Raw genomic sequence first — 72,089 nt, 5'->3', positions numbered from 1 at the left:
ATCGACACAGGAACACCATGAAGTCTAACAATCTCTACTATGTACTCTTCGGCATACTGGTTCATAGAATACGTCGTCTTGACTGGAAAGAAAATGCGCTGACTTGGTCAACCGATCAACAATAACCCAAATAGAGTTGAAACCTTTCTGCGTTCTGGGAAGACCAGTCACGAAGTCTATCGTAATATGCTCCCATTTCCATTGAGGAATCGGCAAAGATAGCAATGTCCCAGCAGGTCTCTGGTGCTCGATCTTCACCTGCTGACAAGTTAGGCACTGAGAAATAAACATGGCAATATCTTTCTTCATACCTGGCCACCAATAGAGCCTACTAAGATCCTGATACATCTTGGTACCACCTGGATGTATCGAATATGGCGCGGTATGAGCCTCTGTCAAGACGTCTCTACGAATATCATCACCAGTAGGAACACAAATACGGCCTCTAAAAGTCACCAATCCATCTCCATTCAATCCAAACTCTGAATTACCTCTCTCCTCTGCTCTGGCTCTCAACTCTGTCAACTGTAAATCATTGACCTGCTCTCTACGGATCCTGTCCTTCAATGTAGCCCGAATAACCAACGCTGAAAAGCGAGCAATGGTTCCCGGAACCACCAAAGCTATCTCTTCTCGCTGCAAGTCCAACAACAATGGCTTCTGAATCAAAGAACTCAAAGAAGAACTCGATTTACGGCTCAATGCATCTGCTACAACATTTGCCTTTCCTGTGTGGTAACTAATCGTAACATCATAGTCTTTGACAAGCTCTAACCGCCGTCTCTGTTGCATATTGAGCTCTTTCTGAGAAAACAAATACTTCAAACTCTTGTGGTCCGTGAAAATTTCAAACTTTTCGTCATATAAATAATGTCTCCAAATCTTCAGGGCGAAAACCACAGCTGCCAGCTCCAAATCATGCGTAGGATAATTCTTCTCGTAGTCCTTCAACTGGCGAGAAGCATAGGCTATAACCTTTCCACGTTGCATCAGCACTACACCAAGACCCTTCTTCGACGCGTCAGTATAAACAACAAAGTCCTCTGAACCACTGGGCAATGCAAGTACCGGAGCTGTCGTCAATCTATCTTTCAGCTCTTGGAATCCACTCTGGCATTCATTGGACCACTCAAACTTCACAGTCTTCCTCGTCAGATTGGTTAACGGCAGGGCAATCTTGGAGAAGTCTGAAATGAAACGACGATAATAACCCGCCAAACCGAGAAAACTGCGTACCTCTGATACAGTGGTAGGAATAGGCCATTTCTGAACTGCCTCTATCTTCACTGGATCAACAGCTATACCATCCTTCGAAACAACATGGCCTAAGAAAGAAATCTGCTCCAACCAGAATTCACATTTCTTCAGCTTAGCATACAACCTCTTCTCTCTCAACAACTGAAGAACAACACTGAGGTGCTCTGCATGAAGCTCTCTGTTCTTGGAATAGATCAAAATGTCATCGATGAAAACAATGACAAAGCTATCCAAATACGGCTTGAACACCCGGTTCATCAGATCCATAAAGACTGAAGGAGCATTAGTCAGACCAAACGACATAACCAGAAATTCATAGTGACCGTACCTGGTCCGGAACGCCGTCTTAGGGATATCAGACTCCCTAACCTTCAACTGATAATAGCCAGATCGCAGATCAATCTTCGAGAACACTAGTAGCCCCTTGCAGTTGGTCAAAAAGATCATCTATCCGTGGTAACGGATATTTATTCTTGATAGTCACCTTGTTGATCTCTCTATAATCAATACACAGCCGCAAAGTCCCATCTTTCTTCTTGACAAATAGAACCGGAGCTCCCCAAGGCGAAGAACTCGGCCGAATGAAACCTTTATCCAAAAGATCCTGCAACTGCGTCTTCAACTCTTTCATCTCTGTTGGGGCCATTCTATACGGAGCCTTAGAAATAGGAACCGTACCAGGAACTAGGTCAATCACAAACTCCACATCTCTATCCGGCGGTAAACCCGGCACATCATCCTCAAAAACATCAGAGAACTCTCTCACAACATCAATATCATCAATATTCAACTTCACAATTTTATCCACATCAACAATCGAAGCCAAAAACCCATCACAACCTCTAAACAACAACTTATTAGCCTCAAGACACGAAATAAAAGGAAGGACCAGCGAAGTACCTGCACTGGCGAGCATACCTTCCTTATTGCCATCATCTGCAAATTTCACCGTCTTAGCAACGCAATCAATCACTGCACGATAGGTTGATGATAGCCAATCCATGCCAAGTATAATATCAAACGCAACCATCGGGATAACAATCAAGTCGGCATAAACCACTCGCTCATCAATTTGAACAGAGCACGCATACACAATAGATGTCGGGCACAACACATCCCCCGAAGGCAATACGATATTAAACTGAAGAGGAATAACAGAAGGAACTATATCCAAAGATCTCAAAAATAGTTCAGACGTAAAAGAATGAGTAGCACCTGTATCAATCAATGTCGTAGCTACTCTGCCTGAAATTAAAATAGTGCTAGAGATCACAGAAGAATCATGGTTTATACCTTCCTTCGTCATGGTGAAGATGCGACCCTGCACCTTCTCTTTACTCGCTCCTCTTGGACAATCCTTGGCAATGTGGCCTGCAGTGCCACATCGATAACAAGTGCGAGTACCAAATCTGCACTCTCCCCGATGATGCCTACCGCACTTGGGACACAATGGCTTCTCGGGATCAGATGGAACTGTCGGTGGTTTAGGACTCGGCTCTAACTTGCCTTTCCCCTTGAAACGATCCTTTTCTCTTTGATTCGAACCCTGGCCTCTCTGAGTAATGGCCTGCTGCCTCGCCTGTCTTTCCCTGGCAATGTCTTTCTCATCTTGTTCGGCCAACAAGGCCTTAGCCACAATCTCTTTGAATGTCACCGCCTTCGACATATTGATGTCCCTTTTGATTTCTGCTCTAAGGCCTCGAATGAAATGAGCACCTTTGTCTTTGTCGTTGGAAGCAATGTATGGGGCAAACAGACAGCCCTCCTCGAACTTCAGAATATACTCATCAACATTCATACCTTCTTGTCGAAGCTCCAAGAACTCAGTCACCTTCCGTGCTCGAAGTGCATCTGGGAAGTACTTGTCATAAAAGAGATCAGTGAACTCTGGCCACTTCAATGTCGAAACATCCACACTAACTTTGGTAGCATTCCACCAAATGCGTGCAGCCTTGACCAACATGAACACTGCACAACTAATTCTGTCTTTGTCTTCGTAGTTGAGATGATCGAAAATCGCCTCAAGTGCCTTGATCCACTCTACGGCCACTAACGGATCAGTGCTTCCTGCGAATTCAGGCGGATCCATCCTCTTGAAAGCAGTAAAGATCCCATCGGTTCCCATTGCCTGAGCCACTTGGCCTCTACCATTTCCTCTACCTTGGCCTGTACCTTGCATACGTAGCAACTGTTGGATCTGCTCACTATGGACCTTAGCTTGCTCTTTCAATAACTTGCCGAACTCATCGACAACTCTAGAGGAAGAACTATCCTCACCCTCTGCAGCCTTTCTCTTAGGAGGCATCTAATCCTACAATGTGCTCACACAATACATATCAATAGATAACAATGAATAGATGTAGAAGAAGACATACCCGGACCGTTGAAAGTAGACGAAGTCATATGCATTGGTTCGAAGAACAGTGCTCTGATACCACAAAATGTGACACATCTGACCCATTTTATAAAATAACAGCGGAATTTAAAATTTTCTTAAAAATGGAGGAAGTATTCAAAATACATTTCCAATATATATACCATCAAAAGAATATACATGATCCAAAAAGTGTTGCGTCAAAGTACAAAATATCATTTTGATCATGTATAACAAAATAATCTTCCACTTCCTTCCATCTCTATATGCATATGACCCCGGCTTCAATCAACGTCCTGGTTCGTCGCTCTTATCTGCATCACATGAATAACTGAAATGAGTGTAAAACTCAGCAAGTGGAACTCTTACATAGCAATGTACATAGCATACTCTGTAAAACATTGATTTAAAAACATTAAATACCATCAACTCTGAATCATGAATAACATAGCAATAATATAACAATAAGATGGTATTCTCTTTTCTCTGTTGGATTGATATCTATATAGTATCTCTGTCTCTGTACCTATATCCCATCGATATAAATCGATAACTCTGAGGGATATAAGCCTATGGTCGTTGATCAACTAATTGCATGCAATCCATGACTATGTATCTATCAATCCATAAATCATTTTAAACTCTCTTTGGGGCATTTAATCAAACACTTTGTAAACTCTTTTCTCTTGTATTCCGTTTTTCACAATTGAGACATTCAATTGTCTCAAATATACAACAAGGTATATCTATACATAATATGAATCAAATGGAAGGGAATAACATGTTAAAACATTGTAACACAATACATATATTATCATGTGAGCACAAGAATGAGATTCCACTTACAACCAACAAGAACACCTTCAACATAAACCCTTGGTACACAACCTACACAATAAATCATAAAATACACCATCAATAACTTAATAATCAACCAACCATACCATTAAACCCATAAAACCAACACATTCAACAAACCCAAGATTTCTCCCAACACCAAAACAAAGAATAAGCTAAACCAAAATGCTTACCTTAGCTCCTTGAACCCACAAGAACCTTAATATCACCACAAAAATCCACCAAGATGCTTGAATCAAGGGCACAAAAGTAAGAAAATGAAAACCCTAGGTCTTCCTTGAAGAGAAGAATCGAGAAGAGTGAAGAAAGAATGAGAGAAAGGAGCCAACTCTTCCATTTAAATCACTTAATCTCGAAAACACGCTTATACTGTGCTGGGCGCTCGGGCGGTCATAAATAACCGCTCGGGCGCCAACGATTCTGCCCAAAACCTAAAGTTCCAGAAGTAGTGGCGCTCGGGCGGTCATAAATTACCGCTCGGGCGCCGCTCTGCGCACTGCCACGCTAAAGATTTCTTCAGAAACGCCTCTTCCCTTCCGAATTTGAAAAAGTTGTAAACTACAAAGTTGTAGCCCTACGTCTTTCCTGAAATCTCTCCAAATTTCCGATCATTTGGAGGTCTGAGTAAAAGGTTATGATAAATCTCACAACATGTGTCACTGGAGGAACGACGAAACGCACGACACACTTCGGGGCTCTTTTGGCTTACCTTCCACAATGATTTGAACAAAACTCAAAATAAGAAAGTTACACCTCTAAGTCTTATCTAATCACTCCAATTGGCCTCCTACCAATTGGCTCAACATACGAATTATCATGAATTTAATAGTAACGCCGCTACAATAGCACTACACATCATCTATAACCAACCATACTATAAATCCTAAATCGAAACTCTGAACATCCAAACTATACTTAAACTTGACCAAGTAGTCAATAAACTTACGAAATCTTAAACCGTACCGTACACCAGGCTCGGCTATTACAGTATCCAACTGAATTCCTTGGATATCCCACAAAGACACATAAAATGGATCGACTATCCAATTTATCTCCCACTACCTGGTTCACATAAGCAAGGCACCCCCATATTGTAAGAAAAGAATATTTTGGTGGCTTACCCATCCATATCTCATATGGTGTCTACCTTTGAATGGACATTTAGTGGAATATCTTTCAATTTTAAGTTATAGAGATCGTTTTCAAGTTCACCAGTACCAATCAAACATTCATTCTTGTAAATACTGCAAACACCTTTGGTAAAGAAACAAGAATATCTATCTTTATCAACATAGAAATGGAAATAATGTTTTTCATCAAATCAGGTACAAACAAAACATCTCTTAAAAAATTAACTTAAAATTATCGTTCAACAATAAGTAAACATCTTCAACAGCCTTGGAAACAACTCTTGCTCCATCGCCCATCCTCAAGAAGGTCTCACCTCCCCTTAGTCTCCTAATTCTTCCCATCACCTGCAAATCATTACAGAGATGTGAGCCACAGCCGGTATCCAATACCCAAGAAGTAGAGTTAATTGAAATGTTTACTTCAATGTAGAACATACCATTTCCAGAACTCTTCTGGGCAAGATATTCTTTGCAATTACGCCTCCAATGTTCAGGCTTCTTGCAGTGATGATAAACATCACTAGTCTTGTCAGCCTTATTTGGTGTGGCTGCCACGACGGGATTCGGAGATTGCCTCAACAAGGGCACGTTCTTCTTGGGACGTTGGAAAGAACGCTTCTTTCCCTTCCCATGTGGATCAATCTTCGTACCAGATGAAGAACCCACATAAAGAACCAACTTCTCTTTCTTGATGGTGGATTCAAACGTAACAAGCATGTTAACCAACTCCTCAAGGGTCGGCTCAAGCTTGTTCATGTTGAAATTCACCACAAAAGGATCAAATGAGCTAGGCAGCGATAAGAGCAACACGTCGGTGGTCAACTCCGAAGGCAACATTAGATCCATGCCAATGAGCTTGTCCACGAGCCCAATCAACTTCAGGCCATGCTCATGGACCGAGGCCCCATCTCGCATGCGCAAAGTGATCAGCTCCTTGACGGTAGCATGCCTAAGAGGCCGTGTTTGCTCACCAAAGAGCTCCTTGAGATGCAAATGAATGTCAACAGCACTCTTTGCATCCTCAAAACGCCTCTGCAGCTCATCATTCATAGAAGCCTGCATATAACACCTGGCTTTCAAGTCATGGTCACACCATTCCTTGTAGGTCTATAATTCCTCAGGAGTGCAGTCAGTCGGAGCCTCAACAGGGGCGACTCAGTCAGCGTATATGCTATCCTTTCCGAATTCAAGACAATTTTTAGGTTTCTTAGCCAAGTGAGGTAATTAGGTCCAGTTAACACGTGTTTTTCGAATATTGCGGATAGCGGATTGCGAATCGAAGACATTGTCAAATTTTGTACTAAAAATTAAAACAGATAAATGTTAATGATTATTTTAAAATATTTAGTAAGATATAAAGTATGGACTTTTACTTTATAAATTTTCGCTCCCACTGTTTTGACATTTTCACTACCCTCTAGTGAAAACGGGAAACTCCTTTCCTCAGTAGGTACGCAAGGTCCAATTAGCGAATTATGATCCTGAATAATATCAGCCAATCACAATCCCTAAAAGGTAGTTTCCAATTGCATCACCATGCAACCCTTTACGTAAACTTTTGTCTCACGTTTGATTAGGACCCAATAATATGATGTCGTTCATCTTCACGTGTCAAGCCTTACCCATCGATGTTGAACCTTAATGGACGGTCGCCATGAGTTCCCCCAATAATATGAGCCGAAATCATGGGAGTTCCACGTAGTTCACATCACCATGTCAATGGATGTCACAGCATTCCGGCACCCAGGGCCCCCCCAATAATATGAGCCGAGTCCCGAGCACGGGTAGCGTTCATCATGCACTCATTGTCGATGGAAGACATGAAAATTATAAAAAAATTTATAATTCCCCTTTTCGGGCTTGATATTAATTTTGAATCTTATTCAAAATGAGGGTTTTTAATTTTGAAAGGTCTCATCATTAATTTTTATTTAAAAGCTTGCCATGTTTGATCGTATATTTGCCGGATTCATGCAACTTTGTTATTATCATAATAATAACGCACTTACTCATTATTTATAACATATCATGCACATATTATAAATAGTTAACAAAACAAGGATGGTCAATCGCCCCAAAACTAATGGCCCGTGTGAGCTAAACACGGGCCTAGGTCCAATCTTAGGGAAATGCATGGGATGCAAATGCAACTATTACATTAGCTTCCAATATTTACATGTCTTCGATCTTCATAATCATCGTTGCCACCATCTTCCAATTTTGATCATCCACTATACTAATATTTAAAAATAAATATCCATGGCAAATAGGAATGCATCTCATGGGGCTGGGAACGGGTCATAAACCAAGCCCACTTTATAAATTGATAATTATTACAATCATTCAACACAAAATATCCTAGCATACACCTAGCAAATTGGGCTTGGGCTTTTGATCATCCTTCATGCATAATATCACATATCATGCACCATCAATTAATTATCACAATAATTAATTGATCCAATATTATATATCTTGATCCAATCACTAACCGCCACGATTATAAACTAAATTAACAAAGTATACAAATACATTTGTCTACTTTCTAATTAATTTATTTATAACCGAATTTCTTGTAAATAACAATTTACTATAAATAATTAAAGCCCAACTTCAATTATTTATTTCATTAGAAAATATTTGCAACCTTTTGTAAATTTAAAATTAAGGGCCCAAAAAATCATTTTTCACCAAAAACATTTTGGCCCATTTAAATTTTACAAATATGTTAGCCATCCAATGGCTCAACAACTCAAGGCCCATGACATTTTGATATTTCAAAACACCTTTTGAAAACCCTAGTGGTCATCGCAGTCGCCAGAGCTCCGTCGCCGGATTCCGGCCAACAAAAATTTTTTTTTTATTTTGAGGGGGACTTTCTGGCAGCCCCTCGGGCTACCCTTGCTGCCCGAAATGGGAAGCCCCTCGGGCAGCCTGAGCTGCCCGAAATTTTCCCCCAAAATGCCTTGATTTTGTTGCAAAAATTTCATCTCATGCGGTTAGAAATTGACCTCAATGTAATATTATGTATATGCTACACAAACTAGTACCCTTAGCTCTGATACCACTTAAAAGAGGATCGATTTTAGGTGTTCTAAGGCGCAACGGAAGATCAAAATTTTATTTTCTAGCAAGAAAACCGAACACCTCATGTACTAGGATGTGTAGCAAATACAAAAAACAAAATATGACATTCATAGTGTGTTTAGAAATATTACCTATCAATCTCTTGAGATTGATGTTCGGCACCAACTTAGTTGTCAAGCATTTAAGCTCTTCAAAGGCAAGACAAATCTACAAGCTCTCCTTTTCCTTGAGTCCTTCCTTCAAAATCAAGCTCACCACCAAACTTAAAAGATCCACCTTTCACTTGCACTAGAAAATGTAGGTATTTTTCTTTGAGAAGATAATTGTTTCTCCAACAATTGAAGAACAAAAATTGAGAGAAAATTTGGAAAGACCACCCTCTAAATTTCGGCCATTGCATGTGTCATGAAGGGGAGGATGAGTTGTCTTGGTTGTGGAAAAAGCTAAAACCACTTTTAGCATGCCATGCAATTTTTTAATGAAAAAGTAATCCCCGACTCTTCACCTCCCTAGCATGCTTTTGACTTGGGCTTGTAACTATTAAAAGGCCCATGGACTTTTATTTAAATGTCTCAAACACATTTGAGCCCATTTAAAGTTTACTTGATTTTACCCAAGCCCACTAGTTTAATAATTATTTCTAATTGGGCTCTACAAGGCCCAATGTTATTTAATTAATTCAACACTTGAATTAATTTAATTATTTGGACTCTACTAGGCCCAATAGTGTTAAATTAATTCAACACTTGAATTAATTTAATTTAGTCCATAATAATGTTTATGAAAATCACAATTTCCAAATAAATTATTTATTTAGCCAACTTTTAATTTAGGAACACATTCATAAATTAAAATTACATTTCCCTCATAGAAGTCATACTTCTATTTTTGCTTACGCTTATAAACCCATTTATAAGCCGTTCAACACATTGAACTATTTTACTTCTCAACGGGATCTAGAAAGCTAGTACTTGTGTGGCCCTCAATGGTTCATTGATACAACTAGCCGTGGCTTCACATCTCAATGTGTTTAGGACTAAACATGTCCTTATATGAGCATACCCCAATTGCTCCATTCTTACTTATCAACTCCTTGATAACAAGAATGTCATAACTCAAGTCTGATAGTACCCAACCAATCATGTTAAACGCCTAACAGTATCACTTACATGATTCCCTAGGTATCAAATGATAGTGACTGCAAGAACCATTCAATTATGGTTAGCGTACAATACGGTCCCTTCAACTCATATATCCCGACCGATTCGACAACCATTGGTATATCGAGAGTTGTCAATGAATCGATACTATGTGTCATGTCGTAGGTTCTTTGATGGTGTAATCTATGAAACCCCTTTCATAATTACCACCATACTCTGATCAGAGATTTCATACAACACATACATGAGAACACATAGGATATCCATACCCGAAGGTAAGCGGTGAATCCTCGACTACAATGCATCGACTCCTATATGTTTCGACAGAATACCCAACCTTGCCACTTGATGACCCCATGAGAGTCAGTAAACAAGTCAAAGTGTAATTCTAGCACATAGAGTCTCAATGTTGTCCCGGGTCATAAGGACTAATGGTGTACAACCATAAACTAGGACGTTTCCACTCGATTAGTGAGAACCACTTGGAAAGTCCTTTATGGAGGGTTGTTCAGTGCACTCTACAAGGAGCACCTATCTGCATGCTCGGACATCACAATGTCCCCTACCAATGAAACATGGTACTCACATCGCAGATACTAGTCTCAAACTCGAGCGGCCTATATCCTTCTTAGCGACGGCTGAATCGACTAGAAACTGTTTAGAATATACAGTATTACAAATATGAGTTTCATGATACTCATCGTATGAGCATCTCATATTCTTTCTACTATTTGTATATTCAAGGGCTTTATCTATGCAACTAGCATAGGTATACAGATAAAGAAGTGCCTAAAAATAATTTCAAATATTATTAAAATAAAGACTGTTTATACATAGAGTTTCATTGTGAACACTCGGCCAACACTTGGCTTGACGTGCACCTACTCTAACATTTTATTGATCAAATGCTTGATAGACTTGCTAGTTATTGTCACTACTGTTTTTTAGATGGTTATTTAGGTTATAACCAGATTGCTATAGCACCAGAAGATCAAGAGAAGACAACATTCACGTGCCCCTATGAAACGTTTTCTTTTAGGAGGATGCCTTTTGAGCTATGCAATGCACCTTCTACTTTTCAGAGATGTATGATGGCCATATTTGCAGACATGGTGGAAGACATCATGGAAGTCTTCATGGATGATTTCTCGTTATTTGGCTCTTCATTTGATCACTGTTTACATAACATTTCCCTCGTTTTGCAGAGATGTCAAGAAAAGAACTTGGTTCTTAATTGGGAGAAGTGTCATTTTATGGTCCAAGAGGGTATTATTCTTGGACATAAAGTATCTTCAAAGGGATTAGAGGTAGACAGAGCCAAAGTAGTTGCAATTGAAAAGCTTCTACCACCAAAGAACATCAAAGGGATAAGGAGTTTCTTAGGACACGCCGGGTTTTATCGTAGATTTATCAAAGATTTTTCTAAGATTACTAAACCTTTGTGTAATTTGCTTGAAAAAGAATCTACTTTTATTTTTTATGATGATTGTCTGCAGGCATTTGAGAAGATCAAGAAGGCATTGGTGACAGCACCAATCATGATAGTACTAGATTGGAAGGAGCCCTTCGAGTTGATGTGCGATGCTAGTGATTATGCAGTAGGTGTGGTGTTGGGCCAAAGGCGTGATAAATTTTTTAGATCAATCTACTATGCAAGTCGAACCATGGATGCTGCACAACAAAATTACACAACTACTGAAAAGGAGATGCTTGCAGTACTGTTTGCATTTGACAAGTTTAGACCTTACTTGGTTGGCCCAAAGGTAATTGTTTTCACTGACCATGCAGCTATTCGATACCTATTTGCCAAAAAGGATGCAAAACCACGCTTGATAAGGTGGATCTTATTGCTCCAAGAGTTTGATTTTGAAGTTAAGGATAGGAAGGGGTGTGAAAATCAAGTAGCCGACTACTTGTCACGGCTCGAACTTGAAGATAAAAAAGATGGAACCATAAAAGAAGCATTTCCAGATGAACAGCTGTTTGAGGTAAATTCGAAACTCCCTTGGTTTGCTGATATAGCTAACTTCTTGTCCTGTGATACTCTCCTTTCAGATTTGAATTATCACCAAAAGAAGAAATTCTTTCACGATGCAAAGTTTTACCTATGGGATGATCCATACGTATTCAAGAGATGTGTTGACCAAGTTATAAGGAGATGCGTGGATGGCGTCGAAGCACAACAAATTCTGGAGCAATGCCACTCGTCACCTTATGGTGGACATTTTGGAGCAACACGAACAACAGCTAAGGTATTGCAATCTTGTTTCTATTGGCCTAGTATGTTTAAAGATAGTTATACCTTAGTAAAATCATGTGATAGATGCCAGAGGTTAGGAAACATTTCTAGACGTCACGAACTACCACTGACGAATATTTTGGAAGTAGAACTTTTTGACGTTTGGGGCATTGATTTCATGGGACCTTTTCCTCCTTCTTTTGGTAATTCTTATATTTTATTAGCTGTGGATTATGTTTCAAAATTGGTAGAAGCAATCGCCACCAATACTAATGATGTTCGTGTTGTAGCTAAATTCGTGCATAAGAACATCTTCACGAGGTTCGGAACATCAAGAGCCATTATAAGTGACGAAGGTACGCATTTTTGCAATAACATTTTCAACTCACTTTTGGTTAAATACAGTGTGAAGCATAAAGTGGCACTGGCATATCACCCCCAATCGAATGGACAAGCTGAAATATCCAACCGGGAAATTAAACAAATATTGGAGAAGACAGTAGACATTAACCGGAAGGATTGGGCACTCAAGTTGGATGATGCACTATGGGCATATCGAACCGCATTCAAAACACCTATTGGGATGTCTCCCTATAGGCTCGTATTTGGAAAAGCATGTCACTTGCCACTAGAGTTGGAACTCCAAGCATTCTGGGCAATTAAGAAGTTGAACTTTGACTTGAAAGCATCTGGCGATTTCAGAAAATTGCAACTAAATGAAATGGAAGAATTCCGAAATGACGCATATGAGAATGCCAAGATCTACAAAGAGCAGACTAAGAAGTGGCATGACAAAATCATTGTTCGAAGGGAGCTCAAACCGGGGCAACAAGTATTATTATTCAATTCTCGTCTGAAGTTGTTTCCTGTTAAGTTGAAGTCGCGATGGTCAGGGCCATTTGTTGTGGAAACATTGTACCCTCATGGGGCTATCGAGCTAAAGTGTAATGATGGAAGAACTTTCAAGGTGAATGGACAGCGGATTAAGCCTTACTATGGGACCGAAGTAAGGAATATCGACATCATTGGGTTGAGCGAACCACCATGAACAAAATTGGTATAGTCGGGCTGACGACGTTAAACCAAGCGCTTATTGGGAGGCAACCCAAATTTTTGGTTTCTTTATTGCATTTCGTCTTTGGTTTTGATTTTACTTTTGTATTCTTATTTTAGGTTGTGTATTTTTGGTATAATGGGTTTTTATATCTTTCCAAATCTTATGAATCCCAATTGTGTTTTTTTTTTTTCAGGATTAAAACTGGAGGAGAAAACAATTTCTAAGAGTGCACCCGCGCTGGAAGTATACCGCACCTGCGGTGGTTGAAGACAGAAAACAAATAAATTTTCCAGTAGCCATACCGCACCCGCGGTAGTTTATAGAGCGCACCTACGGTGGATTTTGAAGTAAAAACAGAAAAATTCCAGAACCATTAGCGCACCCGCGCTACGTTTGACACTGCACCTGCGGTCGATGAAAGTCAAAAATTCAAAAATTCCAGTAGCCATACCGCACCCGCGGTAGTTTATAGAGCGCACCTACGGTAGATGATGAAGGTCTAAAATAAAAAAAATTCCAGTAGGTACACCGCACCCGCGGTAAGCTAAGCACCGCACCCGCGGTCACTGAAGGTCGAAAATAAAAATTTTCCAGAATCCTGAACGCACCCGCGGTATGTTTATCACCACACCCGCGGTCGATGTTTTTAAAGTTTGAAACAGGCACACATTGGACATAACGAAGAACGTCCAACCTCTGCAATGGCCGCCCGCAGTATGATCCGCCTGAGTATCACCCACAACAAGAAGGAGCAGACGATGAGGATGGCGCTGACCACTGACGGTCATTGCCCGAGGTATGTGTATTCCCTAACTTTCACAATCATTTACATCGAGGGCGATGCACATATTTAAGTTTGGGGGAGATGTTATTTATATTTACTTGTGTGTTTGTAGTGTCATTTAGTTTTATTTGAGTGTTTTATTTACTTTTGAGTTATTTGCTTGTGTGTTTGTAGTGTCATAGTCATGAAAATTTTTGAAATGGCCAATGATGAACAAAATTTGTGTATTGGAAGAAATGTCATGTATTTCATTCATGATCATCAATCAATTGGAAAAATTTAGAGAAAAATCATGAGATTTGGTAAGTCTGAGACTTATAATTTCTATACAACTCTGTGATTTTCATTTAATATTGAAATAAATTTTTGCAACCATATATATGATTAAGGCAATCTTTGATTTTATTTGGGCCTATTTATATTGTTCATAAATATTCAATTAAAGCCCTCTTGAGTCTATATGAGAAAAGAATTGTGGTGAAATTTCTTGGAAGCCAAGCACTTTTCTTTTGAATATATATGTATTTGGTTGATGCATTGAGACACCATTTTTTCACGATGATTAGATTCTTCTTTGTGTTGGTGAATTGAGATTTTGTCTAGAACTATCCAAACAACACTCGTGGCGAAATACAGACAAAATATGATTTAGGAATGATTTAGGTAATTTTTTGGATCGATTGAGCCTTTCAAGCTACCAAACAAAAATAATTTATCATTTGTCACCTCTTTGTAGCTTATATGAATTCGAATGACACACGTAAATATGTATAAAAGACCCACATTCAATATCCTTTCAAATATCCCACATTTACCAACCCTTTGAATATCTTATACATTTATTTCCTACCTTCTCAAGGGAGTAAGAATTCAAAAGATCAAAGAAATTGAAATTCTCCTACAAAAGAAAAGAAAAATAAATGATGTTTCATTGAAGAAGTTGGAGAAAATGGGAGAAAAAGAGAAGAAATGAATAAAAAATTGGAGATAAAAGAAAAAATGGAGTATGCAAAAGAGATAAGAATTCAACTTACTCTCTTATTTGAATTCTTAATCTTCATTTGTAGCCATAAGCCAAGGCCTAACATTACAACCATTGCAAATCCTATTGACCTAGTCATAGTTGTCCAATATACTAGTGGAGAGGGATTAGGAGGATCAAGCCTACGGACAATCGATAAACACTTCCATTGAGTACGAATCTTGATCAACTTTACACACACTTCATTGCATCAAATATTTATTGGGTACTCTTTTTTTGAATAAATATTGCCTTAAACCAAATTTTTATCGAAAAAGACCTCTTGATTGTGTGTAAAAATTGAAATCAATTGAGAATGTTTTGAAACATGAGTTGAAGAGATTAGAAGTTAAGAAAATTAACTGATTGCATGATTATATCCGGATGAAAAATTGGTTGAATTGATTTGAATGTGAATGCATGAGGAGTTGGTTAAATTTTCTTGAGGCCAAGTTCTTTAAAATATTTCATGACTTGTTTGTTCGTGTTGTATTGTTTTGCTCGGGACTAGCAAAATCTTAAGTTTGGGGGAGTATGATAAGTGCAAATTATTGTACTTTTATTACTTATTTTTAACTTGGAATTTTGTGATTCTTGAGCAGGTTTTATGTGATTTGTTTTTGTTTTTGTTGTTGTAGTTTGGAAGCTTGGAATGAGAGTTTAGAGTAGTAAAGTGTTGAATTGCAAAGTGCAAACGATCAAAATTACAGAAGCTGCAGCGCACCCGCGCTTATACATACACCGCACCCGCAGTGAAGCAGTGCACCCGCGCTAAAATCCAGACCGCACCTGCGCTCGCACACCAGAACCAACACCGCACCCGCACTCCTTGAAAAACAGAATCCGGAAAATCTGTATTTATGTGTGCTGCGCATGAAAGTCCAAGATATTGGTGTGCTACGATCTGAGGCTTGTCTGAACTATAAAAGGACATCATTTACTTACCATCTAGGGTATTGGAGAGCCAAAGGAAGAGTGGAGGCTGCTGCTAGAAGATTGAAGACTCAAGTTCATCAAGTTCTTTTGGAAATCTGCTGCACAACTCCGGGGACGGAATTAGCACTTCAAACTCTTGTTCTAAGTTCTTCTTTCTTTTATTTTTCAGTTGATATGTCTTGTTTTAAAACCTTGTTTTTTTTTTTGTTTGTGTTATTATGAACTAATTGTTATTTCTAGAGGAAAGATGGAACAAAACTAGAAACCATGTGTTAGAATCTATGAACTAAGCTATTTAAGTTCTTTTTATTGTTCATTTGTATTGTTCTAATCTTAGTGCTTTCAATTTATTGGCCATAATTTGAATGATTTATTTGTTTACAATTTATCACTCGAAAGAGAAAATTATAAACAAGAAATGAGAAAAATACATCAATGGTTTTTATAGAGTTCGGAAGGGCCTATATTGCTATCGAAGCCAATAGAGAATCTAGTGCTTGTTGTGTTATTTATTTATAGATTGTTGATGGGAATGTTGCAATCCATTTTTAAATAATTACAGTCTACTCAACACTCGAGAGAGGGAGTAGGTAATTATAGGATTCTTGGCTAATGAATAAGACTGATTTTTATAACATAGCTACAATCAATTACACATGGTGGACAGTTGCGTGAAATCGGACCTATAGATCTTTATTCCATTGTTAATTGTTATAAATTGGTGTTACATTTAAATCCATTTGCAATTTAGTTATTCTTGCAAACAAATCTTTTAATTGATTATTCTAAATAAATTCGAGACTATTTTAATCACAAGTACTAATATACATTTATATACACATTCCTCAGTGGGATCGACACTTGTACTCGAAAATACATTTTAATATAACTTGACGTCGTGCGCTTGCTAGCAATCAAGAAAACACGCATCAAGAAGTGCAAAATATTCACCGATCATAAAAGTCTGAAAAACTTCTTCACCCAAAAGGAATTGAACATGAGACAGCGTAGATGGCTTGAGTTAGTAAAGGACTACTACTGTGAGATTAGCTATCATCTGGGGAAAGCTAAAGATGCGTTGAGTAGAAAAGCATCAGTTATCACTCAACTATCACTTCAAAGACCGTTGCAGTCCGAGATACAGCGGTTTGAGCTTACAGTTTATTGCTAGGGGCGAGGCCCCTAATCTTGTCACATTATCAGTACAGTCGATTTTGAGACATAGAATTCGTGATGGAAAGTCTACTGATGACCAGTTACAAAAGTGGAGAGCTAGAGATGAAGCCAAGGTCCGGAAGTTATATTCTGAGTTGGATGGTATAGTTTTATATCGAGATCGTTTATGGGTTCCTAGTGACGATTCTTTGAGAGATCTTATTATGAAGGACACTCATGATACACCATATTCCATCCATCCGGGAAGCACAAAAATGTACAAAGATTTGCAGTAATTGTTATATTTGTGGCCAAGCATGAAGAGAGACATCTTGAGATTTGTATCCGAGTGTTTACTTGTCAGCAAATTAATGCAGAGCATCAAAGATCAGCAGGGAAATTGAAGCCACTTCCTATTCCCGAGTGGAAATGGGAAAATATCATTATAGACTTTGTTGTGGGATTGCCAAAGACCATTAAGGGCTTCAATGCTATATGGGTGATAGTCAATCGTCTTACGAAATTAGCGCACTTTCTACCCATTAAGACGACACTCACCATGATTCAGTATGCAGATTTATATATTCGGGAGATAGTTCGTCTGCATGGAATTCCAGTGTCTATTGTTTCTGATAGAGATCCGAGATTTACGTCATCATTCTGGAAGAGTCTGCATGCAGCGATGGGGACCAAGTTATTATTCAGTACAGTGTTCCATCCTCAAACCAATGGTCAGTCCGAAAGAGTTATTCAAATTTTGGAAGATCTACTTCGAGCTTGTTTTATTGATTTCCAAGGCAGTTGGGAACCAAAATTATCTCTAGCGGAGTTCACCTACAACAATAGTTTTCAATCATCTATCGGGATGGCTCCGTTTGAGGCACTTTATGGAAGAAAATGTAGATCTCCTATTCATTGGGACGAGGTTGGAGAAAGAAGAGAGATTGGTCCGGATGTGATTGAAGAGATTGCCGAGCTCGTAGTCAAAATTCGTGAGAGAATGAAGACTGCACAAAGCCGACAAAAGAGTTATGCCGACAAGAGACAAAGGGACAAAGAGTTTGCAGTAAGCGACCATATATTTGTGAAAATAGCACCGATGAAGGGTGTTATGCATTTTGGCAAGAAAGGCAAGCTTATTCCAAGATTTATTGGTCCATTTGAAATTTTGGAGAGGATTGGGACACTAGCCTATAGAGTGGCATTGCCACCGATACTTTCGGGAGTTCACAATGTGTTCCATATTTCGATGCTGCGGAAGTACATGTCGAATCCATCACATGTACTAAATTATGAACCTCTTCAATTAACTCCAAATATGACATATGAAGAAATACATGTCCAAATCTTAGGAAGGCAAGAAAGGAGACTGCGAAACAAAGTCGTTCTAATGGTCAAGGTCAAGTGGATGAATCACTCGGAAGATGAATCTACTTGGGAAATCGAGAGAGACTTGAAAAGTCGCTATCCAGAACTATTCGGTAAGTTCTAATTTCAAGGACGAAATTTTATTTAGGGGGGGGGGGGGGGGGGGGGGGAATTGTATGGTCCAAAATTACGACGACATAATCCAACTGCATGCAAATTTAGGAAATATGAAAAATGGCTAATTAATTGATTTTAATTACTTAATTGGTTATGTGACATACATGATTATATGTTAAAAAGGATTTTGTGTTCATTATGCATAAAACTGTATTTTTAAGGATTATTCAATTTGTGATCGAGGAACGGAGACCGAGGACTGAAAAACGTAAAATGTTTTTTTTAAATAATTAATTTTAATTAATTTAATATGAGTGATGCTTTTTCCTACTTTTGAAAATAAGGGGTTCTTAGGTGATTTTATATGCCGGGAAGTAAATTTTATCGATGTTGGTTTTTAAACAAAAATACGAGCTTTTGGCAACCCGGCTATTAAATTTACAAACTTATTTTAACAAAACTATTTTAATGTTTTAATTAAATCTTAATCAAGCACTAATGAGCCTAATTGGTATGCTTAATAGGCCTAAGACTTGTTAGTTGATTTTTATCTTATTTAAAATGTTAAACCCTACACTAAACCATCACAAACTCATGCCTCTTTTTGAAAATTCTCTCCCAACACACACGACAACACAAACATATTATTTTGAAGAAAATTTCGAAGGGAGCTTCAAGGATTCAACCTAGGGTATTCCTCGTCGTCGTTCCTCAATCGCCATCGAATATTCGTGCGTTTAAAACGTAAAGGCACACCATACATCTCTTTTTCTCGTCTATCACATCATACTATCGTTTTAATTACGTTGCATGAAAAGCATGACATTTTTAGTATTATTTTCGAAACATTACTCATACATGTGTTAAACTTATGAATTTTGATCCAAAACCATGTTCTATACATGTGAAGGGGGGGGCTGCCATGATGTTAAGTTGTGATCAAGAAAAGTTTTTACATGAAATAGAGTCCTAGACACACACAAAACTCACGGCAATCACAAAAGAATCAAACTGAAATCGATTTTTGCTGTCATGAGGTCATGGGGTTCGATTTTCATGTCTTGGGGGCTTGGCTTTGTTTGGCTAGGATCAGGACTAGCCAAGGTCGTATGGGAGTCAGGGGGAGAGTCCTAGCAAAGCTAGGTATCGAGTACAGGGCTCGGAAGCTAGGACTCCCACCCGAGAAGTGCGTGCTGCACGAGTTGAGTGCAGCAGCACGCAGGGAGTCAAGGTCTGGTGTAGGGGGCTTGGAATGGGCTTGGTCAAGGGTTAAGGGTCCTAGGTGGGTGCACGGCATTTTGGTTCATTGGTTGGGTCGAAGGCTAGAGCCCTAGGCTCACAAACTTAGAGTCCTTATGCACTAGGAGTCTCGGCCAAGCTTGCAGCTGGAGTGGGGGATTCGGCTTTGAGCCAAGGCCTGGTTCAAGGGGCCACGTGGGTCCTGGAGGGTCCATATAAGGGTTAATGAGGGGTTGGCTCAAGGTGGCTCGGGCGTAGCTCGACAAAACCGAGAGTTGGCTCATGGGTGGTCTATGGTGTGGCTTAGGGGTTTCTTTTTGGGGTCGAGTCATGATTCACGAGGGCTAAAATATTATAAAAAGTTTAATTTTTGAATTTAGGAATTTTATATTAAAGTTTGGAATTTTTCGGGATTAAAACGCCTTCAAAACGTCTAATTACGAATTAATTAAATATTTTTGTGTTTGAGCTAAATAAAATTATGGAAATTTTAAGGCTTAAATAATTATTTGGGACATGTTAGAGTCAATGAAACCAAGAAAAGTCAAAAACGTGAAATGTTGCGTCCTGGGGTAAAACGGTCATTTTACACCTAAAAATTAGTAAACGTCATGGCAGTGCTCTGAATACTGTTTTATATGCTATTATGATTATTTTGTAATGTTTAAAGTTTTTATATGCTAAAATTTTTATGTTAAAGGTTCATGGAATTTTACGATTCATTTATGGAATTTACGACGAAACGATAAAGTTAAAAAGAATATGTTGCATGCTTGTTTTTAAAAAGGAAAAGGATATTAAATGCATGATATTTAGGAAGTGATGAAAATTTAAAACGTTGAATATAGTGAAGTAATTGTGACTATTGAGTATATGAGTATATGAGGATAAGAATGAGGATGTCGTGAGGGAAAAGGCCCCAGAGGGAGCCCATTTATGGGAAAAGACCCCAGAGGGAGCCCGACGATTGTATTTCCATTCGATGAGGATAGGCCAAGGCTCAGTGGACGAGAAATCGTCGCTGATGTCCCCGCCGCCCAGTACTGTGGTTACATGTAGATGGATCCATCGACTTTTTGAGGATGAGGAAAGTCACAATTAACGATCTAAATTCAATAAGAAGTAAAATGTTTATGATCATGATAAAAGGGTACATGTTATGAATGGAGTAAAGGAAAAAGGTAGAGGTTTATGTTATGTATGTCATGAAAATGTTATTTTTACGTAAAAGTATCTTTCACTGTTTGTTGCATGTGATTTTATACGTATTACTTGTTATCAAGATTATGATGTGTTGATTCTTTAGACTCACTAGGTGTGATGGATGTAGGTGAGTTTGAGGGAGGTCTTGATGGTTGACCTTGTTGGACTGAAGGTGCACACGACTAGGGATGTAAATGAACCAAACCGTTTGCGAGCTGTTCGAAGTTTTGTTCGATAAAAAGCTCGTTTGAGTTCGTTTGTTAATCATATCAAGCCAAGCTCAAGCTCGATTTTGAGCTCGAAAATTTAATCAAACCAAGCTCAAGACAAAAATATTCGACTCGTGAGCTCGCAAACATATTTGGAAATAAGCTCTCGAGCTCAGCTCGTTTAGGTGGCTCGTAAGCTTGAGCTTGACTCATTTGTTGAGTTGACAAATAAAAATATTAGAACTAATGTCAATGGAAGGAATTGAACATAAGACAAATAAAAATATTAGTATTAATGTATTATGAACTTTGCAGGATACTTGACTAGATTTTAATGGATTTTTTGACGTCCTCCCTACTTTCTCACCAGACCTAGTTGAAGTATTAAAGAGGTGAAATTATTTCATTGTTATTTATATGGTGATATCAGTGTATGATGAATATTCTAGATGTATTATTTTGGAATGTTCAATAATATATTGATTTATGTTTTTTAGCTCATATTTGTGTTGTTTTGGTTATTTATGAATGAATTTACATTTTTATGTCTGATGAAAAATTATTTTGTAGATATATTTAATTTTTAACAAGCTCGAATCAAGCTCAAACTCGAGCTCAATTCTATGCTTTACGAGATCGAAAATGAGCCGAGCTCAAGCCAGGCTTGTTAAACATGCTAAATGAGCTATTAATGAATCAAGCTCGAGCCTGACTTGATTAACATGCTAAATGAGCCTTTAACTAGCCGAGCTCGAGCTTTTCTCTAGCTTGGTAATTTAATGACAAACCAAGCTCGAGCTTGATAATAAAAGCTCGAATCGAGCTCGAATCGAGCTCGAGCCTCAAACAATCTTAAACAAGCCAAGCTCAAGCATGATGCTGTTTGGTTTGGTTTGAATCGTTTACATCCCTACTACACGACCCGAAAAACTGCGCTTCTACTTTTTCGCACTTATGATTTATGATTACGATTTACGTTAAAAGATTTTTAAGACTATTTATTGATGCTTTTGAGTGGTTTTTAAGAGGATGATATTTTTCACGTTTATTGCTTATTAGGTTTGGTAAAACATTTGATTATTTCATGATTTTTAAATACTAGTTGGTTGATGTTTTATTTTAAATTGGGCAAAATATTTTATTTTCATGTGTTGGTAAAGGTTCGGCCGTTTCATGTAGGTTTTTTTTAAAAAAAATCTAGTACTTTTTAAGCAATGAGAAAGGCAGACGTTTCACAGGCAGTGGGAGATAAATTGGATATTCGATCCATTTTATGTTACTTTGTGGGATATCCAAAGAGTTCAGTTGGATATTATTTCTATCATCCCCAAGAAACAAATGTGTTTGTTTCTAGGAATGCAATCTTTTTGGAAAAGAAATTTCTATTGGATAGAAAAGGGGAGATGATAGAACTCGAAGAGGTTCGAGAAACACCCATAATTGTAGAACCCACACTCGAAGAGCCAGAAGAGGAGATACAAGCTCCTAGAAGATCCAAGAGAGTCTCGAGACCACCTATGTACGGTCTGCTTCTTGAAGAGGGCCATGATGAGCCTAACCATGGATGTGATCAATTAAACTTCAAGGAAGCGTTATCTGATGTCGATTCATCCAAGTGGCTTGAAGCAATGGAATCTGAGATGAATTCCATGCATTCGAACCAAGTGTGGAATCTTGTGGATCCACCTGAGGAAATTGTTCCCATAGGGTATAAATGGATTTACAAGAGGAAACTTGGGGCGGATGGGAAGTTATTGACCTTCAAGGCACGATTGGTAGCAAAATGATATACTCAAAGACAAGGAGTTGACTTTGAGGAAACCTTTTCTCCAACTGCAATGTTCACGTCTATAATGATTTTGCTAGCCATAGATGCATGGTATGACTATGAGATATAGGCAGATTGATGTAAAGACATCATCTCTTAATGATGATATTAAGGAAAAGATTTACATGTCTCAACCTGAAGAGTTTACATCTGTCGGAAGTGAGTATATGGTATGCAAACTTCAAAGATCTATTTATGGTCTAAAGCTGGCATCTAGGAGTTGGAACCTCAGATTCTATAGTACAATCAAAGAGTTTGGTTTTACTAAGAATGCTGAGGAACCCTGTGTATATAAGAAGGTCAGTGGGAGTGCTGTAACATTCCTGGTGCTATATGTTGATGACATTCTACTCATTGGGAATGATGTAGTCAACTAAAATATGGTTAGCGAGTAAGTTCTCGATCCAGGACTTGGGTGAAGCATCTTTTGTATTGGGAATACAGATCTATAGAGATAGATCGAGAAGATTGCTTGGTCTCACCCAGTCCACATACATTGATACCATTGTTCAGCGGTTCTCGATGGATGAGTCCAAGAGAGGACATCTACCAATGTGTCATGGCGTGTCTCTATCGAAGTCTATGTCTCTCAAGACTGATGTAGAGATAGAGGCGATGACACGCATTCCGTATGCATCCGCAATACTATGTATGAGATGATATCTACACGTCCTGACGTGGCTTATGCACTAAGTGTTGTGAATAGATATCAATCGAACCCTGGTCTTCCACACTGGAAAGCTGTGAAAGACATCATCAAGTATTTGAGAAGGACCAATAAGTTGTTCTTGGTTTATGGGAGTGGAGAACTGAAATTGGAAGGCTATACCTACTCTAGCTTCCAAAGTAATATCGATGACTCGAAGTCAACCTCTTGGTTCGTATTCATGCTCAATGGTGTTGTTGTCTCTTGGAAGAGTTCCAAGCAAGATAGTACTGTGGATTTCACCACTGAGGCCGAATACATTCCTGCATCAGCTGCAGCAAAGGAGGCTGTTTGGATAAGGAATTTCGTCCAAGAGTTGGGCGTCATTCCTAATGGAGTTTCTCCTGTCCTGGTGTTTTTTGAAAACACGAGAGTTATAGCATCCGAACATGTATTGAGAAAGTACCACATCCTCCGAGAGATTGTGGAAAGAGGAGAAGTGTCGATTGACAAAGTCGGCTCCGCAGATAATGTTGTTGATCCACTAACTAAGCCTTTACCTGGACCATTATTCGAGAAGCATCGCGAATCGATGGGTTTGAAGCATATGGGTAGTTGGCTCTGGTGCAAGTGGGAGATTGTTAGAGTAGGTGCCCATCGAGCCAAGTGTTGGCCGAGGGTTCACGTTGAAACTCTATGTATAAACAATATTTTTTAATAATATTTGAAATCATTGTTTTGGCACATCTTTATCAGTATATCCATGCTAGTTGCATAGATAAAGTTCTTGAATATACAAATAGTAGAAAGAATATGAGATGCTCATATGATAAGTATCATGAAACTCATATTTGGAATACTGTATATTCTAAACAGTTCCTAGTCGATTCAGCCGCCTTTAAGAAGGATATAGGCCGCTTGAGTTTGAGACTAGTATCTGCGATGTGAGTACCACGTTTCATTGCGGGGGACATTGTGATGTCCGAGCATGCAGATAGGTGCTCCTTGTATAGTGCACTGAACAACCCTCCATAAAAGACTTTCCAAGTGGTTCTCACTTATCGAGTGGAAACGTCCTAGTTTATGGTTGTACACCATTAGTCCTTATGACCTAGGACAAAATTGAGACTCTACATGCTAGCATTGCACTTTGACTTGTTTACCGACTCATATGGGGTCATCAGGTGGCAAGGTTGGGTGTTCTGTCGAAACACATAGGAGTCGATGCATTGTAGTCGGGGATTCACCGCTTACCTTCGGGTATGGATATCCTATGTGTATGTAGTTTAAAATCTCTTATCAGAGTGTTGGTGGTAATTATGAAAGGGGTTTCATAGATTACACCATCGATGCAACTACGACATGACACATAGTATCGATTCATAGACAACTCTCGATATACCAATAGTTGTCGAATCGGTCGGGATATATGAGCTGAAGGGACTGTACTGTACGCTAACCATAATAGAATGGTTCTTCCAGGCACTATCATTTGATACATAGGGAATCATGTAAGCGATGCTGTTAGGCGTTTAACATGATTGGTTGGGTACAATCAGACTTGAGTTCTGACGTTCTTATTATCAAGGAGTAGATAAGTAAGAATGGAGCAATTGAGGTATGCTCATATAAGGACATGTTTAGTCCCGAATCATATGGAGATGTGAACCCACTGCTAGTTGTATCAATGAACCATTGAGGGTCACACAAGTGCTAACTTTTTAGATCCCGTTGAGAAGTAAAATAGTTCAATGTGTTGAACGGCTTATAAATGAGTTTATAAGCGTAAGGAAAAATTAGAAGTATGACTTCTATAAGGGGAATGTAACTTTTAATTGAGGAAGTGTTCCTAAATTAAAACTTGGCTAAATAAATGATGTATTTGAAAATTGTAATTTTCATAAACATTATTATTGATTAAATTAAATTAATTCAAGTGTTGAATTGATTAAACATTAGAGGACCTAGTAGAGTCCAAATAATAAAATTAATTCAAGTGTTGAATTAATTAAATAACATTGGGTCTTGTGGAGCCCAATAAGAAATAATTATTCAATTAGTGGGCTTGACTAAAATCAAGTAAAGTTTAAATGGTCTCAAATGTGCCTTGTAATTGTTACAAGCCCAAACAAATTGCATACTTGGAAGGTGAAGGGTTGGAGGATACTTTTTCAATATCCAAGGCATGGCATCCACATACTCACTTTAACTTTTTCAAGCACCAAGAAAATTGCCCCCCTTCACTCCACATGAATAGTGGCCGAAATTTGCACTCCATTTTTCTCCAATTTTTGTTCTTCAATTGTTGAGGAAAACTTACCCTTCTCAAAGAAAAATGCTATAATTTTTCTAGTACAAAATTAGAGTGGATCTAACTTGTTAGTGGTGGACCTAATTTTGAAGAAAGGAGTCCAAAAGCAAGGAAAGCTTGTAGAGGGTCAACCATTCAAGAGCTAAGTTGTTTACAACTTAGTTGGAGCCATCATCAATCTTTTGAGATTGATAGGTAAAATTCTTAAAACACCATATGAATGTAATTTTGTGTTTTTCGTATTTACTACACACAATATGTTGGGTTGCTCGTTTTTCTTCTTAAAAATTTGATTTTTTGAAACTTTTTTTGCGCTTCCGGGCGCCGTAACCGATCCCCTTTCACTTTTGTTCCAATGACAATCTGCCACATGTCTCGTCAAAGAGAATTCAAAAAGTTACCGTACATAAGTACTTCAGTTTACCTCTTACTTTTTTTACTTCACTTTTAAAAACTTTCTCTACAATTGTTTGTGCTTTTGCCTAACAATTTTCAATTGCATTCATTATTTTCTTAAATCTTATTCGTTTTCATTCTTGAAATGGCATCAACTTCACCGGAATACATTGAACGCTTTTGCTATAGACTTTGACTCTAGTTTTGCCATGGAAGATGAAACAATCTTAGGAGTAATCCAACTGTTGGAGTCATCTGGACTCAGGAGTTTTCTTTGGCATCTTTCTTGGACATCTTCGTGACTGAGTTGTTGTATGTATATGAGAAAGTATAGTCAATGAAGAAGGAAAGATTGTGATGTACATCAACGAGCATTCTCTGCTGATTGGCGAGGTTTCTTTGCTTCTCTGTTTTAGTTACCATATGAGGGTATTACAAGTTTTGCTGGCATCTCTCTAACTGCCATGGAGGATATTCAACAGAAGCTTTCTTCTTCTGGCAAAGCTGTTAAATTGGCGAATGCTAAGAAGTGCTCAAATTAGAGTATCAGTTGCTGGTGGATATTGGAGCCAAGGGTTTGATTGCTAAGGTGGGTTATTTTACAGCCATAACTGTTGAGAAGTTTCAAGTAATGATGGCCATAGTAAAAAGGATAAAGATCTGCTGGTCATCTATTTTGTTCAATATTTTGAATAATATGGTGCAGCATACCAAGAAATCTTTTGGTTTCACAATTCAGTTGAGAAAACTATTTGAGGACTCTGGAATTTCTCTGAATGAACCAACAACTCTGCGCCAACTCAAGATGTTTAATTCACAGAGCATCATGGCTCTGGGGCCCAAAAATATTTCACCGACAAGACTGCTAGAGGTTAAGAGGGAAATTGGGGAGGATTTAGCTCATGCTAAGAAGTTTAAGGTTGTGAAGAGAAACATCAGGGTAGCTCCTAAGCCCAAGACTATGTGTAAACTGATCACTTATGAGAGTGACTCTGAGACAACACCTCTATCACCAGTCAAAAAATCTAGAATCACCAATACTAAACTAATCTCAACATTGAACAAGCTAGCACAATTTTCTGTTGAGAAAAAGGAGAAAAAAGATAAAAAAGTAAAAAAAAAAAAAACTAATCCACTTTTGCCCCAAATTGATGCCAAGTTAGCTACTGTGAAGACAACTGACAAGAAGTTTATGCTAAGCCTGTAGAAAATTTGACCTTTGCTGGGATAGTTGCTCCTTTGGAAATAGTTGTTCCACCCACCATTCTACTAGTAACAAGGCCTAAGTGTGTGGAATTAGGGATCCTATTCAGTACACCAGGTCTTGACTGGACTCAAGTTTCTCTTCTAAAGGGACATAAGAAAAAGGGAATGGAAAGATGATCGGAACTGAGGATTCCAAACCATAACCTGCAGTCCAAACTCAGATTGATTTATTAATGGATGTAGTGAATGAGTAAACTGATACCAAAACTAAAATTTTTTATGAATAGTACTAGTTTAGGACAGTCACTCTCGCTCGCAAAATGAAGAGGAATGAGACTTTTGAAGAAGCTCATTTCTCTTGAGAAGACTGTGAAAGTAGTTACATTAGTTCATGCATTGGAAATGAGATAATATTTCTTTGAATTAACGAGAATCAAGAAATTGACCATGATTTGTGAAGAACTGAAGAAGAACTATGATCTGACTTGCCCAACTGCTCACAATTACAGAGCAACATTACTCAGTTGGATGTGGATTTAAGCTCTGTAGAAATGAATGTCAATTCTGGGAGATGGACCAACAATTATTCATGCCTGCTGACTCTAAAAGCAAGAAAAATTCCAAGGACTTTACCAAAGAACAAGAAGTTGAGGAGTTTTCTTCATTTCAGGTCCAACAGGAGTCAAGCCAAGCTGGACCATCATCCAGTTCTGTAACACCCCAGATTCATCGACTATTCTCACTGTACCAAGACGGGTCTTTCCAACGTGTTTACGTCCTTACTCACACGCACCCTAGGAAACTTCTTAGGGGGTCACCGGTGAGAGCCAGTGACGCGTTTTAAAGCCGTGAGGCCTCGGGCCAAAGCAGACAATATCACAAGTGGGTTGGGCCGTGACATTTGGTATGAGAGCCAGTGTGTGTGGAAGCCGCACGTTGTGACGCGTTTTAAAGCCGTGAGGCCTTAAGCCAAAGCGGACAATATCACAAGTGGGCTGGGCCGTGACATCACCCATCCCAAAATTGCCCCAAGTCAAGCACGCTTAAATTTGGAGTTTTTATATGATGAGCTCCCGAAAATAAGATGAAAATTCTTCATATGAGTAGTACATATCAAATCTTTTAGGCCCACCTCAACTACACAGTCTCATACCTGAACAGTTTTGGAATCCCTCTCATTTCAGTTTGAGATCGGTTCATTCAGGTTCTCTTCGTCTATAATCCTGCCAGGAGCCGCTCATTGTCCGTGGAACCTCATGGTACCGCCGATAACACCCCGCCCTTTACGGCCCCGGGCCTCACATGCCCACCAGCTTCCGCTTGGTTCGTCCCCGAATCACACCGTACTAGGAATGGTCGGTTCTGATACCAACTGTAACGACCCTAACCCCTACAGGAAATTTGTTTTATTAAATAATTATTTTTAATTATTCATTATAAGATGTAATTAATATATAATTTTTGAAAATAGGGTATTTTAGGATATTTTTATACGTCGAGTCATATTTTAATCCGATAATCGATTTTTGACAAAATTAAAAACTTTTTGAGGGATCGGGTAATATTTTTGAAAACTTATCCATATGAAATATTTTACGTGCATGTTATTGGACCTAATGGGCCTGTTTTAGTAGGATTTTTGGCCTAAGTTTCTACTCATGTACATAGTAGAATTCAAGGCCTTTTTCTCTCATTATTTTTTTTCAAAACCCAGGCTCAAAACTCTAGTTCCCTCCCCCACTCCCTCACGGCAGCACACAAACACACATTAGAAAATTTGACAGATTTTTCAAGGAGGTTTCATAAAAAACCTTGTCCCGTCCCTCCGGTGTTCGTCTCTCGCATCGTTTGTGTAGTTTTTCGATTGATCTTGCATGATATATGATAGATCTACCGATTTATGTACGTTTTTAAGGGTTACGCTAGAAAAATCTCTTTTTCTTCACTTGATCGTCACATTTTTTGCCATGGTTTGAAGGGGCTGCCAGATTTCGGTGTTTAGGGGTCAAATCACAGCAAGTTTGAAGGTGTTTAAGTACTAGAATCGAATCTTGATCAAGCCATGTAGAGGGCCGATCGGATCGTAGGGTATTGGGGTCGTTTTTGGCTTGATCGAGTAAGGTAAGAGGGACAGCGTGCATGGGTCCGATCTGATCCATGGTTCTGACCCTGGTAGATCTAGGTGGAGGCTCTGGGCGGTCCATGGGTGGCTGGTCGTAGTGTGTGGCTTGGATCAAGAGAGTGGAGTTATGTGATGGCCATGTTTGGCACGTTTCGGGTGAACCAGAGTACAAGGGCTAGCAAGCCAGGTCTAGGTCAGTACAAGAGGGTTCAGACTTGTCCCTAGGAGGGTCTGGTTTGGGTCTGTTCTGGGCTCGTTTGGGCTAGGGTCGAGCATACGGCTCGGTAGTGAAGTGAGGGTTTTGGCCGTTTAATGCATAAAATTCCTGCAGGTTTTTGGGCATCCTTCAAGGGTCTTAATTGGGTTGAATTGAGTTGTATAAGGTCTGGTTAGGTGTTATTAAGTCATGGTTAAAGTTTGGGAAAGTTTAGTTGAGTTTCTGGTTGATTCAAGTTAAAACCGGGACTCTGGTTTAAGTTTTAAAACGAATTATGAAAATTAGCCAAAGGGCTTGGGTTTATGCCTAAGAAGTGTGTTTTTTAAGGTGTTTTGGTAAGTTCGGATGGATTCCGGGACAAAATGGTCATTTTGCACCTAAATATGTTAGCAGTCCTGGAAGTGTCATGATAACTGAAAGTTTATGTTAAAAATGTTTATTTGAATGAATATGGATTTTTTTGTAAATTGTTAAATAATACGTTGCATGGTTGGTTTCAAGAAAATGTTATATGCATTAGCCCAACTGTTACCAACACTTTAAGAATCTAGGTACTTAAGCCTAGAGGACCTGGGTTCAAGTTTTGGGGGAGGCGAAAGAAACTACTATCTAGGGGTGTGATATTCTATGAGTGACGGTGCATGGGCATGGGCTATGGCTCATGCTGGGCCATCCTAACGACCCATGACCAGTAGTGGTGTATGGGTATGGGCTGAAGCTCATATTGGTTTAACCTAATGGCCCATGATCGTTACAAGTTCGGTTGAGCCATCATTTGAATCGACCGAACCCGCAATCAATCTAGCACTAGAAGTTCAGTTGAAAATTGAACCAATTGAGGATGTGTCTCTACTCAATATTGATGAGATCTTGAAGTCTGTAACTTAAAGTATTACAGAGGATATTATTAAAGAAGTTAAGACAACCATTGCAATAGTGATGGAAGTTGAAGAACCAGTTTTGGAAGTTTTAGCTCAAAATCAAGAGAAGAGATGGCAGTTGAAACTGAAGTGGAGTTTGTTCGTGAAATTGTTTATTTAGCACCATCATCAGTTCCAACACCAGTTCAATTAGTTGAAGTTCCAATTTCTATAGTTAAAATCCTTGAATAATTCTTTATTTCAGAATCAGTGAAGGACTAGCTTGCTCGGAACCAATCAGTTGTTGAAACGTTAGTTGGAGTGCCAAGTCAAACTGAAGTTGTTGAGATAGTTGAGCAAAATGTCACTCTATCAGTTGAACCAGTTGCAACTACTTCAGTTGATAAAGTTGATATTGCAGAACCTAGCCATCAGTTGATCATTTTCCCTGATACAAAAGCTCATATGATTGGTGATTCACCTGAGTTGGAGCTTATAGAAGATTTTTCTATGAACAATATTCTTTCAAATCTAACTGGAATCAATTCTTTGCTTACACAAGTCAAGACATGACAGAGATTGTCTATAACTATCGTTGAGAATATGAAAGATAAGGTGTTCAAAGACCTTTCAGGCCTATCTAAAAATGTCAACATGTTGTTTGTCAAGCTCGAGTCCATGAGAAAGACCTTCAACATCACAACTATCTAGTTCTCATGATGATCTTACATAAAAAGATGAATCTAGTGCAGGGCACCTTAAATTTGAAGATAAATTCAGTTAACACCCACCTCTTTGCCAAGTTCGACACTATGTTTACACAATTGACTTCAGTAATACATATCCTGTAATGATATGTGAGTGCCTCTGGTGTTGATTAAAAAAAAAGGAAAGTGAGCCTCAAGGACAACACTGACAAATCTAAAGTGGAATCTGCTTTGAAAAAGACAGAGAAAAAGACATAAAATTGTTGTATTTGTGTCTATTAGTTTATAGGATTTTTTTATCAGTTCATCAGAATTTTATATCAACACAAGTTTTGCCTAAAACAATTGGTTTTATTTATTATTTTTTTCAAACACCAAAAAGGAGAAACTTGTTGGAATATTTCGTTTTGGTGTTAACAAATGACTTAAGGCAAAACTGATATTAGTTAAACTGGTTTACCTAAACTGGAATACTGAAAAAAACTGACTCAGAGCAAAACTGAATCAAGATATCAATTTAGAGATCATCATTCATCCTCAAGGAAATCAATAACACCATATGATTAAATTGATTATTGGATAAGATTTTTCGTGCCTTGCTGATAGAGCCAAATTCATTTCCACTACATATTGTGCGAATGTCAGAGAATGATGACCTGGACAAAAGACACAGCAATTGAACTTTATTTTAAGGTTGTGACTATTGCAGTTTGAAGTCTATAAATAGAAATGAAGATCAACTGAAAAAAAATATATACCAAGTTACAAGAACAATAGTTATACACTTACAAAAGCTTTTTTTAAAAAAGCTTACAATTCAAGAAAAACTAATCATCCACTCAAGCACACTTTATAAAGTATTGAATCTGATCATTAAAAATCAAGTGCTAGGAATTAATTGTAATTCATTGTATCCGAGAACAATTTGTATATTGTTTCTTCGTTCAGTTGAGTAGACTAGGAATTTCAGTTTTGGCAGTCTTAAGTCCAAACTAAAATGGGTCTTTTGCAAATTTCTTGTAAGATCAAACCATTCTAGTGTGAATCTTCTCAAAAGGGGTGACGTAGAAGCTTGAGTTCTCTGAATATCCGGAAACAAACTTGTGTCTATTTACCATTCATTTTACCTAGTCAAACCATTTTTGAACTATTCTAATATGTCAATTTGATTTCTTTTCGCACGTATTTTTTTGTCTAATTAACACTAACATCAAGAATACCAAATTCAGTTTTTAACCGGATATGTTATACTATCTTTATTCATTTCTCGACCATCTTCAAATAAGAAGAAATAAATATTTCTTCCAAGATCACCTCTGAATATATCATGAGCAAGTTGTTTACCTTTCAAGACTTTGTATAGGTAATGTCAAGCCCCCGATTCCACAACATTGTCATAATAAATTTGGATTGAGGTGTCATTTTTTGCCTCCGAAAGTTCTCTACAAACATTTCAAAAATGACATATGAGCTTGATCATCAGTGCCTTTTACGCCTTCCTATCAGGTCACAAGTGTGTGTGTGTTACAGCATGAACAGATCTCAAAATGTGTCGTGTCGTCATGTTTTGAAGTCCAAATTCTCCAGCTGCAACTTTTACTTATGCAATGAACCGTATATACACTTGGGGAAGAAAAGAGTGCAAAAAAATTTGGATAGCTCTATTTCACGATAGTCTTGCTTGAAACTTTTTGACCAATATAGAGGTTAGAACCATAAGTGAATAATATTATCATTACTAGCCTGCACATGAATCTCAGTATCATCCAAATGCACAACAACAATGTTCTCGATTTCATTTTGCTGAATGAGGTCATTATCATCCACATGCACCTCAGCCACGTTCTCCACATCATTTTCCCGACTGAGCACATCATTTAGTTCAATACTCTCATTTGAAGAAACATTGTTTACATATTCGATTACCTCATTGCTGCTACAATGATCATTAGATACAAAAGTTCGATCAAAATAGTCATTATACAAATAATTTTCATCGCCATCATTGTATTCATTATCTACATTTCCATCATTCAAATCTTTCACATTTAAATCAACAGGAACAATGCAATCAGTTTCAACCATATCAAAAGTTCTATCTGTCTCAACAACATCCAATGTAGAAACAATATTGTATTCAATTTCAACATAAAAGACATGTATGTCTCTCACACAACCAAAATATAAGTATACATTCAAATCATTATCATTCTCAATATATATACGGTGAATATTGTAATGATTCACATCCGGTAGATAACTTAATCTCAACTATTTCATGCCACCTAAATCCGTAACATTGTATATCTCACATCGTAAATATTCCATCGAACAAATTCAGTATCCGTAAAAAAATTTTCCCATTTAACAATAGACCATTGACGCCAATTAAATATATTATATTCGTTACTTTTTCATTCACCATCGCATTCAAAGACAACCACTAATGGCATAACCTATAAGTTTTTAAAATATATGTTAGGTACTACAATCAAGTATAATAGAAAAATTATTAATTCAATAAAAAATAGACCCAACATGACGGAACTCGACCGAACATAATGAGATACGACCCAACATGATGAAACCCGACCGAACACGACCAGATGCGACCCAACATGATGAAACACTAACAGATGCGACCCAACATGATGCAACACGACCCCAAATGATGAAACCCGACCAAAAATGATGTTACGACCCAACATGATGAAACGTGACCTGACATGATAAACCCATCCCACAAATTGACCCAAAACCAATTATAAAACCAAAGCAAAACCTGACCCAACATGGTGCAACTTGACCACAGCCTCTAAAATGAAACTCAGCCCCAAAAACTCAACCCAAACTCTTGAATCTAAGCCAACACTTGTAAATTACAGAAAACATTTTCATTTCCACCATAAAACAAAAATTATATAATTATAAAAAATTGGGTATAAATAACACCTACATTGTAAAATTATACTTACACTTTTCAAATGATTTTTGATTCAATATTTTCTTCGGTTTCCTATGAGGGAACTGATAAACATCATGATCTTCAAATGAAGGGTAGGACAACAAAGATGACCAATATATTTAAAAAAAAAATCATAAAAATTTGTATTATCTGAATTAATTAAAGCATTAATAAGTACACTCTCTTTCACCCAAAAAATTTCAGACACCCTTCGTTTCAATTAAATTTTAAATGAGTCATATAATTTTTATTGATCATTTACAAACATAAATGAGAATTAGATTTTTTAAAAAATAAGAATTATTTGAAATATAAAATTTCAATATTAAGTTAATTAATTTGTGTTCAGTCACTCCCATCAAATTTTTTCGTGTTCAATAAATCTCCAACATAGTAAATGATCGATAAATCCAATAACATAGTTATATTTGTGTTTAGACCCTGTGATACGTTTTTTTTGGCAATCCCTGATTACACACAAAATGATTCTATGTTCCTTGAGTCCCAAATTTTTTATTGGCTGAAATTATGTATAAAAAATTGAAAATCAGGCGTTAATATATCATATTTAAATACAAAATATTTAAATCTGAATTTAATATAAGGTTTTTAGTACTCGAACATGTATAATGTGTATTGATATTAATGACATGTCTTTTCTCGAATAAAAATCAGTGAAAAAAATTAACGATATGATATTAATATATGATATTTGAAGGATCGGTTTGACACATGCAAGGGTGCTTCAAACACAATATTTTCAATGAGCTGCAATAGCTCGTGTTCTAATAATGTAAACACTGATGAATTAAATCGAGTTTGGTTATAAACCAAACGGAAAATACTCGAAATAATCCTTCGTTATAAAGCTAACTAGTTTGAAAGTCTTTTAACTTGTGTAAACTGATTAACTGATATAAGGGGGATGTTGAAAACTAAATTTCGGATGTTTGAAAAACTAAACGTTTAAAAGATTAAACCAACTGATCAAGAAGACTGATAGAAACTGATCTAAAATATACAAACTACAGGTTTCCAGTAACTGAAGAACAATACGCAGATTTTCGAATGCAACTGAACTAGCAACTGAACTACGCAAACAACTGACTGATCAGTTGGAAACTGATCAGTTACTACAAACAGCTGTGAGCTTATCAACTACATTCAATCAGCTTATCCATCAGCTGTACACGTCATCATTTAAGGAAAAATACATTCAACCGAAAAAAGCTAACTGCAAAAAGTAGCGGTATCGCCGCATTTCAGAAAAGCTGCAGTGTACGACTATCAGAATAATGTTTTTGTGGCAAGCAACGGATAGAAAGTTTTAAATCATATTTAATATTACCGTTGGAGGGAAGCCTATAAATAGCAGAGAAGAGCAAAGGGGTGACGTAGGAGTGTTTGAAATCTCCGAACATCCATAAAATCTTGAGTCTTCTTATTTTAGTTTTTATTCTATCTATCAGTCATTTTATTTCCGCACATTCTTTGTTAACTGATTGATATTGACTTACAAGATTCTTGAGTACCAGTTTATCACTAAACTGACTCATCTATATTCAGAAAGGTTGTGAAAATTGTGAGTGTTTATTCAACCCCCCTTCTAAACACTCTTCCACCTTTAACCGATCCTATCAAGGGATCAGTTCGAGCTTGGATCAGTTCAGTTATGGTGAGAACTGAACTGACATCAGCTGAACTGATCAAATCAGTTTTAAAACAAAATTTAAGCAGTTAAATACACAAGATATGTTTATGGATGTTTGGAGACTTCAACTGCTCTTACGTCACCCCTTCTACCACCTCGGGTAGGATCCACTAGAAGACTTTGAAAACACCTTGTACAAACCCACTCAGCTTAGGACTTACCCTATTGCCTAACTGAACTCTTAGTCTAGACTGAAGGCATCACCTTTCATCCAACATTTATTTAACGTCTATGTGTCAAAGACTACATACACAAGTTTAATGTCTTTGTGCTAGACTCACTCAACTTATCAATACGCTCAGTTTTCTGTATATGTGAGTGATTGTGTGTGTGTAAGAAAACTGATCTATGAATGCAATACAAAAGTGTTCTCACACACTGAGGAAATTGTGCTTCTAATCTAAGCTGATAACACTTTGAAGTATTCTCACAAATCTAGGCTCATTGCTTCTTAAAAGCTGATATGCATTGAACGTGCCCTTCTCTCTTGATTTTCACACACTATATTTTTCCACACTTGTATATTGATGATATTGGTCTAGTATTTATAGAGGCAATGAGACCGTACACCAAGACTCATCAAATATGTTCTTTGCAATTTGAATCTGTTCCTCGAAATATGTTTGTAATTTCCGACAGCCATTCTATCAGGTTTTGGCTTTAAGCTTTGCTGCAACGCCCATTATTGTCCTTTGACTGGACAAAAGCTTTTCCTCAATGCGCACAGCTGGATTCCATTTGAATAAGTTTGTCGTGTTCTGCAAACTAATTGATTCCTACTGATGTTCTGAACTGGTCAGTTGAACTGATCTTGAACTATTTTGGAGAAATCAGCTGGCTCATCACCTGAACTGATTTCACTGCTTCAGTTGAACTGGTCAGCTGGGCTCTTCATCTGTTGAGCTCTTCATCAGCTGGTCGGGCTTCTAAAGGTCTTCTGCTGAACCACATATCAGCTAGACAATCAGTTGAACTGGTCTTCGATATATCAGTTAAACTGATTCAGTTTGGGCAATCAGTTGGCTCTTTCAGTTTTGTGTCTCGATAGCTTCAGTTTTGGCTCGATTACTGATCAGTTCGAAGTCTGATCAGTTTCAGCTTTCTATGCACTTAGGTAAATTCATTAGAACCAAGAAAACAAGTTTTGTTAACATCAAAATCAAGATTGCGAACATGTAATGTTTCAACAATATTCGAGTACAAAATATTTCAGATATGATACTATTATATGATTTTTGTGTACTCAAACATGCATAACAAATATTAGATTAATGACTCAAGTCTTTTTGGATGAAAATCTGTGCAAAATATTAAAAATATGGTACTAATATATGATATTTTTGTATTAACTCTTACATATCTAACACTAATATATGATATTTGAGCACCAAAACAAGTGAACAAGTGTTGATACTAATATAGTTTCAATTTTATCTTTTGTATCAGAAAAAATAGTTATACTCAAATAAATATCAAATCTTTTCAGATTTTCAATATTTTATACTGAATTTCATATGAAAAAACACATGTTGCCCTACGGGGTGCAAAAATATTTTTTTTATATGAATCAGAGGATGCAGATTATTTTCTGACAAGAAGTGAACACAAATATAACTATGTTGGTAGATACTTAAAAGAAAGTCTGCCTTTTATAACTACAAGTGTTACGCGGCATGCATAATTTTTTTATGTTTGATAATTTTGTTTAAAATATATATATTATTTTATTAGGATATGATATTTATAGATCAATAAATAGATAAGATTTACTGAAATAGTTTGAATTTTAGATAAATTAGAGATAAATTGGAGAAAAATATGACAAAATAGAGATATGTATAAAAATTACTAATAAATCAACATCAACAAAGTTAGCTAACAATTATTATATTGATAAAATTGTAAAATAATTTTGGTCTAACATGACATACCAAAGTTAATTAGTATGAAGTGTTTAAATTTAATAATATAATATAGACAATAAAATAATTGATTTGATTACTTTTCGTGTACCAAGTAACGAATCAAATTTGCAATAAAAAAGAAAATAAAAATATATTTTGTGCATAAAAATTTGAGATTATCTTAAAATTAAAAACAATGAAAACTGATTAAACATTTTGTAAATGATTTGAAAAGAATTCAAGTTGAAAAAAATAAAAACAATTTGGTTGAAGTATTTAATCGAACACTTGAAATGCTTCAACAATGTCTATAAAAACGACAAAAATAAATAAATATGATAAAGTAAAGACACCGAGTTGGTTATGGATATTCAGATATTAATAATTCATAAGTTACCTCTTCTTCTGTTACAGAAGGTATCTACTAGAAAACTTTGACTTAAAATAATTACGATTCTCCAAACTCGTTCCTAATGAGCACCCTCAATGAGAACTTCTAGCACACTTTAGATTGTAGACCGTAACCTCATAATCTACATAATGTTTAACATCTCTAATGTCAAGTCTACAAACATAATCTTTAACGTCTTTGTGTAAAGACTAATACACATCTATTATTTGAAGCTCAACTTTCATGTATATGTATGAGTGATTCTATGTGTGGGAATTTAATCATTGCAGTGTATGCTTCTAAAATTTAACCTTATACGCATGAGAAAAGCTCTCACTGAGTTGATCTATATATTTAGACTCGTATTCTAGAGAAGAAACTTTTCGTCGGGTGAGTTTTCTTTTTATTTATTGCTCTAATCTGCCCAAGGCTCAAAACCCTTAAATCTGCTATTCTCTCACTTGCTATGATTTTCAAAGAGTTGTATTTATAGTTTCCAAGAATGATATGAAAATTTAAAACATGAATATTATCATTTGGAAATTTTCTGTATATTTTCTAACATTGAAAATTCTATATTCACACCGCTGGCCATTTTATATGAAACATCCCTTCATTTTTAACTTTAAAATGTAATAAATACTACAAAGTTTTTTTAATAAACATTTTCCTCTAAACTTTTAAATCATCCAACATAAATAAACAAATATTTAAAAATATTAAATGCATAAAAATCCTTAAATCATCAACTGTAACGCTCCAGATTCGACGACTGTCCTCACTATATCAAGACGGGTCTTTCCAGCGTGCTTATGTCCTCACACGCACCCTGGGAAACTTCCCAGGAGGTTACCCATCCCAAAATTGTCCCCAAGTCAAGCACGCTTAACTTTAGAGTTCTTATGTAATGAGCTACCGAAAAGAAGATGTAACTTCTTGATATGAGTAGTACATATCAAATCTTTTAAGCCCTCTTCAACTGTACAGTCCATTATATTGAATAGTCTCGGAATCCCTCTCATTCCGGTGTGGGATCGGTTCATTCATGTTCCCTCCAACTAGAAGCCTGCCAGGAGCCGCTCATTGTCCGTGCAACCTCATGGCACCGACGATCACCCCCCGCCCTCATCGGCCCTGGGCCTCAAATGCCAACCATCTTCCGTTTGGTTCGTCCCCGAACCACACCGTACTAAGAGAGGTCGGCTCTGATACCAACTGAAACGTCTACTTATTCGTTTTCTTAAACTTGCTAAATTTTTTTCTTTTTTTAAAACCTCACATAGCATTCGGCCGAACAATCAAATATTTTTAAAATCATTTTAAAATAAATCAACCAAGTATTTTATCAACCCAAAAACATTATTTGAAAAGTATAGTTCATATTATAACCTCTCAAAAACTATTCATAACATAAATAAAAGTCATAAAATATCTTTAACATCACTTAAAATCTTAAATCATAACTAGTGCGGAAAACTAGCGTCGGTCCTCGGGTTATGTGCACCTTCAGTCCAGAAAAGTCAACAATCAAGACCTCTATAACATTTTTATCATAATCACATGCATCAATCACACCTAGTGAGTCTAAAGACTCAACACACCAAAATCTTGATAACAAGTAATACATATACAGATCACATGCAACAATGAAAAATACTTGTACTTAAAATATAGTTTTCATGAAGATGCATAAACTTTAAACATAACATTTTCGTAAATATTTTCATGATGCATAAACTTTTCATAAAAATATTTTCATAATAATGCATCAACTTTAAACGTAAACATTTCCATAACCTTTTCATAAACATTTTCGTAAACATTTTCGTAAACCTTTTCATATCATCATATACATATTCATTTGAACATGCATAACTTGAACCTCAACATTTTCCTTTTCCTCATTCATAACATGTATCCTTTCATCATAATCATAAACATTTTTCCTTTTCTTTTGAATTCAGATCGTTAATTGTGACTTTTCTCAATCCTCAAAATTCGATGGATCCATCTACATGAAACAACAGTACTGGGCAGCAGGGACATCAGTGACATAAGATCGTCAACTGAGCCTTGGCCTACCCTCAATCATATCCTCATATCCTCATTAGTCGATAGATCCATCTACATGAAACCACAGTACTGGGCGGCGAGGACATCATCGACAATCTCTTGTCAACTGAGCCTTGGCCTATCCTCATCGAATGGAAATACGATCGTCGGGCTCCCTCTAGAGCCTTCTCCCATAAATGGGCTCCCTCCGGTGCCTTTTTCCTCACGATATCCCCATTCTTATCCTCAATAGTCACAATTACTTCACTACCTTCAACGTTTTACATTTTCATCACTTCATAAAAATCATGAATTTAATATCATTTTCTTTTTTAAAAAAAAAAACATGCGACATATCTTTTAACGTTATCGTTTTATCATAAAAATCCATAATTGTTTAAACTAAACATTTGAACATATTAAAAATCCATAAACATTTAAAATGACGTTTTAACCTCAAAACCTTTAATTTATTCATTTTTACATATTAAATCATAAACATATAAAATTCCCTAAACATTTAAAACATCATTTTAACATATAAAATTCCATAAACATCCATAACTATTGAAAATAATCATATTAGCACATAAAACAGCATTCAGGGCACTGCCATGACGTTTACTAATTTCTAGCTGTAAAATGACCGTTTTACCCCTAGACGTAAAATTTCACATTTTGACATTTTTTTTAATTTCATTGACTGTAGTATGTCCCAAATAATTATTTAAGCTTAAATGAATTTTTTCATGTTTTTATCTAACTTAATCGAGTACTTTTAAATTAATCTTTAAATAAGACGTATTACTGCGTTTTAATCACGAATTAAACCAAAACTTAATATAAAATTTCCAAATTAAAAAATTAGACTTTTAATAATTATTTGAGCATAAATATAATTTTTCATAATTTTATAAAGCTTAAAACTAAGTGTTTCAATTAATTCGTTAAGTAGCGTTTCGTGGGGCGATAAGATCTCGGATAAATCCAAAACTCATTATTTTCATCCCAAACTTTAAATATAGATTTTTAAGATTTATTCTACCATTCCAAGTCATGAGCCACACCCGTGGACCCATGGATTCATTTTTATCCTTTTAATTTTCGAAATAGACACCTTATCGAACACACCGAGCCATCTCTTAATTTACTCGAGCCACGCCCGAGCCACCTTGAGCCAAAACCTAGCCAACCCACCTAGAGACCCTACTGACAAAGCCCAGCCAGAAAAACCAGCCCTGGCCTGCTCAGAAACCCTGCTGGACTGTTGACCAATTGTATGTATTTGTGTGAGTGAGGTGTCCTAGCTTGTGTTAGGTTTCCTAGCTGCCTTAGGACTCTATCAGGCCTTAACCACTGAGCAACCATGACCCTTACTGACCCTAGACCAGTCCCAGAACCGAGCTACCCCCAGCCCGAGTCTTTGAACCCAGCAGCAAGCCGCTTTACATGAACAGCACCTGTGCGACCCCTTATGAGCGCAAGAGTCCTACTTTGCGTAGGACTCTTTGCAGCAGCCACCATCGAGCCCTAGCTTCCTTGACCCACTTTAGACCACCCTGAGCCCCCATCTGGACCGCCCTAACCATCGCCTGAACCTCCCTAGCGAAGCCCCTAACCCCTCGAAAGTTGCAGCACTCGGCTGCACCAAAAGCATGCAAGGGAAGAGTCCATGTGATCATGTGCTCTTCCTAACCGCCTGGCCACGGGTCCTAGCCATGCTAGGACCCTACCAGACCCTATACTAGCCTCTTACCAAGCCCCCACCATCCCTGGCCGAGCCCACCAGCAGAACCCCCAAAGCCGCATCCCTTGATCAAACCCATACCAGAATTCGTTCCAATTTGTTTATTTCGTTTTTGCTGTGCTTGTGTGCATGTTCTAGACCCTTAAAATTGTGTAAACACACCCTTAAACATCCCCTAACCATGGCAGCCCCTTTATGAGCATTTAAATCATGTTTTGATGCATTAATTCATAAGTTTAGGCAAGTAGATGCATAAAAACGAAAATAATGCAAAGTGTAACTTGTTTTTCATGCAATTTCAAACATAATTATATAATATGATGTGATGATGAGTAAAGAAAGAATATGGAGTGCCTTTGCGTTTTAAACGCACGAATATTCGATGGCGATGCGAAGAACGGCGGCAAAGAAAATTCCTAGGCTGAATTCCTTTGAAATTTTGGAGTTTTTCCTTGAATAAATATGATGTGTGTGCCGTGTGGGTTTGCTGGAATTTTCAGAAAGGCGACGTGTGAAAAGTGTAGGGTTTGGGGTGAGTTTTTATACAAAATATACTAAATAATTCACTAATCAAGGCTTAGTCCCATTAAGCATGTAATTAGGCCCATTAGTGCTTGATTTGGATTTAAATAAAATATTAAAATAGTTTTAGTAAAATAAGTTTGTGACTTTATTAGTCAGGTTGCCCATAAGTTTGTATTTTTGTTGAAAATCCAACACCGATAAAAATTACGTCCCGGCGTATAAAATCACCTCAAAACCCCTTATTTTCAAAAATATGAAAAAGCATCACCCATATTTTAAATAATTAAAAACAATTATTTAATAAAAACATTTTCTATTTTTCAGCCCTCGGTCTCCGTTCGTCGATCGCAACTTGAATAACCTTTAAAAATACATTTTAATGCAATCATGTAAAAAAAAATATAATTTAAACATGTCAATATGCACAACATAATTAATTAATTCAATTAAAACAATTAATTAAAATACAAGAGAATTTAATAATTGCATGCATGTGGTTTGCGTGGACCTTTAAATTTTCGGGGCATTACAATCTTCCCCCCTTAAATTGAATTTCGTCCTCGAAACTCACTTATCCTTAATAACCCAAAGTTTAGACTTAATTCTAAGATCCCAAAAATTCACGCTTCCGCTGCGCTACTCTGATCAAACTTAAGTTCTAGAATATCCTTACGTCTCCTTGATCCCAATTAATTTTTCCTTCTAAATCCTCACTTTCAAATCGCAATTTAAAAAGACCCATAATGACTTAGTGATGTTACTATTATAACCCCGAATTTCAATTTTTCTTACAATTCCTAATATTAAAATATGGATAGCCATACTTATCGTATATTATTTTTCTTATTTTATACCCAAAATGTTCAACAACTTATCAAATTTCAACCCTAAAATCCCAAACATATCCGCTAACGCTTAGATTTTTCAAGCCTAATATTGTTTCATCCTTAAAAACCCCTGATTAACATTCGTTATAACATTATAACCAAGATATCCTGAGGTTCCAAATATTCTGAACGTCTAAATCATCGAAATTCTTATCATTTAATCCATTCAATTCTCGCTTATTGCTAAACTAATCCCCAAATTCTGTAATAATTGCAAAACCAATTCTTAATTTCCTCAAAAATTATTCAATTGCTCCTTAATTTCGGAAATCATACGATTAACTCATAAGTTCTTGGCATTCTTACTTTTCTTCTACAGTTTTCCCATAACATAAATTTAAAATTTTAAACTTATTTACCCAAAATTCAATTTCTATAACCAATATTACACTTCCATCAAAACTTAAAATTCTAATTTATACAATTTTATATTCTCAAAGTCGTTGCAATCCTCGAATAATTATTAATTATGATTAATTCTCAAAAATTAATTCGACTAGTAACCACGAATCATAAATATTTTCTTAGAAAATCTACGTGTCCTAAAAGCATTGATAATATTCACGATTAATTTACGGCCCAACAAATAGAATGTCAATACTAAAATCCAAAAATCAACATAGTCCAATTCCACCACAAAGCCAACATGCATTAAAATCAATTAATTTCTTATTTCATATCGTATCACGTATAAAATTCCAGAGCATATAAATCATATATTATCATAAAGCTATTAAACATGTAACGTAAACATATAATTCATATAATTATGCAGGTACCATAATAAAATCATATAAAGCATGTAAACTTACAAATTTGAGGCTTGACGACTGAGCTTCCCGGCGCTGATGGTGGCACAACCCTTTACAGAACCATTGCTCTAATACCAACTGTAACGCCCCAGATTCAACGACTGTCCACACTGTATCAAGACGGGTCTGTCTTTCCAGCTTGCTTATGTCCTCACTCACACGTACCCTGGGAAACTTCCCAGGAGGTCACCCATCCCAAAATTACCCCAAGTCAAGCACGCTTAACTTTGGAGTTCTTATGTGATGAACTACCGAAAAGAAGATGCAACTTCTTGATATGAGTAGTACATATCAAATCTTTTAAGCCCTCTTCAACTGTACAGTCCATTACATTGAACAGTCTCAGAATCCCTCTCATTCCGGTGTGGGATCGGTTCATTCATGTTCCCTCTACCTAGAAGCATGCCAAGAGCAGCTCATTGTCCATGCAACCTCATGGCACCGGCGATCACCCCCCGCCCTCTTCGGTCCCGGGCCTCACATCAACCATAAAATCGTACGTTAATTTAGAAGAAAATTCAACATTAAAACTTCAAAATCAAGGCATAAAATATTTACTAACATAATCCTCAAAACTTTAATTTAAAACTTCAAATCGTAAGCTAATGCGGAAAACAAAGTCTCTCGAGAGTGTACTGTCGGACCCGATACACTTAAGTGTCAGCGACTCCCTCAACATTATCCTCCCCTGCAACCATTCAAACATAGTGAGTATAATGACTCAACACGTCAAAACCGTAAATACAAGTAATACTTATACAGACACGTGCATTTAAAAATCATGCTTTTAGTTTAAAATAAGCTGATATAAAACAAGTAAGCATATATCATTTTCGTATATCATTTAAACACTTAATATCATTCAGCTTTCTCAACCTAAATCATTTTAGCATATAATATCATAAATCATTTCCTCATCATTTTGGATGAAGTTTAATCTTTGAAAGTGACTATCATTTATCATTAATCATCTGGTCGATTGATCAATCTATACACCAAGTACCTGGGGCGGGGCGGGGCGTCAGCAACTCTTGTCATTGGGTCAAATATGGAAATACAATCGTTGGGCTCCCTCTGAGGCCTTCTCCCGTTAACAGACTCCTTTTAAAGCCTTTTCCCTCACGATATTCCCATTTGTAAGTTCATCGTTCTTTCTTAAAACGGACCCCCACATATCCTCTGTGTCACAGTCAATTCACATCCTTCAAAATATTTTTCCTCTCTTTTTATTTATAAAATATCGTTTTCTTCTAAAAATCGTAAAATAGCATTTATTTTTTTCGGGAAAATCTTATAGCCTTTGCATATATCATAAAAATATCATATTTTGTCATAAACATTTTAAAACATAATTTATCATGTATTATGATTTTTGGGACACTGCCAGACCTTTCGCACAACCCGAGACATAAATGACCATTTTACCCCTCGACTTCGAACTTCCCAATTTTGTTTTTTCTTACTTTTCTTGACTCAAGCCTATCTAGAACCATCATATAATCTTATTTTTTACTTCTAATAATTTTCTTAAATTTAAACTCGAGCATCTCGATTTATTCAACTTAACAGCTAAACCGTAACGCGTTTTCAACCCGAATCAATTCAAAAATTAATATTTTCTTCTCAAATTTTAAACTTAGGAATCTCATCCTAAACTACATCCGTGAGTCATGAACCATCCCCCGTGAACCACGATTTAGCCTCTATCTTCCTTGCCCTAGCCGCATGCTCAAACCCCATCTCTTCCCAAGCTACGCGACCCTCCTTCCATTGAGCTTCCCTCGACCAGACCCTAGTCAAGCCAGCTCCAGACCCTTAGCCGCCCACTTAGGATCCTACTGGACCCCTCTGCACCAGCCACCATCCACGTGCAGATCCTCACGCCTTGCTTCCCCAAATCGAGCCCTAACTTCTTCCTAAATGGCTCGCGGTCTCTCCCTCGCCTCCACCCTTGACCAGCCACACTAGGACTCTTCTAGCCACAAGACTTCAGCCAACACAAGGCTAGTACCAAACTTTATCAAGCCCTTGCATGGCTACTGTCCAAACTATCCATAGGAAGCCACAAAACCCTAACCGCCGACTCCTCCACATGCACGGTTCCTCCCCCTTTGGCCAGCCCTCTCCTAGCACTTAAAGGACTCCCTTTTTACACCCATAGACATTCTCTCCCATCCCTTTCACGTCCCTAGGAGTTCATAACACGTCTCAACCAAATATTAAAACGTCCAAGTTATGAAATAATTCTATCAAACATTATAAAAACTTGATCATCATGTTTTTCATTCAAAATATCATAAACTTGCATAATATGGTTTGAACGATGCAAAAAAAAAAGCTTTAGATCGTTTTTTTGCGTTTACAATGCTTGAAATATGAATATCAAAGCGGTGGAATGTCGGTGACGAACGGAGGATGATTTCTACCCTTTTTCCTCGTAAAAACCTCACAAAAAACCCACCTTGAGATGCAAGGGAGTCGGGTGATCGTTGCTGGAAGAAAAAACGATGAAGAAACTCGAAGAACAGATGTGAAAAAATATTGAAATCTCTCTTGCAAGCTTTCCCTTGGTTCGGCCGTTTTCCTTCTTGAAGTTACGTAAATTGTGTGTGTGTATGTTTCGGTGTGTGTAAGTGTATGTGTATGTTTAGGGTTTAGGGCTTATTTATAAATTAAAAAAAAAAAAACTAAAATTCTTTCTTAATTTCTTAATTAATAGGCTTAATCAACCCTAATTCTTAATTAATAAATTAGGCTCATTAAGATCAATAAAATCATCAGGCCTCAAATTAAAAGATTTAAAAATATCTATTTCCAAAAAAAAATCCCTTATAAAATACATAATATCCTTGCTCCCACTAATAAATTTAAATTTGACCTTAACAATGTATTAATTCTTAAATTATTTAAAATAAGTATTTTCTTAACTAAAAATAAAAAATTAAATTTTATACTTTTAACACCTTAATAATCTCTGGTCCTCCATCCTCGGCCAACCACCGATATTCGCCTGAAAATCTTTAAATTATGCAATCGAGCAAAATTACACAGTTAATCATTTACTCATTCAAAATTTATCATTCATACATCTAAAATCATTTAATTAAAATATTTTATCAATTTAATAATTTTCATGCATTGCGGTCTACGTGGACTGATTTTCAAGAGTTACAAATCCTCTCCCCCCTAAATAAAATTTTGTTCTCGAAATTTGTCTGTGGATTATTGAAAAGCTTATTCTCCCTCATTCACTTCATATTTAATCTGATTGGCTTGATTTTGCTCTCTATCACGCTTTCGATGCGTACTCTGATATAACATCTTCCATTTGTATACATTTATACCAAATTTCTTGATCTCAAGGAAATCAAAATTTAACTAACTCTGCATCCTCTATATATCAATTATAAATCATAAACTACCTTAAGTTATTTTATCTTCCCAAATATTAATTAATTGGTTGACTTTACTTTAAGTCGTCCTGATCGCATAACTTAATTTTCAAAAAATATATTCCTATTGTCAAACCCAGTTTCGATCCATAGTCATCATATAGTATCCATGATTGTAAAACACCTTAATGACTGGTACTTACTAAAACCTCATTTATCTCTATGCCAAACATATTGTCCTTAACACTATCATCATTTTTTTTTGTTTTCTTAAATCCCAAGCATTTAAAGTACTTAAATGATTCAAGTCTATCGAGTCACCATCTCACATTATGATTTCATTCTAAATCTCGCTATAAAATCAAACACTTATATGTAACATCGGTGAAGGATCGTTTGCTGGGCAACTTGAGGTGCTTCAAACGAAATATTCTCTAAGAGCTGCAATAGCTCGTGTTCTAAGAATGTTAACACCGATGAATTAAATCGAGTTTGGTTTAAAAATCAAGCAGAAGAAACTCTAAATAATCATTCGTGAAGAAGCCTGTTATTTTAGAAAGCGTTTTAACTTATGTAAAATTGAATAACTGAAATAAGGGAGATCAGTTTTCGCATACATCATTTCAGTTAAGTAGTTAATCAGTTTGAAAACAATAGTTAATCAATTAAGTACACAAGATATGATTATGGATGTTCGAAGACTTCAAATGCTCCTACGTCACCCCTTCTATCACCTCGGGTAGGATCCGCTAGAAGACTTTGATTTATACAACTATTTGTACAAACCCACTCAGCTTAGGACTTACACTACTGCCTTAACTGAACTCCTAGCATAGACTGAAGGCAACACCTTTCATCCAACACTTCTTTAACGTCTATGTGTCAAAGACTACATACACAAGTTTATTGTCTTTGTGCAAGACTATATTTGAGTGGTGGTGTGTGTTCGTGTGTGAGAACTTGAACAATGAATACACCAGAAAGGTGTTCTCACACATTGAGGGAAGTGAGCTTCTAAACTAAGCTGATAAAACTTGAGCATTCCCTCTGAGCCGAATGCTTCTTGAGAGCTGATAGGCAAATAAACGTGCCCTATCTTTTTCCACACTCTCTCATGTATAGTGTATATACTCTCTTGTCTTCACTGATCTTCATCTTCTATTTATAGGCGCGAAGCTAGATCGTATAGTGAGACTCAATTATTGTATTAGTTGCATTTTGAATTCGTTCCTTGGACTTTTTTTCTCGACTTTTCGACCGCCCTTCTGGAACGTTTGTCTTTAATGCTCTGATGCAACGTTCATTATTGTCCTTTGACTGGACAATTTTCTTTGTACCTTTGTGCATAGCTGGAATCCACTTGAATGAGCTTGTCTTGATCTACAACTGAAAGATTCTAACTGATGCTCTGAACTAGTCAGCTGAACTGATCTTCAGTTGGGCTAGTGAAATCAGTTGACTTGTCAGTTGAACTGATTTCACTCATGTTCAGTTGAACTGGTCAGTTGGGCTCTTGTTCAGTTGAACACTCCTTTGGCTGGCCAGGCTTCTGAGATTCTCTTGCTGAACTACCTATCAGCTGGACAATCAGCTGAACTGCTCGTTTGACATATCAGTTCGACTGATTCAGTTTGTGCGATAAGTTGGGTCTTCAGTTTGCGATTTAGACAACTGTGTAGCTGATCCTAGCTTATGCACACTAAGGTAAATAATTAGTAACAAAATAACAAGTTTTGTTAACATCAAAATCAAGATTTGCGAACTTGAAGAGTTCCAACAATCGTAACTCAAGATTATGTCAAATGACCTTACACTTGCAAAAATCTTAAAACCCAAGGGACACGCGTTTAGGTACCGGGTCTGACACCTAGAGGAGTTTTAACTCACGATTCTACGGCCATATTGATAAAGTGAAAAACTTTTATCCGTCTTCTAATATAATTTATTCTTAGTATCATATAATTGCAAAACTTATTATGTTACTCTTTCCTCGGTGACTATCTATATTCCGTGACTTATTTTACATAAGGTAGTTATCTATTTGTTATCCCAAAAATAAGAGTAATTTCTTTAACCTAAAAATGTCATTCCTTAATTTATTGTTATAATCAAGATAATTTAAGGTTATACGTATCCAATTTAAGTGTTTTGCATTCTTAAATCCGAACATATGTAAAAAAAGTATCCTGACAACAATATACTCTTAATCGCCAATTAGAACCTGGATTCAAAATTTAATAATCTCCAAAAATAAATATTTTATGACCCTATAAGTTATTTCTTAACAACTTTAAACAATTTCCCAAATGTCTTCGTCTTTACAAAATTTACTGACAAAATTCAAAAATAGAAGTTTTTGGATCTTAAAAATCATAACAATCACAATGTGAACCCAAAATGAAATTCTTTCTTTTAATTTACTTCCCAAAATAATATTTTTCTTAAATCCTACAAAATGAAGCTTACAAAAATTATATGAACTCCGATATTCTTAGTTTGTAGTTCTCGATTCCTTCATAACATTACTTCAATATTTTTATGCCCAATATCCTAATATAAACGAATTTCATTTACTGATTTTCTCCTTCAATCATTTGTTCCTTCAAATATCTTATTAAAATTATGAAATCTAAAGCACAAACTCCCCAAACTTTCCGATACAATAGCAATCGTTGAACCAAAAAGTATTTGTGTCTTACGATAAAACCAAAAATAAAAATATTGTTGATTAAATCTTATTTTTTATATATATATTCTTTATGTTTCACGAAATATATTTATAACACCTGTAATACAATTGTAATTCTCTATAACCCTCTATAATACCAAAAAATTATTAATTTGATAAATCTTAATTTCACATCAAAATCGCTAATATCAATTTTTCTCGTTCCTCCTAGAACATCCTCATACTTACATATCTGTCTAAATTCCTCAATAACATTTCTTTATGTAACCCTTAATTGATAATTTATTTGCCGACTACATTTAATTAGAAATTTTTTTTTTTGAAAATTGCAATCTAAATCCCAAAGTTATCGAATTATTCGATTAAGCCTAAATTATCGTATTCCAACCCCTCAACCTATCGAATTTAATGCAAAACGGCTCTCATAGATTTCAAAAATTTCTAAAATTACCCCATAATTTTCATAAAATTTGCAATCAAGACCCAAAATTCTCGATTTCTCAAATTTAGCCCCCAAATTTTCACATTTTAGCCCTAATAGTTTTCGAATTCATACAACTAAGCCCCTATATTTTCGGATTATAGCAAAATAACTTCCAATATTTTTCAAAACTAGCCCTTAAGTCCCTTAAAAATTTTAAATTATTATAATTCAGTCCTTAAGTCCCTGATTCCTTAACATGCAACCCGTAACTATCAAGTTCGAAATTCTCTTCTTACATAGTATAAAATTCGAAATATGCAGTCCTAAATCATCAAGTTCACTTTGCCTCAACTTAATCGTATGTAGTGCAGAATTGGAGATATGAAAAAACCAAATTCTCCTCACGTCTCTCCTCTTCCCCATGCCCGCGAATAACACGTATCGGAGACATGGTTGTACAAACCGTCCGAACCACGTAACAACATGCATTTAATTTTCAAAAAACATCCAACCTCCAAATTTCTTGTGGGGCCCTGGGTCCGATATCTAATATTAATAATTTTAATTGTAACAAAATAAACGATTTAGTAAAACAAATAATCTGTGTTTCACAAACCGACATAAACATTGTCAAAATAATTTAAAGATCTCAAATGTTTGAAATATAAGTTTTAACATGTCAAAATAAAATAGTGAGCCAAAGAAATCCAAACATTATCAAATGCTCCTAAGACCCGAGAATCCCATTCTAACTCGTATCTCCTCGCCTGGAGCTGGACTCTAGCAACCCAAGCCTCGCCTCACCTACCGTCAAGCACGTGAAAACAAGAGGTAGCCGACGTGCCGATGAGTATAAACCCAATATGATATAATCAATAACATATGAGAATTAAAATGACAAATAGTTCATACGAAATTCATAAAGATGCAATAAAATGCAATGCATGATCAGAAGCTGTGGGCTATCAATAAATCTCAAGATCAAGTGAATCATCTGGTCATAGGGTACCCGAGGGAAGAGAATCCCCCAGCAACATCCACCGACTAATCCGCTCTAGGTGGGGTGCTGTGTTCTACAATCCCAGGACTATGGTGCACCTATAGAGAGTGTTCAGGCCATAGCAGCGACCTCCGCATACACTATACTAACTCAACTATAGCCTCATACGTCCAACAAATCAATAAATCAAGGCGACCTCCGTCATATCAAATCTGAATCGAAAAGTGGCTCAATATGAATGTAATGATGCAAATTAATATCATCTCAATATCCACAATAAACTCATCTCAAGACAACAATCATCATCAAATCACAAGTAATTCATCGAGCATAGAATTTTCAATTTAAAATAAAAATGATACTTTTACCTCGTATGCTATTAACCGTAACATACCTTTCAAATATTACAAAAAGAATATCTAAAGGCGTAGTTGAGAAGTCTTGAACCCCTGAAGTCTACTATAACTCAAGAACTCGGATCATTTATCAAAACAGAGCAGTTTCAGTACAAAATTCATAATTAATTCAATACAGCTTCAAATCAAGATCCGCAAATTGGATATGCAAGAAAACTCAATGCCCAACAATTCGTTTTCACAAACTTTTGTCAAATATAGTCATTTACTCAGTCGTTCATAATCTGAAACATACAACATAATTCCCACGAATTCTGCGTCTATACATTTCTGGCACACTTTAGTATTGTGAGCATAACTTCCTCAATATCCAATGGAATAAAGCCAATTTTGTATCATTTCGAAGACAAGACAATTTTATATAACTTTTATTTGAACACCAAATTCCAAATCCCAACCAATAAATCCCAGAATTCGGATAAACAGAAGGTATGTACACAAATCTGCACTAACTCGGATTTTCAGACCAGTTTTAGTAAAAATCACATATCTCCCTCATTTCTTCATGGAATTGAGTGATTCAAGGAAGCTAACTCGATTATCTACAAGTTTGATGAAGACCATAACATCGAAATCCAATTAGAACCGTCCCATATACCCGAAATACAGTAGGCATAAAAACTGATCTTGCTCAGAAAAAAAAACCATGCTCATATCCATTTTAAATTCAAACCAACACAAATACAACATCTCAATATCTTAAATAACAACTTACATATCAATTATATATTTCAACTCATTTCCAAACTTGAATAAAAATTTGAAAATACTTACATCATCTTGAAGCCCGTGATGAGAGGATTACAAATCTACCTTCATTTCATATTTTTCTTGAGCATATCTCCCATAAAATTAGAAAGAAGTTTGAAAATGGAGAGGAAATGGATGAGGGTTTGCGTGAAGGAGGAGAAAAATGATTGGAGGAGGTGAACATGTGCTTACATAGTCAATTTTCGCGTCTGTAGCGCTGCAGCGCCACTTTTCAGCGCCTCAGCACCAAATTTGCGCAAAACTATCACCTAGGCACTACTATTCTAGCGCCGCATCGCTTGAATAGTAACCGATGAACAGTAAATTTTTTTTTTCAAATATTTTTTTTTTAAAAAAAAATCAGGCATTACATTTCTATATCATAAAAGCATTTAAAAAAAATTCTGCATAAATTTAAAGCAGTAAAACTCACAGACTTCAGGCTTGATTTCTTGAGCTTCTCGGAGTGACAATAACACAACCCTTACGGGATCCTAGCTCTGATACTAACTGAAACATTCCTTCTTTTTTAACTTTAAAATATAATAAATACTACTAAGTTTTTTTAATAAACATTTTCATCTAAACTTCGAAACCATCTGACGTAAATAAACTAATATTTAAAAATCTTAAATTCATAAAAATCATAAATCGTTAACCATAAAATCGTATGTAAATTTAAAAGAAAACTCAACATTAAAACTTTAAAACCATATCATAAAATATTTACTAACATAATCCTCAAAACTTTAAATCATAAGCTAATGCGGAAAACAATGTCTCTCGAGAGTGTACTGTCGGACCCAATCCCCTCAAGCATCAGCGCCTCCCTCAACATTATCCTCCCCTACAATCATTAAAACCTAGTGAGTCTAATGACTCAGCATGTCCAAACCATAAATAACAAGTAAAATGTATACAAGCTGAAACATCCACTAATCTTTTTTCTTTAAAATATACTATTTTTTTTTCTTTTCTATATTCCTTTATTCGGCCGAACCCATACACATATATATAAATATATTTTAAAATACTTTTGAACTATTTAAAAATAAACCAACCAACTATTATTTGAAAATAAAAAAGAACGAAATTCGAAACGTAAATCGTAAAACGTTAATCAACCTAAACAAACATTATTTCAAAAATAAATTAACTCTAACATTCTCTCAAAAACCCCCTAAACGCATCATAAGCATTAAAATCTTCAAAGTAACTTAACTCATTAGCACTAGGCTTGTCAAATTGGGTCAGGCCCGTCGGGTCGGCACGTCCCGTCATAAAAATTGAGCGGGTTGGGTTGATAAAATAGCAGCCCGTTTGGAGGCGGACCAAACGGGTTGAGCCCGTTTGGGTTGCGGGCTGGCCCGCCAAATTAGGGTAGAAATTTATATTTTTAAGTTTTATATAAAAATTCCTATTTCTTCCTTATTTTTTCTCATGTGCCTAACTTCAATCACTCTGGTAAAATTTTTATGCTTCTATTTTTTTTGAAAATGTTATACTCTCCAGTCTCCTCCCTTTTTTTAATGTTTAACTCGAACTAATCCAGAATTATCAAAATAATATAGTAAATAAAGTAATTATGTGTATTTTTGAACACATAATATTTTTTGAAATTTACAACCGTCTGTTTCCTCGACTTTCTGTTATCTTCCAATATTTCTCATTTTTTAAGAAAATGTGGATGGTAAGAGCTAGGTGTCTTGTGCGGACAAACCCTTAAGATCGTTAATTTTTGTTTTCTTGTGAGGACAAATCCTTAAGAAACTGGAGAAAGTGTATATTAAAAAAGATTTGGAATTCACATTTAAAAGTTTCATTGTATTTACGGTTGGTGATATTAAATGAGTTAATTTTTAGTACATGTGTACGATGAAATTGTGAGTGTATTAGAATAAGCACTTTATTTTTTTATGGATTATGTTGATTGTTGTATGCTTTCAATGTCTTATTTCAATGTTTTTAAGTTTTTTATGAAATTATTTGACTGAAATATATTTTTCTTCTATGTTTATTTTAATACTGTTTAGTATTTTTTTTAAAAAAAAATAATAAGCGGGTTGGCCCGCCTAACCCGCGGCCGAAGGTGGGTTGGGCTGGGTTGGCCATTTAGAGGCCCGCCCCGCCCGCCTCGTCAGCCCGTTTTGACATGTATAAGCACAAGTCATAAACATAAGTGCGGAAAACTAGCGACAGTCCTCAGGTTATATGCACCTTCAGTCCAGCTAGTTCAACCATCAAGGTCTCCATCATCTTCATGCTCACCTCCATCAATCACACCTAGTGAGTTTAATGATTCAGCAACCATTAACCATGATAACAAGTAATACATATACATCCACATTCAACAGTGAAAATATTTTTACTTAAAATAGCTTTTCATGAACATGCATAGCTTAAACATTATTTCCCTTCTGTCAATACATTTCCCTTTTTTCATCATATACGTATACGTTTTTCTTTTATTGAATTTGGATCGTTAATTGTGACTTTAGTATCAGCTGAAGATCGATTGATCCATCTACGTGTAACCACAGTACTAGTCAGCAGGGACATCAGCGGCACTCTCACCCGTCAACTGAGCATTGGCCTTACATATCATCGTATCATCATAATCATCGTATCAGCGTATTAGTCACAATCACTTCACCTCCTTAAAATTTTCATTTTTCCATCACTTATGAAAATTCAAGCATATATAAATCATTTTTCTTTTAAACCAAGCATGCAACATGTCTTTTAGCATTAATTTTTCATCATATAATTTCATAAACATTTAAAATAAAAGTTTTAACATGTATTACAGTATTCAGGGTACTGTTAGGATGTCTAACATTTTTCAGGTGTAAAATGACCGTTTTGCCCCTGAAACCTTAACTTTCCGTATTTGTCTTTATACCATAGAACGACGATCCAAATCATTCAAAACTTAACTTATTACCTTAAAACACTCCCTTAAATATTCCTTAGGCTTAAAATTTAGCTTTTCGATAATTTCATCGATTCGTTTTTAAATTTAGACGTATATCTCGATTTTAAATCGTATTGATTCGAAACTTAACCAAAACATACAAAACTTGAACCAAAGCTTAATAACACCTAAATAAACCATATTCAACCTAACTCAAGCCAATCAAGACCCATGATCAAGGTTAAGACTCATATTGAACTTCAGCCCTTCATTTCGAAAACCCTAGGCTTCTACCCTTGACACCTTCGGCCCTAGCCCTTGTCCACCATGACCAGACCCTAGACCTCCCTCCTAGGACCCTGACCCTACTCACAGCAAGCCTCTGGACCAAGCATAAGGCCCCAAACTTGCCCAGCCACTCAAGCCGTGCCCTAGGAGCCATGTACGATGTCCAGCTTGCGTACAGCCCCTAGCCTTCGCACTAGCCACCATGAAGACACCCTAGGACCCTATTGGACCCCTACGACCCTACTGGACCGAGCCTAAAGGACCTAGAAGCCCAGCCCCTCAAACCTGATCACCCACGCATGTGCATGGTTTCCTCCTTCATGCGTTCGTCCTTGCCCCTGAATACAACCCTCGTGCAGCCATATTAGGACCATCATGCAACCCCCTTAAGGTCCCTTGGTCATGCCCTATCCTCAGCTAAGAGTCGTGGCCCTCAAGGACTCCTAGCCGAAAACCCTAGCCACAAGGACTCCAAATTTTTGTGCAACCTATATGCCCTCCATGTCCAGCCCTTGTGCAACCTTGTCTAGTCCATTAAACCCTCTAATATTTATCCCTATTGGTGTCCCTATCAAGGAAGCCCCTTCATGTATCACTAGCAAGAGTTTTAATTCATAAAAACTTGAGTTCTTGGCATGGCATGAAAATAAAACGAAAATAATAACAAGGCAACATATTTTTCATGCAAATATACAACAAACATATAATATGGTGTGATAGATGAGAAAAAAGAGGTTTAAGACATTTCTTTGCGTTTATTACGCACGAAACGGCTTGGAAATTCGAGGGACGTCGACGGATAGAACCTTGCTGAATTTTCTTCCTAGAGTCACGTGAATTACCTTCAAAATTTGTGGGTGTGCGTGTGGTGTTGCTAGGAAGAGTCCTAGTATTAATTAGAGGGGAGGGGCGAGAGTGTCAGGTGTGGGGGGGGGGGGGGGGGGTAGGGTTTAGGCTTTTATTAATTAATTAAAACACCTAGTATAATCTTAGGTCCATTAACATGGTATACTAGGCCCAATAGGCCCATTATTTATTATATTTAAAATATTTTGTTTAGGAAAATTTCTGAAAATATTAGCCGAGTTCTCGAAAAGTTCATATTTTTATCGAAAATCGAATATTGGTTTAAAATATGTCTCGACGTGTAAAATCAGCTCAAAACACCTCATTTTCAAAAATACCACATAACATATACTATATATTAAACAATTAAAAATAATTATCTAATAAAATATTTTCCCTCATACGATCCCCGGTTTCCATTCCTCGATCGCGTCTTGAATAAGTTTTAAAATACAGTTTTATGCATTCTAATAGAAAACCCTAATTTAAAAATGTAACCATGCATATCATATTTAATTTATGCAATTAAAACCATTTAATTGGTCATTTTTCATTTTTCCCAAGATTCGCATGCAGTTAGGTTACGTTATCGCATTTTGGACATTCACTACAAGAAAAAGCCAAAACAACAACGCACATACGACAAAGGTTTTTACTAAAACCGTTGTCGTATGCTTTTTAACAACGTTTTTAGTGAAAACCGTTGTCGTATGTGCGTTTTTAAGCAAAATACAACGGTTTTATAAAAACCGTTGTCTTTCGGGGGCAAAAGACAACGATTTTATAAAAACCGTTGTCTTTTGTATAAAACCGTTGTCTTTTGCAGATCAAAGACAATGGTTTTTAAGGTTAATGACAACGGTTCTATAAAATCGTTGTCTTTAGGCGTTTTTTAGGGTTAAAGACAATGGTTCATAGAACCGTTGTCTTTGAGCTTGTCTTTTTGGACAATCGACAATGGTTTTCTATAACCATTGTCGATTAGCGTGTGTTTTGGACAAATAACAATGGTTTGGAGAAACTGTTGCCATATTTAGCAACGGTTTTGCTGAAACCATCGCTAAAATTAGCGACGGTTACAGTAAACCCGTCGCTAATTTAAAAATAGCGACGGTTTTGCTAAAACCGTCGCTAAATTTAGCGTAAAACCATCGCATATTTTAAATTAGCGACGGTTTTTCTGAAACCGTGGCTAAGTTTAGCGACGATGTTAGAAAATCGTCGCTACATATAGCGACGGTTGTAATCAAAACTGTCGCAAATTTAAAATATGGGACAGTTTTGCAATTACCGTCGCTAATTAAGCAAAACCGTTGCAAATTGTCTATAAATATCCGCACTTTCGGTCCATTTTCCTCCACACCACTTCACAACACTTAAAATTTTTATCTCTTACACGATTTTATCACTTCACAACACTTAAAATTTTTCTATCTTACACGATTTTAGTTTCGATTTATGGTAAATTTTTTCGCTTTATTTTTTGGAAAATTTTGAAGTGTTAGTTAAGTTAATGAATATTGTTAGCATAGTCAAATTATGAGTTTTTTTAGATTTGTTAAATTATTAAAAGTAATTTTTTTATTTTACGAAAATATTAGCGACAGAAATCATGAAAAAATCATCGCTAATATTAGCGACGGAAATCATGAAATAAACTGTCGCTAATTAGCGACGGTTTTTAATAAATCCGTAGCTAATTTTATTTGCGATGGTTTTTCAAAACCGTCACTAATTGTAGCTACAGCAACGGTGAAAAACTGTTGTCTTTGAGCGAACCCTTTAACCACAGGGGCTTTAACAACGGTTTTTCAGGACATACGACAATGGTGAAACACCGTTGTCGTATGTCTTTTTTCTTGTAGTGATTACACAGGCACATATATTTAAAAATCATACTTTTATTAAAATAAACTGACATACAAACTCGTAAGCATATATAATTTTCATAAATCATTTAAACACATAATATCATTCAGCTTCCTCAACGTAAATCATTTTAGCATATAACATCATAATCATTTCCTCATCATATATTATTTTAGGTGAAGTTTGATACTTGAAAGTGACTATCATTTATCATTCATCCTCTAGTCGATTGATCAATCTATACACCAAGTACCAGAGGGCGGGTCACTGGGTCGTGGCCAATATGAAAATACGATCGTTGGGCTCCTTCTGGGGCCTTCTCCTATGAACGCGCTCCCTCTAGGGCATTTTCTCTCATGATATTCCCACTGTAAGTTCATCGTTACTTCTTAAAACTGACCCCCCACATATTCTCCGTGTCACAATCAATTCACATCCTTCAAAATATTTTTCCTCTCCTTTTATTTATAAAATATCTTTTTATTCCAAAAATTGTAAAATAACATTTCTTTTTCGTACATACTTTGCATATATCATAAAAATATCATATTTTCATCATAAACATTTTAAAACATCATTTATCATGTATTATGATTCTTCAGAACACTATCAAATCTTTCGCACTACCCAGGACGGAGAATGATAATTTTACCCCTGGATCTCGAACTTCCCAATTTTGACTTTTGCTTCCTTTTCTGGACTCGAGCCTATACGAACCATCATCTAATCTTATTTTAGACTTCTAATAATTTTCTTAAACGTAAACCCGAGCCTCTCGATTTATTTAACTTAACAGCTAAACTATAACGCGTTTTGAACTCGAATCAATTCAAAACTTAATATTTTTTTTCCAAATTTTAAACTTAGACTTTTCATCCCTAAACTACCCTCGTGAGTCATGAACCATCCCCTGTGAACCACGATCCAGCCTCTATCTTCCATGCCTTAATCGCATGCGCAAGCCCCATCTCTTTCCAAGCTAGCGACCCTCCTTCCACCGAACCGCCCTCGACCAGACCATAGTCAAGCCAGCTCTAGACTCTTAGCCACCCTCCTAGGACCCTACTGGACCCCTCTGCACCAGCCACCAGCCATGTGCAGCTCCCCGTGGCTTGCTTTCCCTAACCGGGCCCTAACTTCTTCTTAAATGGCTCGCGGTGTCCTCCTTGCCTCCACCCTCGACCAACCACACTAGGACTCTTCTAGCTACAAGAATTCAGCCAACACAGGGCCTGGATCAAACCTGGTCAATCCCTTGTGCGGCTGCTGTCCAACCTATACATAGGAAGCCACAAAACCCTAGCCTTCGACTCCTCCACAGGCACGGTTCCTCCCCCTTTGGCCAGCCCTCTCCTAGCACTTAAAGGACTCCATTTTTTACCCATAGACATCCTCTCCCATCCTTTTCACTAACAGCACGTCCCTAGGAGTTCATAACATGTCTCAACCAACTATTAAAACGTCCATGTTTTGAAATAATTCTCTCAAACGTTATATAAACTTGATCATCATGTTTTTCATTTAAAATATCATAAACATGCATATGGTTTGAATGATGCAAAAAGAAAGGTTTAGAACGTGCTTTTGCGTTTAAAACACTCGAAATACGAATACCGAAGCGGTGGAATATCGGTGACAAACAGATGACGATTTCTACCTTTTTCGTCGTCAAAACCTCACCAAAACCCATTTTGGGATGCAAGGGAGTCGGGTGATTGTTGTTGGAAGAAAAAACGATAAAGAAAATCCAAGAATGAATGAGGGGAAAAAAATTGAAATCTCCCTTGCAAGCTTTCCCTTGGTTCGGCTGTTTTCCTTCTTGAAGTTACGTAAATTTTGTGTGTGTGTGTGTGTTTCGATGTGTGTAAATGTGTGTGTGTTTAGGGTTTAGGGCTTATTTATAAAATAAAAAAAATGCTTTTTTAATTACTTAATTAATGAGCTTAATCAACCCTAATTTTTAATTAATAAATTAAGCTCATTAAGATCAATAAAATCATTAGACCTCAAATTAAAAGATTTAAAATTATCTATTTCTAAAAAAAATCCTTTATAAATTCATAATTTCATTGCTCTCACTAATTAATTTAATTTTGATCTTAAAAATGCAATAATTTTTAAATTATTTAAAATAATTTTCTTAACTAAAAATAAAAATTTAGCTTTTAAGTCTTTAGCACCTTAATCATCTCCGGTCCTCCGTCTCCGGCAAACCATAGATATTCGCTTGAAAATCTTTGAATTATGCAATCGAGCAAAATTACACAATTAATCATTTAGTCACTCAAAATATATTATTCATGCATCCAAAATCATTTAATTAAAATATTTTAGTAATTTAATAATTTTCATGCATGCGGTCTACGTCGATTGATTTTCAGACGTTACTTTATAAGATCGAACTGATTTTTCTTTTGACCGAGCTGATTTGACTGTGCTGGTTGATCGGCCTGATCTGCTGGTTAGATCAGCTTGGCCCGAGTTGAGCTGATCCAAGTCGAGTTGGTCCAAGTCAATTTGATCTTTATCTTGATTATAACTCTTGCCCATTGATTTTTGGACAAAGTGGTGAACATTTACGTTGTATCCCTTTTTCTTACATTTTCACATAATCAAGAATCACTTAATTTTGAATTCTTATGAGATAGATATGCTTGAAATGTTAGGCTATATACAAGCTGGAACTCTTTCTTTATTCAACGCAGAACCAACAAATTTATCACGATTTTTAACCATCTTAAGATCCGATATGGACGTTGACTTTGGAAGATGATTGGTAGATAATTGGCTTAGCTTTGGCATGGATTCTGAATCATTCCATTTCGATAATCAACCCGAATGTCAAGTTGATTCCAACTTCAATTATATCCAGCTTTATCTTGTGACCACCGGCTTGCATAGATAACATCCCAACCAATCGAGCTGGTATGAGATATGACTGGTAGAAATTTGACTTAGTTGTTCTACTGTTTTGATTTCTAGTCATTTGAATTACCTAACTATGAGATATTATCAAATAACTTAAGAAACTAAGTTGTAATTTATGCAACTTGTTTCTTCCAACTTGACATCCACTAACTACACACTTAATGAAATATGTTAGCAATACAACAACAAATTTTGTTATCATAAAAATCAAGATTGCTAGCTTTTCCGCAACCCAACGGCAAATACAATTGTTAGTTATTTTATATATAAAAAAAATTATAATTATCTTCAAATATGACAACATTTTTTTTTGTTTTTTATAACATTTTTTGAAAAGGTAATTTATTTTTATTCGCACTCTTCATAAAACAAGTGATTTATAGTGAGTCTATGCAAAAGATTATTGTTAGCCCATCTATAAAAAATTTGGAGACAGTTTTGAAATCATAATTTTTCAAAATTTTGAGAGCTTTAAAATTGTGTACTTTCAAAACAAAATATAATTGGATGTTTCAAATATTTGGATGGGGTGTATCCCAAATAGTTGTACTCAATTTTTATCTATTAATTTGTATTTGCAATTATAATAGTATATATTGCAAGTTCCCAAATGGACTAACTTATTCAGTTATAGCAAGATTAAGTAAAATTTTAACATCTGTATTTTCCCACAAATTTTTGAGAAAATTTTCAAATTTGGCAAAATATTTGAAAAGAAACTATAGGAGAGATTTTATTTTGACAAGTTTGGCAAACCGGAGTTTCAAGCTATGGGAGTAAATTTAATATCACGGATATTGCACAAATATCCAATAAATGCACAATATTATTACCTCTTGAAAAGTTTTACAAACACAATTTGAAAGTCGATTTTTCTTTTATCGAACAAAGAATACTGAAACTTTTCCCAACAAGTGAACCACCACCAACCAAACATGCCACACTCACATGCATTTGGATTATGAATCATGTTTGCTAAATAACTTGCAACTGACATTAAGTTTGTATGATCAGCGTCATTCTCAAGTTTAATTCTATTTACATATTCAATTCCAAGGAAAATTATAAGAAAATCAGCCAACCTTGTTGTACTCTTAAGGAATAACATAAAATACTGTCATTTGTACACGACTATTGTTATGCACGAGGCTCCATGTGAATCTGTAAATCCGAATCACACGCCAGTACGCCACAACAAAAGAAGCTCAAACCGAAGAAAGAACCAATGTTTATTTAACTATAGTAGCTGGGTAAAAAATATGGAATTACGCAGAAAAGGTATGGAGTTTATAGAGTTGGCTGTGGGGTTCGTAGAATTAGTTTCTCACGTCTTTTATAGGCATGACTTGTTAAAATTCCCAGTATAGAATCAAGATTTTTGACTAATCAGCTGTTGTGTTACAATGCCGCCATCATAGTTGATCTTGCTGCCTCCCTCTTCATTTCTGCAGCTTTTCCACTTCCTCTGAAGTACATGTAAACTTGCTGCATATGTTGGAAGAAAATCAATAAGATTCGATTCCTCCAGATGAAGCCAATAAGAGAAAAGTAATAGGATAGTCATATCTAATACAGGTATGGAACCTGAATCACCCATATGCTGATAATTGATTCAAGGCAGAAGAATCCAAAACCCACAAAATAAAATATCTGCGAAGACCGAAGCATATAAAAGGCCTGGTTGTTTGCCCGAAATAACAGTAATAGCAGAACAAGGCTCAGATGAAGCATCAAAATAAAAAATAAATAAAAGAATGACAAAAAAACCCACAGAATTACTATCAAATGGAAGCATTTCAAATAGATACCGATGAAAAGAATGTGGATGTTGCCGAGCACATCTTGAACTCATGAAACCAAAGTCATCATAAACATCCAAAATAAAAGATAAATACAAACAATTTGAAGAAACTATTTACCACCCTTGTTTCATAACCTTTCTTTCTCTAAATTTCTTGCCACATCTCAAATTAGCATTTGGCACTCTATCAAAAACTATAATTTGTGACATTGATGTAATCCAAAATTTTTAAACCATATAACAGTCCAAATTCACATTTATTTCGTACTTTAGGCGAATTATTGTTCCAACAATCCCCTTCACATTAGTTACACCATAATGCAAATTTGTAACTTATGCAAATTGACTTGACCTTTGTCTCCGATGCAAACTACACAATAGAGTACTTATCGATTTATCAAAAATTATAATTTACGATAATATTTTAAATTATACAACAGTCAAAACAATAAATTTGCAGTAAATACAATTGTTGCTACCCAATGTAACAAAAATGAATTATAAGACCAGTGAATAGTTGATTGGTAATTCAGTATAGTCTGAATAAAAACTCCAAATGATAAACAAACCTCATATAGCCAGCGCACTTTTACTCAATGATCATTCTTTCCATGAACAACATGGTCAGCACATTTTTTTTCAGAGTAATTTCTCAATGTTCAAGTACGTCTTGAAAATTTACTAGGGGTTCAAATATTATATAAGTTATTGCCATACCAAAAGCCATTGTAGATAAAAAGGAAGTTATGTTATTGTATTTATTGCAACATACGTTGCTCATAACACTGCTTTTATTTAAAGCTTTTATGTGATGAATGCCAAATTAAAGCATTGGTTGCGAGACAAATAAAAAGTTTTTTTTTCACAATAACTAGAATTTTTTAGCCGCTGTTGGTAAATTAAGATGCCAAGATTTTTATATTGTTTGCAATTTTAAAAATAATGCTATTAATTACATAGAAGAGATGTATCATCATGCTTATTTTCAAATTGCTCCATAACAGCATCAGTATTTTATTTTCTTTATGTATGATGTTTAATCTAGAATATAATCACTACCAAAAAGACGCCTTTTTCTTAATTTTTTTGAATTAAAAAAGCTCCTTTCATAATTATATCAAAACATCAAGATCGTTTCTTCCTTTTTATAGAAAAAGAAGCATTTAAAATTTGAGCTTAATAAAATATTTTTATAATATGTAACTTGTGTAGCCAAACTGCAACATTGTTCAGTCTGAAATTTAGCCAAAATCTAGTCATAAAAGTTGGTTTAAAGGGCAATCTGGACTCTGGTAATCTGAAAGTTAAAAGATTATTACTTTTTGAATTTTTCAATTAGCATCTAAAAGGTACGGCTTGAAAGAATAGTATGCTGTGAATGGAATACGAATCTCACCCGTGCAATTTAAGAACCACATAATTACAGACACCTTACCCCAACGAGAGCATTTCCGCTTAAAAGTTCAATTGCAGGCAAGATTCCACTGTCAAAGAAAAATTGGACATATATCAACAAACAAAAACAAGCAAAAATGATAATGATTAGAATAAATATGTTAATTTTACTTCTTGGCAGTAATAAATTAAGCTCTACTATGATTGTCCTGTTGACGTGAACATTTTTCTGGTTTTATGTCTTTCACTTATCAAATAAAACTCATCATAGTTGCAGCAGGGTCCAGAACAAGAAAACTTACGTCAATGATTTCCCTTTGAAAATTATTGGAGGAGCAACAGCAGCAAAGATGCAGAATGCAATGTGAAACTGAATGAAGCAAATACAAGTTGAATATGTCAAATTACCTTAATCATAGAGGAAAATCCTAAGGTTGAAGAGAATTGCATACTAACCACATAACTCAAGAAGAACCACCCAAACTTTAAAGCACTATCAGTCCTGCAATCGAAATAAAAGCAAAAGAAAACAGAAGTAATAAAGTATCAGAATGAATGAAGCACTCAGTTTGTTTAGTTCAAGAATAATAAGAAAAACCAACAAAATATCGGGTAATTAAACCTAATGAAAGTAGTTTTGTTATTCTCACAAAAATGTAAAAATCGAAAAAATAAAAGGTGACTGGAATTTCCAAATTTAAAGCTACTCGGCAAGCATAATTCACGTAATACTTATTGGTTCCGGTGGTGGGAAAATTTTCAGCACCATAGTAGCATCTTGGAAAGAGTGAACCAAGTCACTAGCCAAGAAGAACAAACAAAAGAAAATAAAGGAAGAAGCTCTTGCCAGTACCTCACTGCACGATAAAGAGGACGGTACCATAACACGTAGGCTCCAGGAACAGCTGATATGAAGTAGATGATAGCTAAAAACCATATGGTTGGACCTACAGAAGAAAATAAACCGTTTCACTTACTGTTGCAACCACAAATATGATAACACACAACTGTTGGAAATTAACAGAATATGCAAAGGAAGAAGATGATAACAAATGTAAGTAAAATGAGATATATCTAAATAAGAAAATTTCCCTAAGGTAAACCTCTGTACAAGTGTGCTCTCCAGTTGCCCCTAGCCTAAGCTAGTAAAATTACACAACAAATGAAAATATCTGAATGCCTGACTCAAAACAAATTCCCTTCTCTTATCTTCTCTTTTTCTCCTTCCCCAAGTTATTTCGTCTCCTCCCGTATAGATTGTGACTTATGCCATTTTATTTTGGCCCAATACACAAAAGTCCGCAACACTTACATCTTGATATCTTAATATATTGTAGAACTTGCAAGAAGGCTGAATCATAGGAGTTAACACAAACCTTCACCATTCACCCAAGCTAAGGTTACAGCTACAACATTCCAAAGAAGACACCCAATCAAACCTGTAAGTCACCATTTCAACTTAATCAATAATCCATGTTGCATAAAAACATTTATGTTGCTCAATGTAATTCTTGAATTAATGCCATTACAATAGAAGGAAGGAAATGGGAAAAAATATCATTATAAAGTACTAGAGATGGTATGATGGCAATTTGCTATACTAAATCACACGGAAAATAAATTTATTAGCATACCCAACAATGACGTGAAAGCAACATACTGCAGCTTCTGTAAATGTATAGGAATTTCATTCGCAATGTCATTATGAATAATTGGGAAGAATGGAGGCCAATTTTTCTCCTCAATGACAACTCCAGCTGTCAAGAAAACATCACATTGAACAATATGTCACCCAATTTTAATAGATTATTAAACATCAAGTTATGTTCAGATAGACGGATTTAATGGATTTGCATCATTACCACAAATTTACTCAAATTGTTTGGGTATTTTTAAATCCATTGATTTTAAATCCCTCAACTTCAATCTTAAGTTAATTTTTAACCAAACCAATATATTCCAAATCCTTAATTATTAAAGTGATTTCAAATACACTATTACATTTCTACTTTTCAAATGAAATCCTTCCATCCAAGCATAACTTGAGGGAATTTAAAATAAATTTACTAGCATGAAAAAAAAAATTACATCGTGCAATTGCATCTTCCTTCCTTTTCAGCTCCTATACAGCACCAGAAAAATTAAATTGGTTAAAATGTGAAGAAAATGTCTGAAAGAATGTCAATGGAACTAATTATAATCATCAACGCAAAATAAAAAAGAGATGACATTATAGATTCATATACAGATGAAGGATCAAAGAAAGAAGAATAAAGACAAATATTTAAAGCACAATAGCATGCACAATATCAAACAAGAACTTTTTGTATTGATGATAGGATTTCAATGAGATGGCTAAAAATGGTTACATCACCTAATATAATCAGCAATAGCCAATATTCAAAGAAAAAATATGAAGTAGCCAACAAAACATATTACTACGCGATATCTACTCTAACTTAACTAAAAAGCAACAATGCCACAGTGATCACCTGTTCCCTCCTTGTCAATTCAGCTTCTTTAGCCTGGAGCTCCTTCTCTTTCTTTTTCAAATCCTTCATAAGGTTCATAAATAACAATATTATTTCCACCTCTCAAACTCTAGGTTATTTAACAAATTTTAAGGCATACCCTTGAACTATCAAGAGGTATATCGATTGTATCCCCACGATCGTAGCCAGCAGGTTCATGAGTAAGAGGTAAGAGTTTGGAATTTGCAGGAGGCACACTTCCAGGTTTCTGAAAATCTCAGCATAAAGAGTGAGAAACGAAATGTCAACAAATAACACAAATTAAGGCACTACTTCTAAACAATCTGACTAAATGCAAGAGGAAGAGATAGAGCAAGAGAATGGGAAAGAGAATAAAATACATTCAACAACTAAAAAATGGAAGAGATGAAAGTGACAGTTTCAAGCCTTAAATTTCATCAGTTAACAGACTTATGAGAACAATCTAGAAATCAATTTATCTAACGGAAAGAAAGGGAAATGTGGTTTCTCTTTACAGATTAAAAAAAAAGATGTTTCTGAAATATCCTGGAGCAATTACCAATCTGCCTTCTTTGCAGAATCAATATGAGGTAATCCATATTGTGTATGTGTGTGTTAGAAAGAGAGAGAAAGGAAAGAAGTGCTTATGAATTGTCACGGGAGGTTAGACGCATGGAATGAGTGGACATGGAAAAATCAGAAAGAGAGTGAATTTACTGGCATATAAAATGCACCCCCAGAATAGTTTGAGTTACCCCTCCCGCGACCTTGATCCTGCCATCACCGGCTTACATTAATAACTGGAATGGACATTATTTGAAGCCATGTCATTATCCGATAATGTATCATATAGAGAAGTTAACTTTACTACAACAATTTTAATACACTGGGTAAGCAAGCATCTGAATGTACTGACATTAGCACAACAGCTACTACTAAGCCGAAATAATTCAAAAGAGCAGAAAGTAGTTATTTTATGCTCAGTTCAAGTCCATGGATTCCACACAAAACTAAAAAATAGCAACTTGAGTAAGTAAAATAAATAACTAAATTTTTCTGGCAAATCTAATTCTGCCAAGATTAGATTCAAACTCTAAATGAGGTAATAGAAAAATTAAAGATGAGAAAAATGACTTCATCATGAATCCATGGAACCATACAGCTGAAAGTCCAAACCATGCAATATCAATCTCGTTGTAAGCGCAAGCATCATCCCATGCCAGGAAATTTGTTCATTGTTAAGTAAAATTTCATTCTATGAGTCAATGGTATGCTACATTCTAAGGCTTGATTGGAAGCGGATTAGAGAGAACCCACAGAGAGTCAGAACCTAAACAATTTTTATTCTGGACCCATGGATATATTCTAATCCCACAACAATTAGTATCCCGTGAACAAATTTTAGCTTATATAACACATAATTTATTACAGGTCAGCTACAACCTTATTCAGCTGACAAAACCCGCTGCTCGATTAAATATGAAATGGTAATACAAATAGCATTGTTGTTAATATTTTTGAACAAACTTTACCAGAGCACTGTTCCCTTATGAATCATACAATAACCATACATGCGCTGATTCCGACAGTCATCAAGGATAAATCAGCCGACAACATAAAAATTTCACAGAGTGAAATGCACCAGCCGATTCTATCCTCATTCATCATTTCCATTGTTCAAGAAACGTAGAATAACGTCAATGTCGTCACAAATTACATCTCAAATAATTTTTTTTAAAAAAAAAAGCAGATCTGACATTTCAATCGCCTAAACATCAAAATAACGCATTGAGGAAATGCATTGCCAGCCAAACAGATTACATTTCATGAATTAACCTCCTGATTTAACACAATGGGATTACCGCAAAAGGGTTAACTTCTTCCTCAGCAAAAGGATTGGAATCATAATGACCAGCCATGACAATGGCCTTTTTCGAGGCGAATTGCAGATGTTATTCACAGATCTGAAGAGTATTATAATGTATCATACGAGTAAAATTGAAAGTGATAGGCAAAATCGGTTCTAAAATCGTTAGTTGGAAACTTAGAATAGCGGGAAAGGGGAATAATATGAGGGTGGTGACTGGTGAGGCATTGCATGTCGATGGAAGCTCTTTTGATACATAACTCGGGATGCTTTCAACAGCTAAACTCGGGATGCATGTCGATGGAAGCTCTTTTGATACATAACTCGGGATGCATGTCGATGGAAGCTCTTTTGATACATATATATATGACATATATGACATATATAATTAGGATCCACGTAAGATCAAATAAAGCAAAATAAAAAAATCAACATAAAATAATATTTTTCATGGATCAAACTATATAAAAATTATAAAATTAACTCGTAAGACGACTTCATATGAGTTTTTGTGTATTTGATATATTTTATAAGAGGCGTTTAGAAGAGATGATGTTAAGATCAATCGCTTATCACTAGACCAAAAGTTATAAATGCTAGTCAAAGTATAACTTTATTTTCTTATACTAGTTGCAGCACAGAGTGCACTTGCTTGAGTGATAATAGGCCGGGCTGTTAGGCACATGAGTTCATAGACCAGTGAAGATTAAGAAAAACACGCTCTAATACCGCCCGTTTGGTCCATAAGTCCCTTAGACATCAGTCTTACCTTTTCTCTGTCGTCTTCCTTTCCGAACAGAGACAGTATTATCGGCCGTTAAAATCTTGCGCCACTCTTTTATGACTCACCTAGCCAATCAGATCATGCGACATAACGTCAGCAACTTGACGCACGAGAATTTCCCAGGAGGTCACCTATCACGGTATTATTCTCACTCGTGCATGCTTAACCCAACATTTCCCTAAGAAGTATATAAATATGCTTCTTGAGATACTTGAACACATGACCTCACTCTGATGCCAATTGTTAAGATCAAGTGCTTATCTCAAGGCCAAAATCTATAGCTTTTGGCCTTGAAGCCAAACAATAACTTATTGTGTTAGATCAATCTTCCGTTTGCTTTATATTACAGATACTCCGTCGCTTCAGAAGAATCCATTTAACTGATCATGTAATGCTAAGCTATTCAATCGCTTTATCATCAGAATATATTTGATCTACTCGACCGATCTTGCACTAGTCTGTGGTACATGAACTACTTGACCGTTCACTCTATCCAAGAACATTAATAAACGGTAGAGTAAAATTATCATTAGATACAAGTCACACATCTTACAAATATCTCGTTTACTTTATGAGAAAAGCTGGTAGACTGATCATGCACGACAAAACATGATATCAGAAGTTTAGACCGCTTTCCTTAAAAGTATATCACATAACTAGTTACTTTTTGCTGTCACTGGCCGTTTTCTCTCAGATTTGGTAAATGCCAAATCGCTCATTAATTAAAGTGTACAATTAATCAGGAAGGGATAACGACATCATTACTATTGCATTGCGCTCATTAATTGAGCTACAGTTGAACATTGAACAAGATACAGGAAGTATTATAAATACAGAATGCCAAGAGGAGATAAATTTAACAACTACAAGATTTCAGAGCACCTTTAATCTTTACAAATTTATACTGCTGAATAGGCCACTCATAAGATAACACTCATCAGATTTTCAAGGATCATCAAGAGATTCTGTCAATTCCCTCTACTGTTTCTTGCCAAGATCATTTGAGTAGTTTTTCGACAACTTGAATCAAAAGATTAATTACTTTACTTCATTAGTGTTTTATTGGTTGTTAAACTGTATATCTCAACCATTTATGAGAATACTAAGAGTTTCAACTTAAGCAGTTGATAAACTTTAAGTTTGAAGTGAGTTGTTATAAAGTGTTGTAAAACCAAGTTTTCTAGTGAAATATTTCTCAAGTGGAAGAAAGTGCGAAGTATGAGCTCAATTCTCCAAACATTCATAAAAATACTTGTGTCATTTCCTCACCGCAATCATTTATACATTTGAGTATATAATCTTCCTAAGAACCATCAGACCATTTTACACAAAATTGTGGTCCGATCGTTTCTTACAATGTTGAGAAAAGCATGCCTTGTATAGCTACCTCTATTGAGGTCAATCACATTATTTGGCAATTCTTCTAGAGAAAATTTTAAAAGTGTTTCTTCACCTCATTCAAAACACATTACAGATCCTAACAAGTGGTATCAAAATGGGTTTTTCTCAACATCTAATATACATATACTCAAATCACTAGTAGAAAAATCAGATTTTACTTCGGCATGCATTACTTCGGCAATAATAAATTACGAAGTAATACATTACCAATAACTTCAGTAATAACACAAGCGAAGTAAAATAATATATTTTACTTCGGATGTTTAAAAACACGGGCTTCACCATATTTTTTTATTATATTTTACTTCGGCATATCAATGTTGATGAAGTAAAAAATAAGGAAAATAAGTTC

General features: G+C 36.0%; 1 protein-coding gene across 2 annotated transcripts; it reads right to left on the bottom strand.

Moving 5' to 3' along the window:
• Positions 1-63,099: 63,099 nt before the first annotated feature.
• Positions 63,100-69,819, bottom strand: LOC142519103 (secretory carrier-associated membrane protein 1-like). 2 transcript variants are annotated; one of them, XM_075622013.1, is made up of 13 exons: positions 69,548-69,819; positions 68,403-68,459; positions 67,825-67,932; positions 67,686-67,748; positions 67,282-67,315; positions 66,828-66,950; positions 66,570-66,632; positions 66,047-66,140; positions 65,650-65,695; positions 65,496-65,563; positions 65,234-65,282; positions 63,582-63,647; positions 63,100-63,482 (listed from the first exon to the last, which is right to left on the bottom strand). In XM_075622013.1, exons 1-13 carry the CDS (start codon positions 69,602-69,604, stop codon positions 63,396-63,398), a joined length of 915 nt encoding a protein of 304 aa, XP_075478128.1. In that variant the 5' UTR covers positions 69,605-69,819; the 3' UTR covers positions 63,100-63,395. The 2 variants fall into 2 exon arrangements, with proteins under 2 accessions (XP_075478128.1, XP_075478129.1); XM_075622014.1 differs by lacking the exon at positions 68,403-68,459.
• Positions 69,820-72,089: the final 2,270 nt, after the last annotated feature.

This window comes from Primulina tabacum, chromosome 11 (genome assembly GCF_025594145.1).
Source record: "Primulina tabacum isolate GXHZ01 chromosome 11, ASM2559414v2, whole genome shotgun sequence".
NCBI lineage: Eukaryota > Viridiplantae > Streptophyta > Magnoliopsida > Lamiales > Gesneriaceae > Primulina > Primulina tabacum.
This window is presented reverse-complemented; position numbering and strand designations above follow the sequence as displayed.

Excerpts from the sequence above, each read along its gene's own strand:
- LOC142519103 (XM_075622013.1), bottom strand. The coding sequence starts at position 69,604 with ATGGCTGGTCATTATGATTCCAATCCTTTTGCTGAGGAAGAAGTTAAC. Across the intron at positions 67,316-67,685 it reads AATTGACAAGGAGGGAACAG|GAGCTGAAAAGGAAGGAAGA; the intron begins GTGATCACTGTG and ends GGTGCTGTATAG. Across the intron at positions 66,951-67,281 it reads GGAAGATGCAATTGCACGAT|CTGGAGTTGTCATTGAGGAG; the intron begins GTAATTTTTTTT and ends TTTTCTTGACAG.